At 48.7% G+C, this 60948-nt stretch overlaps 1 protein-coding gene across 2 annotated transcripts; it reads left to right on the top strand.

Annotated features, from left to right (window-relative positions):
• Window positions 1-401: 401 nt before the first annotated feature.
• On the top strand, window positions 402-38776 carry IGF2BP1 (insulin like growth factor 2 mRNA binding protein 1). 2 transcript variants are annotated; one of them, XM_060081413.1, is made up of 15 exons: window positions 402-576; window positions 1745-1805; window positions 25003-25051; window positions 25570-25621; window positions 29086-29149; window positions 30425-30706; window positions 31469-31603; window positions 32321-32443; window positions 33221-33356; window positions 34007-34129; window positions 34488-34607; window positions 35436-35510; window positions 36261-36392; window positions 36659-36772; window positions 38684-38776. In XM_060081413.1, exons 1-15 carry the CDS (start codon window positions 402-404, stop codon window positions 38774-38776), a joined length of 1734 nt encoding a protein of 577 aa, XP_059937396.1. The 2 variants fall into 2 exon arrangements, with proteins under 2 accessions (XP_059937396.1, XP_059937397.1); XM_060081414.1 differs by lacking the exons at window positions 30425-30706; window positions 31469-31603.
• Window positions 38777-60948: the final 22172 nt, after the last annotated feature.

Below are 60948 nucleotides of genomic sequence, written 5' to 3'. Positions count from 1 at the left end.
GGGCTTTCACCACGTGGCTTCGCCTTTTTTTTTTTTTTTTTTTTCCGCTCCATTTTTTTTTTCAAGTCGATTTTATTTAGAGGCGGCGCCAGGGCGGCCGCGGAGAAACGTGACACACCAGCCCGCTTGGAGGGGTTTCGGACAGAAGGGAAGGAGCCGCGCCGCGTTGTCCGCCTCCCAGCGCGCCGCGGGCACTTCTCCCGGGCCTCCCCGAACTCTCCCGCGACCTCTGCGCGCCCTCCGGCCGCCTTCCCCTCCTCGGCTCCGGACAACTTCAGGGGTGGGGTGCAAAGAAAGTTTGCGTCTGCTGCCGCCGCCTCCCGCCTCGGCCTAGGAGGCTCGCCGCCCGCGCCCGCCCGCTCGGCCTTGCCCAGGACTGCGTCCTGCCCGAGACCGCCACCATGAACAAGCTGTACATCGGCAATCTCAACGAGAGCGTGACCCCCGCGGACTTGGAGAAAGTGTTTGCGGAGCACAAGATCTCCTACAGCGGCCAGTTCTTGGTCAAGTCCGGCTATGCCTTCGTGGACTGCCCCGACGAGCACTGGGCGATGAAGGCCATCGAAACTTTCTCCGGTAAGTGCACCCACCTCCCCGGAAAAAGCACCGCGAAATGCCTGAACAACGGGGACCTGCTCCTCCTCTTTCCTTGCCCGCCAACTCCTCTCTGCCTCCGGCCTGCGGGGCTTGGCCTCGGTACCGACTCCCATCCACCTTCTCCGACGCCCCCTCCGTCCCCTTGCTGGCCCCTCGCGCGGAAATATTCGGCTTTCCTCGCCCCTTCCTCCTAGCCCGAGATGAAGAGCTGGAGGCTTTAGTGAGGTGATCCTCCTAGCCCCCCACCGACGGGGCGGGAGCCCCTGTTGGCAGGAGTCGGGGGGGCTCGCCACCGAGGCGAACTCAGTCTGGGCGCCCTACGTCAGTCCCTCGGTGTCCGAGGCTGGACGCCCCCACCCCGTGCGCACCCCCTCCCCTTCCTCCGCCGTGGGCCTTTCCGGGCTGGGAAGGGGTCCCCGCTCCGCTCCCGATCTCCAGGGTTTCCGTGGGGACGGCAGCCTTCGGGCCTGACCTGAGAGGAGCGGGGTCCCGCCTACCGCCCAGGGCCCGGGGCTTGAGCCATTTTGATTTGAAAGTGGGGCGTGAGCGGGGTGGCGCGGCGGCGGCGGCGGGTCGCCATGCTGCTTCTCGAGACGCCCAGGCTGGGCCGAGAGGCGCGCGCCGCGGCCGCCGGGGACCCTCCCCGCGGGGCCCAGCTCCGCTCCCCCGGACCTCGCCTCCCGGCCGGCCCCGACAGGTGACCACCCCGCCGCCCGAAGCCCTTCTCCCTGGCTCGACAGGAAAATAAAGTTTCATTCTGCAGCCCCACCCCCACCCCCGCCACAGACTTGGGAGAAACGGGGAGCCCTTTCTCGGCCCCTTCTCCCCACATCTGGGAGCCGTAAAGGCAGCCGGCCCACACGGACGCCCTCGCACCTCCCCCAGATCCGGCTCCCAGAGCCGTCCACTACTCGGCTACCTCAGTGAGAGAACAAAACAAAAATTCAGAAAACACGATAATGAATTTAGAGAGTCCACCATTCCCCAGGCGACCTTTTCGCATCCGGCTGCGGAACCCACTACCTGGATTCCTAGGAAGATCTCAAATCCCAGTAACTCCTGAATTACTCTGATTTCTCCTTCCTTTTGCCGCACCCCCCCCTCCCCGTCCAAGCTCTCATGTTGTCTTTTTCAATTTAATCTTTAGGGAAAGTGGAGCTGCAAGGAAAACGCCTAGAGATTGAACACTCCGTCCCCAAAAAACAAAGGTAGGAAAGGGCTCTTCTCTGGGGAGGGGGTCAGCCTGGGGGCGCTGAGAGGTTGTGTTCAGGGGTCCATAGTGTCTCCAGTGGAAGAAACCCATTACTGGCCTTCCCACCCCCAACTCCGGATGTTGGGGGCAGGGAGGGAAGATTGGCTAAGATCTTGTAATGGGTGGTTTACAGCTTGTAAAAAAAAAAAAGCTGAGGCTGGGGTGGGCTAGGAGATGTTACTTGGAGAAGTAAAAGCGAGAAAAATCAATAGAGGAGGAACCTTGTGGAGTTTGTTCGAGGTGTGTGGGACCATTTTTGTGGGGAAGCTAAAAATCTTTAGAGAGTTGAGACTCATGGACATTCAGCAAGTTTCTAACAGGACTGTTTTTCCCCCCCTTCCCTCACCATAATTCTTAAGTGGATTGGGAGGGGGTCCCCTTTGACTCCCTAGGGGAAGTGGAATGAATTCCTGCCCCCTAAAGAATTCTGTGCTTGTGCTTTATTTATATTTCTGCAACAGGCAAGGACATTATTTTTTTCACAGACACCTACCTCTAGTCCCTCCCATCACACATCCTCCCCTCCCAACTGGATTTTGCAAATACGCTTTGGCTGTACTATCCTTTCTGAGCCACCCACCCCCACTCTTTCAGTCCATTGTTGCAAGGGGACCGACCATCTGGGGTGAGAGCTTTGTGTTCAGGCTGTGAGCTGGGGCTCTTTGGAGGGTCTAGAACTCCCTGGATGAATGGGGTATGTGTGTGTGCGTGTGTGTGTGTGTGTGTGTGTGTGTGAGAAAGAGAGAGAGAGTGTGTTCCAATACCTTCCTATCTTCACTTCAGCAAAGGGGGTAACTCTTATCATGTTATCCCCAAAGCTGATTCATGGTTCAAATCTTTCATTGAACTCTGGCTGGGAAGTATAAGGGCAGTCTTTCTGCTTTCTCAGACCTGACTTTAAACATGTTGACAGTGCAGAGTTTTCTCTCATGTTGCAGCCCCCAGTAAATCTTTGATCTTCTCCTCGCTTTCTCCCCTCATTTCAACTGGAAACTTGCTGCATTTTAGAATAGTTCCTGGCCTTTTCTGGGTGGGAAGGTGGAGGTGGGTGGCTGTGTTTTTCTGAAGGCAGTTAAGAGAGTCTAGAAAGTTTAATGTGAGAAAAATCTGTTCAGTGGTTTAGCTTGAGATATTTAAGTAACTTGGAACTATTGTTTCTATAGATGATCAATATGGCTTGTAACTATGTTTATAGAGCTTGTGATTTAACCTCAAGTGCTTGAAATACCCTGTTATTGGAAAGGCAATTAGAGTTAGGAGTAAAGAGGCAATAAAATCGGAAGAAAGAAAAAAAGTCTTATTTATTATTTGGAAGCACTTCCTGGAGATGGGAATGAGAGAACTATGTACACTGACATCAGTAGATCTACTGAGAAGATAGTGGATATTTGAACTGAAAGCTAAGTGTTTGAAACATGTTGATGGACAATAACCAGAATAACTGGAATTCTGAAATATATGGAATTTTTTTCTTTTGCTCTAAAGGATGGTTTAAATTTTAAAGGGAATGAAGTGATAAACAAGAAAATAGCAAAATGTGATGAAATGGAACCCAAAACATTTATATTTTAATTTTTATGGTGCTCAGTGTTTATGGATCTTTTCCCCTAAGCCATCTGCTTGCTTTAAAGCCATTTTTAGGCTCCTTCTTGTTCCCTCCAAACTGTATTACTGAGGGCTCCTTTGAGTTGGGAAGGGGTGGGGTTTGTGAGGAGTGGGTACAAAATCTTACCTTCCACACCCATATTCAATCTTTTGTGTATTCTCCCCCCCTTCCTGAAATAATTTTTGAGCACAAACATTGAGTCAGTTGTGTTTTATTTTTTGCTGAGTGGTGGTAAGGCACTTCATTTTTCTAGAATCAATTTTTGAAGTTTTAGGATTTTAAAAAAGAAAGTTTGTTTTCATGAAGTCAGTTTGCTCTATCATTTTGTGTTCTTTGAGGAAGCATGTTGTGGTATGTGTTTTTAGTCTGTCTGAAAGTATTTCTTCAGTTGGTTTGTTCCTGGCTTTTTCAGTCTCATGGATGTATAGAACAGGAACTAGTTAATTAACTATGACTAATATATTTTAAGCAAAATGAACAATGGTGTATATATATATTTTGTGTGTATATATATTGTTTTTACTGTTTAAAATAGAGGAGAACTCTTCTTGATGTACTCAGTTCCAAATGAATTGACTTTTTAAACATTTCTAAGAGACTCATAAAAACCTGACAACCTAAATGTTCCTTTTTTTTTTTAAGAGGGGGGTTATCAAGAAAAAGATAAAATATTTTTTAGCAGTTAACTCTGAGTAACTGATTTTGAAGTATTAATATATTTTGTTTTAACCTTGTATCTATTTGCTAAATATAATTTATTCCTTTTTAAGAACTCAAGAGACTGGACATTAAGTTGAAAAACTGAAAGCATTAAGTTGAATTTTTAAAATGGGCGGCGTTAAATTTCTCTGAGATCACCTTCCCAAATACCCTCTTAGTCAGTGTTGGAATTTTGGTCAAGAGTTTCAGCTTATTGTTGAGAATTTGTATATATTCACTGTGAAGTATTAGGACAAAGGAGGAAAACCAAAAGCATTTTAAAGACTGTTGTGGAAAGGAGTTGTATGTGTTTTTTTGTTTGTTTGTTTTTTTAAATTTGAGACACTTGAGTAGTTAAGGTAAAGGGGTATCATGTTAGTGAGGCTTGGGTATTTGGGGAGAAAATTCCTTAAAAGGGAATTAAATTTTTGTTTCATTTGCCACTGTGTGTGCCTTTTTCTAGAGGAATGTGGCCTAAAGATAGCATACCTCCTGTCCACTGGTGTCATCGAAATAAAAGTTGTTGCTGTTAAGAAAAGAAGTGAAGAGATGTACTGCATTTCTCTAGGTGAAATGTGTTCAAGTTAAAGACTTCGATTTCCTTAGGCATATTAATGGTTGTTTTCTCTGACTTAGAATGAGGTGGGCTAATAACACTTTCCCTTAAATTTCTAACTATCAAAAAGCACACAAAAATTGGTCTCCTAGCCCTATAAGTGTGAGAACTCTCAGAAGAGAAAGTATTCAAACTTAATTCTGATTTTATGGTTTAATTTTCTGAAGTTAGTTGCTTTAAAAATCTCTGCAAAGGGATGTCTCGTAAGTGGCAAAAATATTTTTAAGTGATTTGTGGAGACTCTGAAGTAATAATTGAATCACTAAATGTTTTCAAAACAGACAAAAATTTTGCCTTCAGAAGTGGATTTGCCTTTAAGGAAAATTGTTCTTATGGGCTGAAAATTAATTATGGGGGTTGTTAAGAAACAAGGGAATGTCTTTAAAAAACAGCTATAAAGGAGGACAAGTACTAGGGTGGGAGCACTTGCAGGCCCTTCTGCCTTAGTGGTTATGGTTGAAAGATACGTCTAACCAGATATTCAACTAGTAAGTTTAAAGTAGAAACGGTTTGTGACACTTTTAGTAAAAAGGTTTTCTTACTAGTATCAAGTTTTTGAGTTTTAAATAAGTTGATTCTTAATTTTTCTGAGCTGTTTGGAGGAAAGGTGGAAATCAATTCACTTTCTCCATTTTAATTTTCACCTAGAAAACAAATGTTTACAAATTCATATATTAAGTTTTTTTCACTGCTAGAGAAATCTTTAACTTGTTATTTAGTGCTCAGTATTTCAAGGTGACTTTCCTAAAGACAGTGGTATATGATTATCCTTTGGAAGAGTTGTAGGTTTCCAGAACACTTTATTTTCTAACCCAAAGTAGAAAGATGAAATTTACTCCAGTGGTTTCCCAGATGGAGAACTTTTGAGTAAAGAGGGGGAAGAATTGTAATTCCCATCACTAGTTTATTCAAAGTATAGTTAACTGTTTCAAATGTAAAGTTTTAATGGCATAGAGTTTGCTGGAACAAGAGCAAAACATTCTTTCTTGTAATTATGTTTTAGAGACAAAATACATGACATTACCATTGGAAGAATCTTGATTCAAAGGTCCAGAGCTTCTAATCTTTTAAAATTACCTTAATGTATGTCATATGAATCATATTTTATGTGTTTGGGTACTTTTAAGGCTTATTTTTTGAGCTTATTTATTCTATAATGTGTAACAGCCAGTTGACAAAGATACCATTGAGATTGGCTAGTGAGTATAAAATTTTAAAACATTAAAATTTTAGTTAAGTGAAAAGAGGGAGACCTAAGTGCTATTTGTAGAAGTCTAAGGGTTTTTGTGTCGAAGAGATATGTATTGGTTGTACCTGTGTTGATTTTCGTGTGTGTGTGGGGGGGTGGTAGTGTTGGTGATGTTGTTATTAGAATAAATGTATGAAGCAAAGGCGTTTGAAGAACAGACATTTTGCCAGCTGTTAGAATTTAAATTCAGTCTTGTTCGCTCCCCATCCTCTTAAAAGATTCTTAAAATGTGGCTAATGCCTTCCAGAAAGTGCAGCTTAGATTTTGGGATGGGAGTGTTTGGGAGAGAAAAGAGGAGGAGGAAAAAAGCAGCAGGGGAGACTGGAAAAATCAGACGAGTTAGTCCTGGGTTGGAAATTCCAGACGGGGAGAAAAAAAGAGAGAGAGAGAGAGGGAGGTGGGGGGGGAGAGAGAGAGAGAGAGGGAGAGAGAGGGAGGTGGGGGGGAGACAGAGAGAGAGAGAGAGAGAGGGAGAGAGAGGGAGAGAGAGAGGGAGAGAGAGGGAGAGGGAGATGGGGGTTGGGGTGGATTGCCCGCTTCCCTTTTAAAGAGGAGCGGCTGGAGGCGCACAGCGACCCACGGGAGAGGGGGTCGCAGACACCAGGTTTGGAAGACGGGTGGTAGATTCAGCCCAGGGCAAGGCGATTTTTGCTTTCGGAGTTGCCTGCCTTCCCTTCGCTTTTTCAAAAAACAGAGAAAGTCGCGGCGGCGCTGGAGGCGCTTCCTGGAGAGCCCGCGCCGGCCCCGCTGCCCTTCCCCGCCCGCCGCAGACCAAGCCCAGCCCTGGCCTCGCAATCTCTGCCCGCTCCGCGCAGGGGCCCTCGCCTGCCTTTGAACCAGCCCCTGCCCGGGAACATCCGCAGGCCTGGGTCTCCGACGAGGGCTTCCTTTCCCAGGGTCCCGAGACCCCTGGCCGCGGCGCGCCGGCCCACAGCCTCGCCTTCGTCCTGGGAGCCCCCAGATCCCAAACCTCGCCGCGGCTTCCCCAGCCTTCCCCAGTGGGAGAGGTCCCAGGCCCCGCGGTGCAGACCTTCCAGCGCCCGCTCTGTCTCAAGACCTTTACGTTCTAAGGCAAAAGCTAAAGGCTGGAGGGTGATTGTGGAGTGAAGGAAGAGTCAGGGGAGGGAGCAAAACAGCAGGTCCGGGGAAAGTGAGAGGATGGAGAGGTGGAGAGAAAATGGAAGTGCATGTTAACTGTTGCCCTCTCCCAGGAGCTGAGGCCCCTTGGCCATGGGGCGTAGAACCTTGGAGAGTTAACAGCGTCACACAATCTGTCATCTTCAGTAGATGGACTGTGTCCCCATGTCCCAAAGGCTGACTGAAACAATAACAAAGGGAGTAATAGTAACCAGAGGTTCTGTGATGGGTTTTATTTATGTTGTCAAAGATGGACAACAGGTCTTCCAGTTGGCCACTGGCGAGGCTTTAAAGATCTTTCTCAGGGTCTCAGCCAGTGTTTGACTCCATGTTAATGTCAAATTTGCATAATACCATTTCCACCTGTGCCCAGTCCACACCTTTTTAAATGTCTGTCAAAACAAATAAGAAAAGGTCTCTCCTCAAAAAACGTGGAATCAAAATGTATGCTTTTTCGGTTATTGATAAAAGTCTGATGTAGCTAGAAAATGATCAACCAGGAGAGCGCCTGTGACAACACACACCGTTTCAAGGGCGCATCGCCAGCAGGGAGATGTCCAGTCCCCAGTTTGTTAACTGCATTCTAGTAGAAGAACTTGAGTTTGTTCAAAGGGGGCTCTGTACTTTTTAGTGGGTCCAAGGGGTCATCCTAGTATTGAACAAGCAGAGCCAGCTTTGTAAGACCTGCTTCTCCTTTGCAGCCAGTAGGTTTGCAATAAATAGTCATGGAATGAAGGAACAACAGTCTGGAACAAGCTTTCACCCTAAACGCAGACTCTGCTGAAATAAAACGGGTGTTGATTACGGGTAAATCACAGGAGAACAGTAGGTCTGGACCTCATCATTTTAATATAGTTGGAGAAAACCTGATTGCGAAACACTGAAATGTAACTGTATACAGAACAAACACCACCAGAAATGCAGTCCTAGTGCAGAAGTCCAGGCTTCCAGGATTTGATGTTCTGGTCGTGTAGCAGAGAGCAGAGAGCATGGCGAGCCCACCAGTAAACTGCTTTTGTATGAAATACAGAGCAAGCAGCTGGATGAGTAAAAGAATTTTTGACTGGATTGTCCAGATACTTTCAACACCCCTAGGACAAGTCTGATTATTAGACAAGGGGCATTTTGGTGGGTAAAGGCATATGAGTGACCCATCAGGATGGGTGGGATTTGGGGCCATAGTTTAGGGGGAGGGTTGTGGAGAAAATCTCTGTTAGAGAGGAGGAGACAGGAGAAGTGGAGGATCTCTCTTCATTTTCTCTTTCCCTCTCCAATGTATCTGTTTTGTGGATTCCAGTCAATTCTTTTTCAACATTTCCTTAGGAAAAGTGGGTTAAGGAAGGCTTCAATTTTTATTCATTTTGCGTTAGTTTCAGTTAAAAAACTGGTCCTTCATCCAGATGTTTTGGCCACTTGAAATGGGAAATGTTAAGTCTATAAGTGAAGGTTGGGTAGTTTAGTTGATTGGATATAGTTAGGATCTTTAAGAGGAGAAATCAGAGAATTTAGAAATTAAAAAATAATTGTTTTGTGTAAAGGTTGTTTGTGGAGTCTGAGTTCTTTGGCAACAGGAGCAGGGAGGGCAGGAATCACTTTCAGAATTCTTGAGGCCCAAGGAGGGAGGAAGCTCTATTATTAGGTCAGAGTCTCATGACCTACCCTAGGTCCCTCACTCAGTCCTACAGGAGTGTGGAGGAAAGGTCTCTCCAGGAGAGCTCAGTGCTCAAAAACAAGAGTTTTTGGAGTCAGGCAATGACTGGGAAACTGGAAAAGTTACTTAACCTCCTTGAGCCGTCATTAGCTTACCTGTAAGCTGGTGCTATTACACATTAGCTATTATTTTTCTTTGTTTCCCATGTGGACCTGTGCCTCCTGTCTTTGGACTGTGTGTAACAGCTTGGCCATATATCTAAGGCAACAGGTACGGTGTTCAGGTACACTTCTGTGAATATGGCATGTATTTTATGTGGAACAATGATGGATAGGCATATTGAGGGGGATTTGTGTGCAGGATGCTTTTGATGACCTGTGTGCTGAAAGGAAAGGCCACCTTCTGGGAGAGGGAGATGAAGCTCATCAGGGCAACCCTCAAGAGCCCCTAGATATGGCCCCTACCACTGTCTCTTAACCCTCCTCTTAGGAGGATGGAGCATACATTGCAATGTTGATGCCCTCAACCTGGGCCAGGTTCCTTGTTGAAATTTCACACTTTGGTGCTCCTGTCAAAAGTGCATGTGGGGTAGGGGCTTTGATGAGAGGAGAACTATCCTAATTCTGCAGATGAGGTGTTGTAAGAATTCAGGATGAAGGGGACTGTGTAAGTCCTTTTGGGGGTCTGAGGAGGAAGAAGTGGGCAGCTTCCCCTATCTGGTAGGAGATGGACATGTTTGCTTGAAGTCCTCTTCTTGCTTAAGCTAACAAAGTAGGCATTCAGGAGTTGGGGACCCTGGAATGCGCAGGAAGTGACTGCATACGTGGCTTCCCATCCCGTGCCTCTTAGATGGCAAAGCCACAGTGGTCTCAGTTTCTCTCCCTGGTCTGGAAACAGTCCCCAAAGGTGTGCTCAGGACCCACCTTGACATCCACTTCCTTTTTTCAGCCCTCCCTGCCCAAAAGGTACAAACTCACAAACCCACAGACTTAGAGCCCCTTTCCACATCTCAGACCAGGGAATGAAGGTTGAATCTTCTCTTAGTAGGGGTGGGGAGAAGGGCTTCCAATCCGGATGTGGTTTTAGGCCATTTAACAGGCTTGTGACTTTATTCAGTTGCTATAAAGGGTTTTACAATTAGTTTATGCGGAATGATGTGTGCTGCCTCTTTTCTGGAGTGGCATTTGGGATTGCTTGGGGCGTGTCACCTTTCCATTAGGTTCTCTGAGGAGGAGAAAATGAGGGGAGAGAGGAGCTAGAGTGGGGCTGTTGGGCGGAGTAAGCCTGGTGAGGCCATCTCTTCAGAGTTAGACGTATTTATGCCACTTCCTCCTCCAGGTCTCTAAGTTGCTTGGGAGGAGAAGTCCAACTGTAATAGAGAGCAGTTGCTTTGGCAGGATTTGGAGACGGAACCCTAAATTAAAGGGCAAAGATGATCCTTCACAGACGTGGCTGTTGGTGGCTGCAGCCAGTGTGTTCTGAGCGAGGACGAGACGTAAATAGGATGTTGGCTGCGGAGACGGCAGGGTTAAGAAGAATAATCTCTTCACTTCTTTTCTAGAGTGTCCACTCCAGCAACCTTTTATTTAACGTAGAAGGGAAAATCTAGCTGACGGAAGTTATTTTACATAGAGAGGTTTCCTCCCAATGTTTATTACCATTTGATTCAAAGCCGCTTCTGCTGACTTTTTAGAATAGAGTGGAGTGATATCTGTCCAGAATAAGCTGCGGGAGGCAAGAGGTGGAATAAAATGATCTTCACGAACCTCCTAACCTCACAGATCTCTCGGATCATCTTTCTTTCACTTTCCCACCCTTGCCCCTGACCATCTTGAGTAGTTTCCTTTAAACGTCTTTTTTTTTTTTTTTTTTTTTTTTTTTGCGGGGGTGGGGGGCATGCCCGGGGGGAGCTTAGTTCCCCGACCAGGGATCGAACCCCTGCCCCTTGCACTGGAAGTGCAGAGTTCTAACCACTGGACCGCCAGGGAATTCCCTAAACTTCTAACTAGAAGAGGAGTGATGTCTGTCTAGGCCCAAGTTCCTTTGTTCTCCTCTTCAAAACATCACATGGTCAAGTCACTTTAGCCTGGGTGTGTGGGGCTCTTGCCAGTCAGTCATTAGCCATTTTTTGGAGATGGAGTGGGGTGTTAATTTAAAAAATATATATATACAACTAAATTATGTAAGAAAATATTTAACATAGTATAGACATTTGATAGCTTGCATATTGCTCCAAAGCTTGGTACTTCTAATCATGCATTCATTCACACATGTATGCATGCACCCACTTATTTTTATCTATTCAGAGTCTACTATTTATTTATTTGTTTGTTTGTTTGTTTGCGGTACTCGGACCTCTCACTGTTGTGGCCGTTCCCGTTGCGGAGCACAGGCTCCGGACGCGCAGGCTCAGCAGCCATGGCTCATGGGCCCAGCTGCTCCGCGGCATGTGGGATCTTCCCAGACCAGGGCACGAACCCGTGTCCCCTGCATCGGCAGGCGGACTCTCAACCACTGCACCACCAGGGAAGCCCTATTTATTTATTTTTAATACATGTACTTATTTATTTATTTTTGGCTGTGTTGGGTCTTCGTTGCTGCGGGTGGGCTTTCTCTAGTTGCGGCGAGCGGGGACTGCTCTTTGTTGTGGTGCCCGGGCTTCTCATTGCGGTGGCTTCTCTTGTTGCGGAGTATGGGCTCTAGGCGCGAGGGCTTCAGTACTTGTGGCACGTGGGCTCAGTAGTTGTGGCGCACGGACTTATTTGCTCTGCGGCATGTGGGATCTTCCCTGACCAGGGCTCGAACCTGTGTCCCCTGTATTGGCAGGCGGATTCTTAACCACTGCGCCACCAGCGAAGCCCCAGAGTCTGCTACTGACATGCCCTCTGCCAGGTTATAGAAATATAATGAAGAACAAACAAAAGACCTTGGTCTTTAGAGTGGAGATGGCAAACAAATACAACTTATCAGATCATTTTTCTCCAGGAGCTTTTAGGTTTCCACCTCTATCCTTTTTTATTTTTGCTAAGCTGCATGGCACAGCCAAAAAAAAAACCACCTAAATTTAAATTAAATTTCATTTTTATATTAAAAATTAAAATTAATATGAAATAATTAAAATAATTTTACGTAGTAAAATACACATAACATAAAATTTACCATTTTTAAGTGTACAGGTCGGGTGTATTAAGAACATTCACAGTGGTGTGCAACCATCCTCTCCGTTCGTCTCTAGAACTCTTTTCATCTTGCAAGATTGAAACGGTACCCAGTAAACAGTAACACCCCATTCCCGCCTCCCTCTGGCCATATTTAAAGCATCACCAATTTTGATTCTTACATGGTGGTCACCTCCTCATTCTGTATAAAATGGGGGTCTTTGCCTGACCCCTCTCCTGAATTAAACATTTGATTATTTATTGGGTTTTTATTTAGCATTATTGGGTCTTCTTCAGGGCAGGGAAGGGAGACATAGGGAGAAGGAGCTGCACAAAAGAGGTGCAAGATAAAATTCCTGCCCTCCAGTATTTTCACTTTAGATCCAGGAAAAGCTGTGGGGCGGCAGAGGCTAAGAGACTGCAATGAGAGGCACACAGCCTCAGGAACTAACAGGAGGTCGGCTTTGAGTGAGCTTAAGCTGTGTTTTCGGAGGACAGGCAGAAAAAATAGGAGTGGATTCAGGAGAGCACTGTGGACAGGCAGGGAGATGTTTGTGGGAAGACAGCTCTTCTGGAAGAGAGGGATGGCATCCTAGTGGGGAGAGGCCCCCAGGTAAGTATGGCAGATGTCCGTAATTTCCCTTATTGAGCATCTTCTTTTCTCTAGAGCTCTGTGTGACGTGCTGTGGGTCAAAAGACGAGTTCCTTCTGCAATAATAGGGAGCACAGGGCTTCCCTGGTGGCGCAGTGGTTAAGAATCCGCCTGCCAGTGCAGGGGACACGGGTTCGAGCCCTGGTCCGGGAAGATCCCACGTGCCATGGAGCAACTAGGCCCGTGGGCCACAACTACTGAGCTTGCGCTTAGGGCCCGCGAGTCACAACTACTGAGCCCGCGTGCGGCAACTACTGAAGCCCTCGTGCCTACAGCCCGTACTCCGCAACAAGAGAAGCCACCGCAGTGAGGAGCTCATGCACCGCAACTAGAGAAAGCCCACGTGCAGCAACAAAGACCCAATGCAGCCAAAAATAAATAAATAAATATTTTAAAAATGCTTTAAAAAATAATAGGGAGCATTTATTGAGTATCTATCTACTCAGAGCTAGGCACTGTTCCTTCATTGAATCCTAAGAACGCTGCAGGCATTAGTCTTCATTCCACAGAAGAAGAAGCTAGAACTCTTGAGTGGTTATGGTAACTTAGCCAAGGTCATACCTTGAATACTGGTGCTGGGTTTCAAACCCAGGCCTTTCTACCTTCAAGGCTGAGCTCTCTTAGAAGGTGGGAATAGCTGATCCTCTAACATTCAGAGAAGTTGAATGTTTTGCGGAGGAGAGCATAAGGTTAGCAAATAAAAACATGCCCGGCATTAACTCCTCCCTGCTCTGGGCCTCCTTCCTCCGTAGGTGTTCCATACTTGCCCTGCATTATTTTTCCTCTCACCGTTGGGATTTTCAGGCAATCCTGAACGGTTGAAGAAGACTAAGGACATTCTCCCCTTGTCTGGGCAGCTATCATGGGAAATGGGAATTCTGCTTTTAATGAAAAAACCACGGAAAGGGGGCTGAATGAAGTGGAGAAGGACCTGAGTGGTTTAGGATTCAGGCGTCAACCTCAGTTTGCTCTTCTGCCAGATGTGTGCACACTGTGGGATCTGGGGTCAGTATCTTCCTGGGCCTCGGGTCCTCATGCGAAGCCTCCCCATCTCCATGAACCCCGCAAAATAAGCTGGGTAGCTATTTTGAGTTCTAAGAGCTTCCATCCTTTGGCATTCCTATAGGTGCCAGGGCGGGCGCTTTGGGCTAATTTTTTTTTTTTTCCCTTCCCCATTCCTTTTGTTTGGGTTCAAACCTGGGGAAAATGAGAGGTTGGGGGGAAGGGCGCAGGGATCGAGTGGCTTCCCCTCCCATCCCCCCTCCTCCTAGCAGGAAGGGACAAAGAGTTGACCTTTGTTACAAGCCTGCAGAATCATAATTCATAGCTCATACATGTTTTTGAGGAGCGAGAACCCAGTTACCTTCCCCTGATGAGCAGGAGCCGGCTTCATGGCGTGGTGACAGTGGCTGGCTAGTGTCAACTTGGGACTAGGCACTTAACCTCTCTGAGCTTCTTTGTGAATTGCAGAATGGAAGTAAAAATATGCTCAACCTTCTGTGGTTTAGAGGCTCAGATCAACCTGTGTTCTAGGCTCACGGGAGAGTGTGGATTGTAAACCCTGAAGTACTGTGTAAACGTGAGTTATTAATAAGACTATCAGTAATTGATGACACCCCAAGAGGGCAGACAAAAGAAGGTCATTCGCATCCCCAGGCAAATGCCCTACTCTGCATGGAGGTGTGACTCTTCGATTATACATTTTCTGTAGCGGCTCCCAGAACGCCCTGGGAGGGGAGGGTCTTTTTTCCGAGGCCCGGAAGGCCTCTTGGTTCCGCGCCCCCAGCCCACCCCACTCCCAGGCCTCGGTTCCTGCCTTCTCAGTGGGAGGCCTCCCGCCCGGGTCCTGCCTCCTCCCACAGCCCAGCCGAGGTCTCCAAGGAATGCCGCCTCCCGGGCCATTTTCTCCCCTTCTGCTTCTGCGGCCCCACTTCCAGCCCCCTCCCAGCCCCCTCCCAGCCCCCTGCCCCCAGCCGGTTCCCACTTAAATGCTTGCAGGCCTGTTCGCAGGCGGGAAGCCCCCTCCCCCACAGGACCACCTCAGTCAGCCCTGACCACGGGGAGGTCGGGTCTGGATTTACTAAAGGACCCCGGAGGGGGAGCCTGCCCCTCGCTGGCTGCCTGGCTCACTGATGGGGTCGGGTTTCGGCCGGTGGCTCTGGAGAGAGAGAGACAAAGGGCAAAGTCCTGGTCCCCACCCCCACCCGGCAGCCCCCGGCGCGTGTCCCCTCCCCCTCCGGGCCCTGCGCGCGTAGCCCAGGGCCCCCTGGGCCGGGTGGGACGGGCTGGGGAGAGTCGGGACGCCGAGGGGGTTCTGGCGGCAGAACGTTCTGGACCGCCGGGCCCCGCAGCAGAGGGGGCCCCCGGGGACATCCTCTGTCCCCCTCCTTGTGCTCTGCCGACTCGGCCCACCCAGCGGCCGGGGTGCGGGGCCGAGCGCTCAGCTTCCCCTGGGTGAGGTGAGAGGGGCTGGGGGAAGGGGCCGGCCCACGTGGGGCACAGGCCCGGCGACGCCAGCCCGGCCGCTCAGCTGCTCGGCCCTTCTCAGTTGCCCGTTCCTGAGGACTCCCCTCCTCCCCCCCCTCCCCCCAGCTGCTGCCAGCCCTCCCCCACTCTCAGCTGCTGCCGCCTTTCCCCGGCACCTCTTTCTCAGTTGCCCTGCCCGCGCCTGCTTTCCGCCGGCCTCCTGAAAGGCCGTGTTCGCCGTCCCTTGGGCTGTTAGAGACCTTGCCCCTGCTTCCCCCCAGGATGGATGAGAACCGTCTTGAACGGTGCTCTCGTGACGCCCTGGCAGAGTCGGGGGCTGGGGAGAAAGACCTCTACCGAGAGGGCATTTTGCTCCCGCACAAGCCAGGGCAGAACTCAGGATAGGTGTCCATGTCAGGAGAGAGTCATTCTGACGAAGACCTACACGCTGGAAAGAAACGAACAGCAGCTTCCTGAAGTGTTCGGCCACCAACAGGTCTGTGCTGGCGGCGGTGGAGAGGAGACAAGGATTCCGTGAGGTCGTTAACCTCCTGTTGGAGGGGCACCCCAGAGCGCCTTTCCACTAGGAGGGTGGATTCGTATTTTCCAACGTATGCTGGCATGCATTCTCATCCTTTAGCAGGAGCACTGACAATGCCAAGAAGTACCCAGACTCCACTAGGGTCTTTCTCAGTGCACATTGTGAGTTGCAGAAAACGGGTTTCTCTCGAGTCTGGTCTAGTATCCTTTCCTTTGCCTCTCTGCCTCAGAATCCTCGCCTGGAGCTGTGCTTCCAAGCTCGTCGGTCCCTCCTGAGCAGGGAGCCTCTCCACCTGGCTCCATTTCCGAGGCATGTCCCATAGGGCTTTCCTCTGGGTGTCAGCTCCACCCTCAGCCAGGTCTCTGGGCCCCAGAGTGCCAGACCTTTTGGCTCTGAAGCTTTCTGGAGAGATGCTGACATCTCCACTGGGGTGTGTGTGTGAGCTAAACCAGCCTCTCTAGTGAGGCTGGGGCAGGAAATGGTCTTTCTAGCCCCCCTCCACCTTTCCCTCTGTCAGAGCGAATTAACACCCGCCCCCCCGCCCCCGAAGATCCTGGAAATGCTTCCCATTGCCAGCCAGAGAAGGCAGGTGAGCAGTGTCCCCAGTGGTTAGTTTCTTATCCACACCATCGCTGCCTGCACCAACAGGGTTGCACTGCTTACACCGGGTCACCTCTCCTGTTCGTCTCCGTGCATTAGGTTTAATCTGATGGCTTCATCACACCTCGCACTTCACACTGTGTAGGGCTCAGGAGGCCAGCTCTGGCTCTAGGAGCCCCTCAGGTGAAAGAGCACGGTTCTAGGCAGAGGGAGCAGGGTGGAGGGAGGGAGTGGCCGTTGGCCCAGGCCGACTTGGAATTTGACTGGAAAGAGCTCCACTGTCTCGGCTTCTGTTTTGGCTTTTCCTCTGGCACTGCCTAGATGGGCAAGAAAAAGAACGTGAGCTCTCTAGTCCAACCACGTATTTCCGAGATGAGTGAATTGAGCAAAGGATTTATTCCTCTTTTGCTTGCTTTCCACCGTCGGGTGGCGCCTCCCACCTGCCTCTCACCTTTGCAGCCCTGCCTATCCCAAACCAACGTGAAATTTCTCAAGACAGAATTTTTGGTGACTACACTTTTCCCTGCTAACAAATCTCTCTGACAGTCATCCAGCCGTATTATAGTACAGTTAGCTCTTCTGCAAGTTAAATCCTGTGCCCAAATTGGAGCCGCATGCAGTAAAAGCCAGTTGGCATGCACTTAGCCATACAGGATATGGGCATTTTTCCTGCTGCTGACATCGGGGCTATACAACTTCTGCTGTGTTAACACTTCTTGTCAGAGAGAAAGAAGTGAAGTTTGGTGAGATGAGTATAAAGCAGCCTGGGAGGAGGCTGGTTTATGCTCATCATAAACCAGGTAGGACTAGAACTCAGCATAAACCAGCTGAGTTCTAGTCCTACCTCAAAGTTGCCAAGTCTCTTTCCTTTTCCTGATCCTCAGTTTCTCCATCTATGAAATGAGGGTGACTGTTGAAGACCCTCTCAGACCTCGGTGTATGAATCTTATTTCCTCAGTGTAGGAATCTGATATTCTTCAGTTGGAGCTTCCGATTGCCAGGTTAATGGGGTGTGTGTGTGTCCTTGGTCCTGTAGGAGGCCTGGTGAATCCCCCTCTTCTCCCCTGACTCCAGGTAGGCCAAGAGCACATTAAACACAGTACAAGAGCCTGCCAGAGGGGGAATATCGTCCATCCCAGAGTTTCTCCCCGAGATTTGCTTTTCCTTCCTGTCCTCAGAATTAGCTCAGGAGCACATGTGGGCAGTGTGTGTGTGCCTCGTACCTTTAAAAGACCGTGTTCATGGGACCACAGATGCATTCCAGTGATGTCCCTGCTTTCCAGCTCCTCCCCCCAATACTTTGACCCCTTGGTGGTGGCATCTGCTCTGCTTGGTCCTGCACCTTCCAGTAGGTCAGTGTTTTCCTTTCCAGCCCCTACCTTGCTGGTCAACCCACCCGACTGCCTGCCTGTCTGGCTGCCCTGCCTCTGGATCAGCCTGGCGCGGAGCCCTGGGCATTGGGCCAGCTCCTCCTCCCCTCCCCAGCCTGGCCCGCTTTCTCAGCTACTGCCATGCTTGGAGCGTGCCAGGTCCGCCCCCTTCAGAAGCTTTCCTAGACAATTATTTTTTTCTCCACCTCTCCACTCTACAGGGATAAGGAGGCAGGGTGGGGAGGTCGGACTAGGTCAGTGGTGATCTTATGGAAAGGGCAGAGGTCGGCACGTTAGGACATCTTTCATGTGTGATTTCCAGCTGGGGGAAGAAACTGGGATGGGAGCCAGCTTTGGGGGGGGCGGTGCTTATTCTCCAGTGTCAGCCGCATGGGACTCTTGTTGAGGAGTCAACAAGATCACCCACTTCTTTTCTTTGGCCGCACTGCATAGCACCCGGAACTTCCCCGACCAGGGATCGAACCCACGCCCCCTGCAGTGGAAGCATGGAATCTTAACCACTGGACCACCAGGGAAGTCCCAGGATCACCCACTTCTGAAAGGGTACTGTGGCCAGCCCACCTCCCCACAGCCCAGTTAACCTTGTCTATTCTCTTCTCCCATCCCAAACCAAACTGAGGGGAATTCCCTGGCAGTCCAGTGGTTAGGACTCCTCACTCACTTGCACTGCAGGGGCATGGGTTCGATCCCTGGTCGGGGAACTGAGATCCTGCAGGGCCCGCAACATGGCCAAACAAAACAAAACAAAACAAAACAAAAAAACAGCAACAACAACGAAAAACCAAACTGGGGTCCCCTGCTGGACTGTAAACTCCTGAGAGCAGGAGCCTTGCCTGGCTTCTTCATCCCTCCATGCTCTGTACTGCAGCATAGTGCCTTGCACTGTCCAGTAGAAATGTGAGGCAAGCCACGTACGTAAGTGTAAATTTTCTAATAGCCACATTAAAAAAGAAAAAAGTGAAATTAATGTAGAAGATTATTTCAAAAATTACTTTTAAAGTTAATTCAAAAGATTATTAGTTCAATATGGAATCAATATAAACGATTAATGAGATTGTTTACTTTTGGGGGGCTACTAAGTCTTAGGAACCCAGTGTGTATTTTATTTTACTGTTAGAGCCTGTCCCAATTCATATGCTAAATTTTCTTTGGAAACAGTTGATCTGTATTTAGAGTTCATAAAATATACAGAAGAAAAAGTTAAATTATACAAACATTTTAATTTTAAGAAAAAACCCAGTTGCTGATTTGAAGTGCTCAGTAGCTACATGTGACTAGACTAATGGCTACTGTAGTGTGGACAACACAGGTCCAGTGCATAGTAGGTGCCAAGAAAATCGGGAATGATTCCACATCAGCTGGACACCAGAAACCTTGGGGAAGTGGTAGTGACCTTCTTGACTGCTGATTAGAATTGACAGAGCATGGTGTTACTGCAAGTTTGAAAAATCTTAGTTGCTCACTCTTAAAATTGCCAGGTAATAACCCCAACTCCATTTCCAGTTCAGCTTAGCTTTCTAATTGCCTTGGGCTAGTTCCTTCCCACATTTTCGAGGAGATGTCTGCAGGCTGGCGTGAATTTTGCATTTTTCTGGTGGAGAGTGTTCTTAGCTTTTATCATATTTCCTGATGGGAACCTAGTCTCCAGGAAAAAAAGGGGGTTAAGAACCACTTAGGCAGACCATTAAGGCACAGAAAATCAGTCTAATTAAGAAAGTGTATATATATGTCCACTATAGGTGGACAGGGTTGATCTCTGTCTGGGGACACAAGATCCAGTAAAATGGACTAATCCTAATCCTTGTTTCCCTGACGTGAGAAACTGAGGTCTAGGGAGGTGAAGGCCTAACTTGCCCAAGAGCAAGCAGACTGCTAGTCAGAGAATCACGGCCTGGGGGAAGGGTGGAGGTAAAGGGTCTAATCTGGAGATCCTGGTTTAATCCTAGTTCTCTGGAGAGATGAAAGTCCAGGTTTGACTCTGATAGTGGCCTCTGGGGGTTGAGGCCCCAAGCCTGAAAAGATTTCCAAAACCTACTATTGCCACCCTCCTCACTGCTGGCCTGCTCCACCCTGGTTTAAAGGAACCCTTCCCTCTCGGGCAGGGTAAGGAAGGCCACCAGCATGACTGAAGACAGCACCCTACCCTCTGGGAATGGGGGTGGAAAGAGGAAGGAGCTGGTTTGCAAAGGGTTAGAAAAAAAACACTCCCTGGGGCAGTTTTTAGCTGTCCTTCGGGAGACCTGAAGACTGTTCCCAGGGTGCATTCCGTCCAGGTGTGCATTCTGTCATATGGGGAAGGCCCCCCTCTGAAAAGTGTCCTACCTATGCATCTGTTCCGCTCTCCGCTGGACCTCAGGCCCATTCTCCCTGCCCTCAGCCGGCTCCTCACCAGGGCCTGGATTCTTGCTAATAAAAATAAAAGAGGAAAACCTCATTGGCTTAGACCCATTAATTTTGAATCTGTGATGACTCTAAAATTGGGTGAGCTAGAATTATCTTTTTATTTTTATTTATTTATTTTTACTGGAGTATGGTTGCTTTGCAATGTTGTGTTAGCGTCCACTGCACAACAAAATGAATCAGCCACACACACACAGATATCCCTTCCCTTTTGGACTTCCCTCCCACCTAGGCGACCACAGTGCATTAGGTAGAGTTCCCTGTGCTGTAAAGTATGTTCCTATCAGCTGTCCATTTTATACATAGTATGAATAATGTATATGTGTCAATCCCAGTCTCCCAGTTCCTCCCACCCCACCCCTTTCTCCCATGGTATCTATACATTTGTTCTGTACGTCTGTGTCTCTATTTCTGCTTTGCAAATAAGATCATCTATATCATTTTTCTAGATTCCACATATATGTGTTAATATACGATATTTGCTTTTCTCTTTCTGACTTACTTCACTCTGTATGAGACTCTAGGTTCATCCACGTCTCTACAAATGACCCAATTCCATTCCTCTTTATGGCTTAGTAATATTCCATTGTATATAAGTACCACATCTTCTCAGAATTATCTTTTTTTTAAAGTTTTTTTTTGATATGGAAAAAAACTTTGAAATATGGAAAGGATAATTAAATAATTCCACCATGTACTCATCACCTGGCTTTAAAAATGACCAAATCATATCTAATCGGTATTCATTTTCCCCCTAATTACTTTAAAGCAAGTCCTAGGCATGACATTTTATCTGTAACTATTTCAGTATGTATTTCTAGAAATCAGTATGATTTTATTTTATTTTTTATTTTATTTTTTTGGCCGTGCCGCACGGCTTGTGGGATCTTAGTTCCCTGACCAGGGATTGAACCTGCACCCTTGTCAATGAGAGCGCAGAGTCCTAACCACTGGACTGCCAGGGAATTACCTGATTTTAAAATATTAACAATATTATCAAATGTCTAGTCAGTGTTCAATAAGCACAGAATCACTTTTCCACTAACAATGGAAATATGCATCTTAAGGAGTTACAGGTGGGATGTTTCGACTTACTGGAGAGCAGCACCCGCTCAGCAGGCCCGATGTTCCCTCTGTTGTGTGAACTCTTAGTCTTTTAAATTTGTTCTCAAGGCAAAACTTGACTATATTTTGCCAAAGGCTTTTGTTTCCTTTCTGCCATCAAAAAGGCAGCGCAGGGGACTGTGCAAAGAGCCGGGAACCAGACAGTCTTTGGGTTCGAATACTGGCTCTGGCTCTTAGAACCTGTGTGACTTGGCAGATACTCACGCCCTCAATCTCAGGACCCCAGTCTGTAAAGTGGAGCCGTGGTTCTCGTGGTCATGGGTAGTGGGAGGCTTATAGGAGGTGCTGAATCTGAGCCTGGCATCTGGTAAGCACTCCTCACATGTTAGCTTCTTCCGTAATGAACTGTTTTCCTTCCCATCCAGTCTAAGTCAATGACATTTCTCTGAAAAGTTGAAAAGGACGAGAGCTTCCTGCCCAGGGAGCACTCCCAGCCATACTTCCGGGTGCCTAGCTCTTGTGCTTCCTGAATCTCTTGTTTTCCTACTTAACTCCTGCTGCTCAGATGCTCTCTCCCTCTGTTCTCTCCTGGAATCTCCCCTGGGCTTGAATGGCCACTTGGTCCCTGTGACCCTGGTGACCCCTGCTTGTCCCCAGCAGCATTAGAAAGGGGCATTCCTTGTGATTGCTCTGTATCTGGGGAGCTGCCCCAGGGCCTGGTAACTGCCCTGCTGGTCAGGGCAGGCAGAGGGGGTAAGAAGCCACCGGGTATCAGCATCCAGGGAAATAATTTGGCGCAACCACTGCCTTCATTGCCAGGGGCTGGAGGCTTCATTCTTTCACTCAACAGGTTTATCAGCTCCAGGGTGGGTGGTGGCTCCTGAGCCTCTGGGAGTTCCCTTGCTTTTCTAAACAACGGATGTTAGAGGTTAGGGTCCTGCTCATAGTGCAGTGCCCTATTGCCTGTAGGGCGAAGGCTCCACTCAAGCCTAGTGGAAGCCCATCAACAGGAGTGCTGGAGTGGGGCCCTTTGGTTGTCACGGGAGGTGGGAGTGCAGGGGTCTCTCTAGGCTGTGGTATCTCCTGCTATTTCCCCACCAGTGCAGAAGCCTAACCACTTTACTATCACAGGTAGTGGCTCCTGGGGGCTGAGACTGAGCACCACGGTCTGGCAGGCACACCCCCGCGCCCACCCCCCACCCCCGCCCGCCTGCTTTAAACCCTCACAAAAGCCCTATCAGTTTTCCACAGGAAACTAAGGTACTGAGCAAAGAAGTAAGTAGTTAGGGTCTCTTAGCCTCCATGCTGATCCCCCAAGCCCTCAGCACACTGCCCGGCCCAGTATGAGCTAGGCATCCAGAAATACCTGTAGGGTGAGTGAGTTACCCATGGGTTCCTGGAAGGGAGTACTGGGTCCAGTTCTCAGCATGGTCACACGTGCTTTGGGCCAGAAAGAAATTAGGTAGCACCATACTTAACACAAACCAGGCCAACGGCATAAAAGACAGATCCTTCTTGGTCTCTGTGTTTTTGTCAGGGTTGGGGGCTTTGCTGGCCAGGTTTGGAGGCCTCAAGGGGCCTGGCATGGGTTCCCAGGATTGGGCGTGTGTGCCCTGGAGGGGTGGGTGAGTCCCTGCCTGTTGGGGGTGGGGGAGGGCTGCCAGGATGTCTTTTCTTCCATTGGTTGGGTGTCCCTGCCCTCCTCCCCCTCCTGGAACATTCCAGACATTCCAGACTGCCATTGCTTTCAGGATATGGATTAACATCCCAAACTGAGATTTGATTTCACCTCCCCATCCCCTCCCAATTCCTCCCTACCCTGAAAAGGAAGCCCTTAAAACTGGGAGTTTGAAGTAGGAAGAGGGTATTTTGGACCCTTGACCTGAGATGATAGTAATCTATAGGACCATCTTGAAAGGGTGCTCTTCAAACTAAACTTTTGCAGGGGACTGCTTTAAGCTCTTACTGGTTTGAACTCCAGGCAGGCACCGCCCATCTCCTTGCAGTCCTTCCAGAAGCGTTTGCTTGGGGGAGGTCCTCCCTCAGCTTAGGTGACCCCTGTCGCTAGCATTAAGGTAGATCAGTGTTCTCAGTCTTCCGATGGTATAATCATCTCTTCAGTTCACCAAGAGTTTGATTTTCCTCATGTGAGGGCCCCTGCGTTTCCTTTGCCCGTTTCATCACGAAATGTGTTGTGTATGGGGAATCCTATGTGCCAGGTCATGCCTATGCCATGAGGCTCCTCCCTCTTGGCCAGTGAATTGGATCCCAAGAAGCTGGCCTGGTGTGGGACCCGAGGGCCTGGAACTGGACTTGTTTCTGACCCTTGTTCTTTTGTCCTGCTGTAATCTAACCTCCTTAGATCAGGTTCATGAACCAACCAAAGTAGAGAACTGTGGACATAGATTCTCCAACACTTACGCTACACTTCCATTTCCCTTAAGTTATTTCAACCCGGGAAAAGACTTCGTTGATAAAGACTTTCTACCCTCAAAGCGGCAGAGCTAGAAGGGATCTTAAAGACCCTTCTGCTTCCATTTTACATCTCAAGATACTTGGTCACAGGGATGAAATGAGTGACCTGGCTGTGGACAGAGCCAAGATCAAAACAGAGCTTAGCATCCCTTCCCTTGCTCTCCTGTGCTTTGAGTACCCCTTCCCCCTAGCTTGGCAAGAACTGCCTTGGGCCCTGTTGCATGTCAGCCAGGAATACGGGGCCTGAAGCTTGAGTGGCTTAGTCAGAACAGCCAATCGGGGGCAGTTTAAGGGCTAGAACTGGATTTTCTTGCTTCCTAGTTTCATTTTCCCTCGTGCCACTAGAATTTTGTTGGACCATGTCCCTGAACTAAGAGTTTGTGATCAAGGATATGCAAAGACATAAGTGACAACTGACCAATGCAGATCAAGTCAGTTGAAATGTTTTCAGCCCAGGGATTAGGGCATTGATTTGGGTGGTGTGCAGTTAATCACCGTGGGAGTCAGCCTTGAACCTGAAAGCCTTCCTCAGGGAAAATTACGTTTTTAAGAGGTATTGGAAAGATGGAAAGGAGAAACCCTAGCAAACCCGGGAGGAGGGAAAGGGGGTGGTCATAATGCTGGGTTGTGTGTGTGTTAATTACTCCACCTTACGGTCCACACGTGTGTCTGTTATTACATTTTAAGTACTTACTCCAAGTCCTTTGCTAAGCTCTTGATAATATTATCTAACATTACTTTATACCTCCCTGTGAATAGGTATTATCCCTGTTTTACAAAGGAGGAAATTGAGCGTCAAAGAAGTTAAATAACCTTTTAAAGATCGGTGCTGTTAAGTGGAGCACAGGTTTAAATCCATATCTGTACCAAGAAAGAGCTGAGCTGCTGCCAATTATCCTGCTGTAATTTGTTTGCATATATGTTTCCGCTACTAAATTGTGAGCACCTTGAGGCCAGGTACTTTGTCTGTTTTGCTTATTGTGTCCCCAGCATGCAGAACAAAGTCCAGCATGAAGTAGACACCGATTGAAAAGGTATCAGGTTAATGATTCGTGTAATAATTCACATAGCTAGCTCTGTATTCCTACATCCTGAAACACAGTGGGTGGTAATAGATGGTTGCTGAGTCAGAGAACTGGTGAGGAGAACCTAAGAGAGATAAACAAAGCAGATGTGACTGGTGCGGTGGGGGGGGGGGGCGGGGGGTAATTATGTTCTCCCAGTGCTTAGGGCATCTGATTTTGGCTTCCCTATCTGTGGTAGCACTATATTTTGCTCTCTGAAACGAAGCCAGATCTCCATTCCCAAAGGTTATCGTTCTCCGACTCTCAGGCTTTGGTGTTGAGCAGAAGGTAGGAAGATAGACTGGAACCGGACTAAAACATGCAAGGTCACAGGCCCCTGAAGTATCCAGAGCCGTCACTGACGCTGTTCTCTCTCATTTCAGGAGTCGAAAACTACAGATCCGAAATATTCCACCTCAGCTTCGATGGGAAGTAAGTGACTGGGGGAAACCCTCAGTGGCACTGGGAAAGAAGTCGGGGTCAGCCTGAGTTGGCCGAGATGACTGGGAGGTGCCCTGGGGGTTTGGGGCCAGGCCAGAGAAGCTGGTGCTGAGGGGAGGCTGGTTGGATCGCATTCTTAACCTAAGACTGACAACATTAGTCCTTTGGGCAGTCCCTACCGTGAGAGGCATTAGGGAGGAGGGAAGGGTATTCCCTGAACCCCAAACTTAGTGATGACAGAGGATCAGCTAGGGACTCAGGTGGCACAGGTCTGCTTCCAAAAAGGCCCTTAAATGTCTTTCTGAGCTCAAGTACATTCTGTAAAGACACCCCGACGGATTACCATCAGCATTAGTACCTGAGAAAGGGCAAACTGAGCAGGTAACGTGCTCAATCCCCACCAAAGGCTCCGCCCGTACCCCAGTGCTTTGGGGTGAGGAGTGTCTAGTGATGCTTTGTGAGCTCCTGGGATGCCCAGAGCAGCCGTATTCCCTTCTCCCTGCTCCCAGGTACTGGACAGCTTGCTGGCTCAGTATGGGACAGTGGAGAACTGCGAGCAAGGTAAGAGTGGGCGGAGGAGTGGGGCGGTGGGGTAGGGGTGGCTGTTGGAGTGGGGGGCGGGGTGGGGGTGGGGAAGAGGGGCAGACGGCCGAAGGTGTGGAGGGAGGCACGCTGCGGTGGGGGCTGGGACATGTAGTTCCAGCTTCAGCTCTGCTGCTTCTCCGGGACAGGTTTCTCCTCTGTTTAATGAGAGACTCAACGAAATCACTCGTTCTAAGCACGGGGTCTCCAGGCTCCTGGGGTCAACCAAGGTAGCAATAGACGTCCCAAGATTTTAGGAATAGATTAAGAATGGAAATTGTGCACGCAGCTTGAGCAAATCTGTAGCCCTTTTACTTTAAAAGCTTCACAATTCTTTGTTTTTGTCTGGAATAATCAATGGGTCGTCTTTTTTTTTTTTTTTTTTTTGTAGAACCTCTGATTGTGAGCTACCTGTCTTTGGTCAATTTAAAAAAAAAACAGAATTTTTGTACATATTGATGGGCAGGCAAAATCTTTCAAGAGTGGAGAAGAACTTATTTTTATTATTATTTAAGTTCTTTTTATTCTCTTTCAGGAAAGAGAAATAATAAAAAAGAATTCTAGATCATAAGAAGTTTGGTACGATCTTTGAAGTTTCTCCATTGCTTAAGGTTATAAATTATTTTCAGAGAAAATAAGCTCAAATAAAATTTGGAGTGATTTGGGTTGGACATAAAGCAGAGCTTGGTCATTTAGGTAGACAAAATAAACAGTTTGAGTTTGCAGACCTTTAAGAAACCTAGACAAGACTTAAATATTCATCTCCAAATTCTTTGTGGAAAGGGGCAAGCTGTAAATCATTATAAATGATGAAAATACTTGCCTGCATAAAGGTATGAAGTGCTGAATCAATCAAACAGGTTCTCTCCTGCTGACCCCGAAGCTTGCCTTTTATCATAAACGCCAGGACACAACTGGAAGCGCTGATAACCATCGCCCAGTTCTGCTCACAGCTTAGACTGATGACTCAGTTACTCCTGGACAAAGAGCCAGTAATGGCTTGGGAGCACGCTGGAGAGCCTCACGAGGGGCGCCCAACAGGAGTCACCGCTGGTTAAGAGGCTCACCAGGGAGCTATAACACACCGAATCGGGGGCAATACCTGCTACCTGGGGAGAACAGAATGGGAAGTGTTTGATTTTGTAAAAATTAAGTCTTCTAGTCTGCTCAGATGCCACTTTTTAGTTAATTAATTTTTGGCTGCGTTGGGTCTTTGTTGCTGCACACGGGCTTTCTCTAGTTGCGGCGAGCGGGGGCTACCCTTCGTTGCGGTGCGCGGGCTTCTCATTGCAGTTGTTTTTCTTGTTGCAGAGCACGGGGTCTAGGCGCGCGAGCTTCAGTAGTTGTGGCACACGGGCTCGGTAGTTGTGGCTTGCTGGCTCTAGAGCGCAGGCTCAGTAGCTGTGGCGCACGGGCTTAGTTGCTCCGCGGCATGTGGGATCTTCCCGGACCAGGGCTCGAACCCGTGTCCCCTGCATTGGCAGGTGGATTCTTAACCACTGCGCCACCAGGGAAGCCCAGCAGGCAGATTCTTAACCACTGCACCACCAGGGAAGTCCCATCAGATGCCACTTTCTAAGCAAAGTCCTCTCTGTCTACCCTTTTACTTTTTTTCAGGGAGAGAATGACTTTATTATTATTTTTTTTAATTGAAGTATAGTTGATTTATAATGTATTAGTTTCATTTGTACAGCATAGTGATTCAGTATTTTTAAAGATGATACTCCATTCAAAGTCATTGCAAGATAATGTCTATAATTCCCTGTGCAATATATTTTTGTCACTTGTCTATTTTATTTAAAAAATTTTTTGGCCATACTGCACGGTTTGTGAAATCTTAGTTCCCTGACCAGGGATCCAACCTGGGCCAATGGCAGTGAAAGCGCAGAGTCCCTACCACTGGACCGCCAGGGAATTCCCATCACTTGTCTGATTTTATGCATAGTAGTTTGTATCTGTCAATCCCATACCCCCCTACCCTTAAGGTTCTCCCCCTTCCTCTTGGGTAACCACTAGTTTGCCTTCTGTCTGAGTTTCTGTTTTGCACATACATTCATTTGTATTTTTTAGATTCCCCATATAGGTGATAGCACACTATTTGTCTTTCTTTGATACTTCACTAAGCATAGTGTTCTCTAGGTCCATCCACGTTCTTGCAAATGGCAGAATTTCATTCTTTTTTATGGCTGAGTAATTGTCCTTTGTCTCACCGTCTTTTACATTTATTTATTTATTTGTTTGTTTGTTTATGGCTGCGTTAGGTCTTCGTTGCTGCGCACGGGCTTTCTCTAGTTGCGGCGAGCGGGGGCTACCCTTCGTTGCGGTGCGCGGGCTTCTCATTGCGGTGGCTTCTCTTGTGGCAGAGCACGGGCTCTAGGTGCGCAGGCTTCAGTAGTTGTGGCACGTGGGCTCAGTAGTTGTGGCTCGCGGGCTCTAGAGCTCAGGCTCAGTAGTTGTGGCTCGCGGGCTTAGCTGCTCCGCGGCATGTGGGATCTTCCCGGACCAGGGCTCGAACCCGTGTCCCCTGCATTGCCAGGCACATTCTCAACCACTGCGCCACCAGGGAGGTCTCTGGTAGATTATACTTTCAGAATCTTCCTCTCCACTGAGGTGGGAGAGCTGTACCACTGAGGTCAGAAGGGCTGAGAGTGGTCTGTATTGCAGTTTTGTGGCTAAGTGCCTTCAGTGTCGTGGGGCGGCGGCTTGATTTTTTTGGTCCAAGTCCTCCATGCCAGGGCTAAGCAGGCCTAGGCGACCCATAATCACAAGACGAGGCATAAGTGGTTAATTTTTATCAATCCCCAAAGGGGGAAGAGTATGTGCCCAGATCGCCTGGAATTCTAACGTCCAACCCAGGTCCACTCCCAAATCCTTCCCCCCAGACTCCATGGCAGCTACTCTTGTCAACTCATTCAGCTCGGTCATGATACACTTACGTTTGATCAGTATATCCTTGAGGATACTCTAAAATGGTTTCGGGTGTTTCCCCAAATCTCTTCAGCCATGTCCTTACAGACCATTTCTTGGTCCAGTCTCACTAGGTGTGTGATTTTTAACTAGTTTAAATTTCTTTCTAAGAATAAATTTATCTCCAGGTTGGGGTGTATGTATGTATGTATGTATGTATGTATGTATGTATGTATGTATGTGTGTGTGTGTCTTTTCTCCCTGCTGCATAACTGCCGAATGTGTTGACTGCACACCCTTTTGTATTCCTGTCTCTCTTGAGGGCTGGTAGGGAAATCAAAGGAAGGCATGTAAAGTCTAATTTGAATTTTCCAGGAGTTGTGGTGAAAGTGGTCTATAGGGGAAATGCTTCGTCATTCAAGTATTTCCTTCTTGATCGCATAACCATCAAAGATGAGCTTTTGACAACGTTTACATGGTTGGTGCCATCTCCAGATCCCACTGCTCTAACCTTGACCTCTGTTTTGCTTCCCCAGTGAACACCGAGAGTGAGACGGCAGTGGTGAATGTCACCTATTCCAACCGCGAACAGACCAGGCAGTGAGTGGACCCAAAAGTGGGGCAAAGGAGGGTCTTTGTGAGTGGTGGGAGCCAGGTGCCCCTGCTTGGGCAGGGGCGGGGTCTAGGTGGGCACGAGTCTGCACCTAGCCTCTGATTTTGTGGCAACCAAATCCAGACTCTTGTCTTTTGGTTCCGGAATCTCAAAGGTTCAGAAACCTCACCAGGACTGATGGCAAATACTTCGAAGGGAGGGACCCAAAGACCTCCCGGGGAAGGTGGGACATCCTCTTTAGGACTAGATACTGGCTTTTAATTGGTCTCTGGTTGCGGGAGAAGCCATGGGGTCCTTTGCTGTGTTGATGGCGCCATCTAGTGGTGATGAGAAGGAACTGAGACCTAAAGGATTTGTTATGATGTGGCCGAGGCAGACATTTTATCTCAGGGATTGCCTTGCGTCCCATCACACCCACAGTTTCTGGCTCCTTAGCCTGTTTGGTTGAGTCACACTTCTCCACCCACTGGTACTGACTGGCTTGTATACTTTGTGTACTCATTTATACTCAGTTATAGGCCATTTTTCTTTTGATGGCTTTCTTGTCCCTTCAGCATGTTGCCTCTCTCCAATTTGTTTCCTCCAACCTAGTGTAAAATCCCCCCACTTTCTCAGACCATTCAGTTTTCTTTTAGGTGCCTGCTGGACTCAGAATTTTCTGGAGGTCCCTGTGGCTGATCTGTGGGCCTTAACCTGGCTTTAAATCAACACTTGCTTACTTCCTACTACACATTGTTGCCTCGTTAACGTTTCTAACCAGCATCAGCCTTGGGAATGGACGGTGCTTGTCCCCTCCCTTCAGTGTTCATCAGTCCCATTTTTCAGACATTCCAGACAGACTTAAACTCCTGTCTCCACCTTTTCTGTTTCCATGGAGTTTGCTTAAACATGGGCAGTATCACTCTCAATAGGTGACACGACAAACCTTGTTCTAGCACGTTTTATTTAGTATTCACTTATCGCGAATCACATGTGATTCTCATGTGAATCCTATGTGATAGGTAGCTCTGGTCGAAATTCACAAGCCAATTCCAAAATTCAGTGGAAATAACTTATTTGTGTTATAATACCTTACTTGATGTCTTATGCTATTTAGACTGGAAGGTTCTCTAAGGTGGAGGTGGGAGTGGTGCGCAGGTGGTCATCTCCCTTTCTTCTGGCATGTTCCATGTTGTAACCCAGCTGAGTGCTTTGCACCTGGAGGGCATTTGGTGTGATTGGCGTGGATTGGAGTGACCAGTAGATTCTCCCTCTGTCCTCAGAGCCATCATGAAGCTGAACGGCCACCAACTGGAGAACCACGCCTTGAAGGTCTCCTACATTCCTGATGAGCAGATAACACAGGGTCCCGAGAATGGGCGCCGAGGAGGCTTTGGCTCTCGGGGCCAGCCCCGCCAGGGCTCTCCCGTGGCAGCAGGAGCCCCGGCCAAGCAACAGCAAGTGGACATCCCCCTGCGGCTCCTCGTGCCCACCCAGTACGTGGGCGCCATCATCGGCAAGGAGGGTGCCACCATCCGCAACATCACAAAGCAGACCCAGTCCAAGTGAGTCTTGGCTGCAGGGGAAGTGGAGGTGGGGCCAGGGAGCAGTGGTTGGTGCCCAGGAGGCGAAGCCTCTCCGGGAAGCACGCTGAGGGGCCTCGACTCAACTTTACCTCTTAGGAAGTGTTGGGGAGGTAGAATAAGCCTGAGGGTGCCGTTTGGTGGCAGTGGCTGGGCCACACACTTTCGTTAGTAAGAAGGGTTCTATTTCTTGTAGAGGGTCTCATCGAGCAAACCTAGTCTTGGCAAAAAGGTGGCCACTCCTTAGTGCTCTGTGGTTTCAGCACCACTTATTGGCGGCAACAGGATGGGGCCTGTCAGGGACCTTAGTAAGAGGTCACAGTTCTGACCCGTCTCCCATTCCACCACAGCCACCCCTCTTCTCTGATCTTTATAGCTGATCATTGTGTGTTCTGTGGAAAGAGAACAGGTCACATTGTGTCCTTATTCATAATGCATCCTTTTATTATTTACTTTTAATTTGGGACAGTGTGCTTTCTCTTTATAGTTGTTTCAAGGGGGAAATGCAGAATTCAAGGGGAAATGCAGCTTCACAGCTGAGGGCTGTTGATCCCCCAACCCTGTATTCCCATGATAGACGCCACCATTCTCAGCCACCACCTCCTGACTGAGACAGAATCCAAAGCAACAGGCTGGCCCTTTTCTCTGCCCATTTCAATTCTGCGCTTGGCTTTGTTCCAAAAGGAGCCGGACTGTAGCTTTGACTGAGGGTTAGCTAACCATCCGTGTACCTGTGGTCCTCAGGATCGACGTGCACAGGAAGGAGAACGCAGGTGCTGCCGAGAAGGCCATCAGCGTCCACTCGACCCCCGAGGGCTGCTCCTCTGCCTGTAAGATGATCTTGGAGATTATGCACAAGGAGGCAAAGGACACCAAAACGTAAGGCTTCAGCTTCTGGGCACGTGGGCACTGCCACCTCCTCGACTCTAACGCAGACTTTTTTTTTTTTCCTGCGGCACACGGGCCTCTCACTGTTGTGGCCTCTCCCGTTGCGGAGCACAGGCTCCGGACACGCAGGCTCAGCGGCCATGGCTCACGGGCCCAGCCGCTCCGCGGCATGTGGGACCTTCCCGGACCGGGGCACGAACCCGTGTCCCCCGCGTCGGCAGGCGGACTCCCAACCACTGCGCCACCAGGGAAGCCCTAACACAGACTTTTTTAAAGCAAGAATAGAGACAAATAGGAGACACAGAAATTCTATGAAAGGATAAAAGCTGAGAAAATGAATCCTTGTAAATAACGCCTTGTATATCTTAGCAATGCTGTGCCCTCACAGGTGTGTGCATGTGTATGTATGTGCGTATATTTTAGCACAAATAGGATCATAATGAACATGCTGTTCTATAGTTGGCTTCTTTTCGTCTGTGAGTACATCTCTAAAACCATCACCACAGTTCGGATAAGGAACATATCCGTCGCCCTTATTGACCTTGTGCCCTTGGCCACCCGCCCCTACTTCCCATTTCTCTCCCTAAACAACCACTGATCTGCTGGTTTTCTTTGAAAACGTAATTCTGTCTTGGGGTTTACCTTGGAAAGCCCTCACCTGCGGTGGCCCGCCGTCTAAGAAGCTCTTGTCCCTCGCTTCTTCCCAAGGGCTGACGAGGTTCCCCTGAAGATCCTGGCCCATAACAATTTCGTGGGGCGTCTCATCGGCAAGGAGGGGCGCAACCTGAAGAAGGTGGAGCAGGACACGGAGACAAAGATCACCATCTCCTCGTAAGGCGCTCTCTCACTTCCCTTTACGAGTGGGAGGCCTGGGCCCCTGGGGTGGCGGCGTTTCATTACTGAGCCTTAATATCTGCCCCTGAAGTTGGATACAGTTTCTGCTTGTTGAAGAAGAAGAATCCAAGAAGCGGTGAAGAGCAGTTATCTGTAAGGGCTGGAGCACTTATTCGAGCGCCCGTCACCGCTGTGGGCTGCTGTTAGCGTGCCGCCTCTTCAGTCCTTTGCTACCGCATCCTGTGTCTCTTGCTCTGCATCTGGAGGAGAGAACCTGTGGCCAGGAGCCAGGGCTTTGGGGTTTCGGGAGCATTTGCCAGGCCATGGGAAGTGGACAGACCCAGATCCTTTTCTGAGCCCTGAGCACGTGCTGTGCGTGACGGTTTGCCTCACTGGGGGGGGGACCACAGTCATGCAGCTGGACTAGCAGCTCCGTGAGCACTGTGTGCCTCTTGATGTTGTCAGAGACTTACCGGTGGGCAAAGTAACTGCTCTGTGCCTAAGGGCACGGGAAATGGGTTGCCTGGCGCCATTGGGGACCAGCTTCCAGTTATGAGCATCCTCCTTGCTTTACCAGTCTGCTCTGAGTATCCTCACCTCCCCGTGGGGAATCCTTGCCTTGGTTACAAACCGAAGGCCAGAAACAGAGAGCTGTTTGCCCCAAACTAAACAGCCTGCAGAAATGGCCTTGTTGTGTCTCGGCCCCAGCCAGGACCCGTCTCCCGGTCCTGGCCTGTCGGCGGAAGCTTGACACCGCTGTGCTCCCCGCCCCAGGCTCCAGGACCTCACGCTCTATAACCCCGAGAGGACCATCACTGTGAAGGGCGCCATCGAGAACTGCTGCAGGGCCGAGCAGGAGATCATGAAGAAAGTTCGGGAAGCCTATGAGAATGACGTGGCTGCCATGAGTGTGAGTGCTGGGTGCCTCTGCTTGCCCTTCCGTGAGCCTGAGCCATGGCAGAAGTGGGTGTCCAGTGAGGTGGGCATTCTCAGGCTGGGGGGCCTTGGAGCTTTTGCTTTGCTTTTGGACCTCGATTCATCAGAATCCTTTTAAAATTAAATTAATAGGGATTCTTCATTTGATTCCTGGGGTGCAAGGGGGAGTCCAGTCTTGGGCTTTGAGGTCTGTGATCCTCCTGTAAACTTGTGTTTATGTGCACTTAGTGGGGAGAGGGTCCATAATTTTCATCTGGTTTTTAGAGGGGAGTGAGGATGTGGGGCACGTGACCAAAAAGGTGAGCCCTGCGGGTCAGAGGTCTGTCTCCTCTTCCTCGCCATCGGCCGAGTCCGAGGTGTGTCTCTGTCAGAGCGCAGTAAACCACTAGAGAGGAAGGACGTCTGAGGGTCTAACGCTGGGCCCTCTCCTCAGAGCTGCCGGTTCTTGGTCCAGCGAGAACCCTCGGTGTACATGCGAGTGTGTGTAAAAACCAGAAGGACAGGCAGGTTGGGGGCAAAAGCACGTCATTGCGCTGTCGAGGCCCGCTCACCCTCTCGTTCAGCCAGGGCCACCCGGTCCTGTCCGAATGAGCCGACCTCTCTCTCTTCACCTTCCTTCCCCAGCTGCAGTCTCACCTCATCCCCGGCCTGAACTTGGCTGCTGTAGGCCTTTTTCCAGCCTCCTCCAGTGCAGTCCCACCACCTCCCAGCAGCGTCACCGGAACCGCCCCCTACAGCTCCTTTATGGTAGGTGCAGGGTCTTACTACAGGGGACCCCTGGGCCATGCGGCCGCAGGGCCCAGCTCTTTGTGGCAGCCTGACGCCTGGGGATTTGCGGGGAGAGGGAAGGGCTCCCAGCCACTGGCGCCAACCCTCCAGAGCATCCGCCCTGGGCACGGCAGCCTCAGATGCTGGCAGCACGCTTCCTCCTTGTCTTGTCCGGCTTCTTCCCTTTGTCCCGGCTACAAAGAGCTACAGAGCACGTAGCCCAGGGTGGCCGCTGGGTGCCTGCACCCTTTCCTCCTCGAGGATGCAGGCCAGGGCCACGGAGGGCTTCCGGGCGGTGTCCCTTGACCTGCGTTAGTAACACGTCCTGTCTTGGCAGCAGGCTCCAGAGCAGGAGATGGTGCAGGTGTTCATTCCCGCGCAGGCGGTGGGCGCCATCATCGGCAAGAAGGGGCAGCACATCAAGCAGCTCTCGCGCTTCGCCAGCGCCTCCATCAAGGTGACCTGCCGTCTCCGTCCCGCTCCCGCCGTGGGAGAGCGCGCGGCTCCCGTCACCCTCGACGCTTGTTCTCAGACACCCCATCTGCCTAGTGTCGGGCAGATGCTTTGCTTTTGACCTCGCTTGGTCCTCCGTGGGATGCCTTCCAGGCTCCTGGGCTTTCAGGCTAAGGGAGGAGGTGGTACAGGCAGAGAAGAGAACTTCAGTTCAGGCGAGACTGACCGGGTTCAAATCGCAGGTTCTGAGCTATGTAGAACCTGAGCCTTCGGTTCCTCATCAGTACAGTAGGGATGATAATACTCTGCAGTAATGCAGCCAAAGTCCCTGGCTCAGTGCCTGGTGCACAGTGGTTGCTCAGTAAATGTTAGCCGTCTTTCCACCTTCCCTGGCCATGGAGAACCTGTCACAGTGAACAGATGTTTTGTTAGATTTCACAAGTCTCAAGCCGTTGGTTTCAGTGGTCTGAAAGGTTTTGGTCAAATGCAGTATATGTTCTCTGAAGAAGAGCTCCGGGAGATTCTCTGGGAGGTCACTGCCCTCCCCGCACTGGTCATCTGTGCCCCTCCCTCTTGGCAGGACTCTACTGAGACCTGCTGGCGAGAGGGGGACATGGGGTGTGGGCGGGGTGCCCCTACTTAGAAAATGTCAGGAAACGAACGCACCCATGCCCTCATAAGGGTTTCGGTGCAGGCGCAATAGCCTTGGGGCTCGGGCTCTTTGTTCTTCACTGCCCTGGCCGTCCGAAGCGGGGAGTGGACGCAGGGTGGTGGTAGGGGTCCGCGGAGGTGGAGGGCAAGGGCACCTCTTTGACGGGCGTTTGCTTTGCAGATCGCTCCTCCTGAAACTCCGGACTCCAAAGTTCGCATGGTCATCATCACTGGACCCCCAGAGGCCCAATTCAAGGTTCTGATCTTTATTGTTTTTCCAAGTAGGACCCAGAGGAATTGAGTTTGGATGGGAGTGCAAATCTGCATCATGTTTTTAAGCTTCCCTGCAAAACACAGGGCTGCAAGGCTGCTTTCAAATTGACCTCAGATGGGAATTCTGTTGCTTTCCCTCTTTGCTTCCTGAGAGTAAATAGGCACATGGGGAAGAAGGCAGTCTGAGGGCTTCCTCCTTGTCCTCTGCCTTAGTGACTGAGGAAGGCCCTTCTCTCCTTTATGTCCCTATGACGTGCCGAGGTTCTCGAACTTCTGGGCAGACAGCCGAAGAGCTAATAGCTTATTCTGACCTAGGGAGGGATGGAGAACGGGGACAGCTCTCTAGACTGTGTGGAGTGACCAAGAGCCTGCCCTCTGAGTGAGTGGCTTCCACCAGCTGCCACTCAGGGCCTTGACTTGCCAGCCACGGCTTGTCCAAGTCCATGCAAGCATCCCAGACCCCATAGGTCTGGTTTGTAGCTCAGGTGCTATGTTCCTCTGAAGAGCTACGTATTCATACTCAGTTACTCTGCCCAGCCTCCCCAGTGTTACAGTGAGCAGGAGTATTGGCAGGTCGTTTCTGTGGACCTTTCGTATCACCTGGCCTAGATGGTGACCCACCCCGAGTGGGCGTGGGCCTGTGGGCCAGAGGAGGAGGGGGTGGGGCTTGGGGAGCTTCCCTTTCGTCACATACACGTGGCCCGCTGATACAACAATGACCTCCTCTTCTCAGGCTCAGGGAAGAATTTATGGAAAACTCAAGGAGGAGAACTTCTTTGGTCCCAAGGAGGAAGTAAAGCTGGAGACCCATATCCGGGTGCCAGCGTCGGCAGCTGGCCGGGTCATTGGCAAAGGTGGCAAAACGGTGAGCCGTGAGGGTCAGGTTGAAAGCTCTGGACATTAGTCCCCGAACCCAACAGCTCTTCCCTGGCCCCCAGCTCCTCCACCCGCCTCAGCCTGGGTGCTCCCAATTTGCCCGTTCACTTGATTCCACTTCCCAAGCCCAGCTCCTGACTCCTCCAGTTTCTACCTGCTAGTGACCAAGCTCTTGACCCTCCAGTCCCATCCATGTTTGACATGGACAGCACCCTGAGCTCCTCTCTGACCTGTCCTCCCTGCCCACGCCCCCAGGTGAATGAGCTGCAAAATCTGACGGCAGCTGAGGTGGTGGTGCCAAGAGACCAGACCCCTGATGAGAACGACCAGGTCATCGTCAAGATCATTGGGCATTTCTATGCCAGCCAGGTACATATGTCACTCCCCCATCACGGGAGGGCGGCAGGGCTCCAGAAGCACGACCCCGACAAGTCCCGTGCGCTCTGCCCGCCTCTGGGCTGGGTCATTCTTTCCTTCCATGTGTAAGGGTGTGAGCTGTAGATGTTTTATTCCCTCTTAAAGCTGTAGGGACAGTGATTTGACGGTTTTCACAGGTGGTCTATATTATGTAATAACTATGGTGTGTCGTATGTTACGTGTTAATAGTCTTCTCTGTCGTCTAACCTTAGTCCTTCTCTTCTGCACTGGATGAGAAGAGAAGTGGGTCTTATCCACCACCCAGCCTTGTTCATGGAGTAACGTCCTGGGTGGCCCGTTTGCAGTGCAGTTCCTCCACCGTCCCCAGAACCACGGCTCCGTCCTTGCTTCCCGTTCTTCCACCTCCTGTTCTCTTCCTGGAGCTCACCATCTATCCCTGCACTGCTTCCAGGAAGCCGGTCAGCAGTGCCCAGCATTGGGACTGACCCCAGAGTCTAGAAAGGACGGCAGGTATCAGGTTCAAATTGTAGGATGATTGGAAGCTAGTGGGGTTTTCCTAAAACCCCTTAGTGTTGGAGCTAGAAGGGATGTGGAGACTATTGGATACAGTCCCTTCCACTCACAGAGGATAAGCATGTCACATCAGGCTTGTGGCCCACCTGAGGCTGCTCACACAATCGAGGGCAAAACAGGAACCCAGACCCCAGCGTAGCGTGACAACTTTCTCTGACAGCCCTTTGGGAGCCATTAATAGCCACAGAAATATTTACGATTTATAGCTTCTGCTGCTACACCAAGCATTATTCTGTGTGGTCTCTGTTAACTCATGTAATCCTCATAACAGCCTCATTGTACACATGAGGAATGTGAGATGTTTTGTTTTGTTTTGTTTTGTTTGCGGTACGCGGGCCTCTCACTGTTGTGGCCTCTCCCGTTACGGAGCACAGGCTCTGGACGCGCAGGCTCAGCGGCCACGGCTCACGGGCCCAGCCGCTCCGCGGCACGCGGGATCCTCCCGGACCTGGGCACGAACCCGTGTCCCCCGCATCGGCAGGCAGACTCCCAACCACTGCGCCACCAGGGAAGCCCAGGAATGTGAGATTTAAATGATGTATCCAGGGATGCAGAGAGCCAGGGTGTATTAAATACCAAAGTGGGGACATTGTTCATTGGTTAAAATGAGAACTCAATGAAAAACTCTGTAAAACATCAAGCACAGGGCTGACAGAGTAGGAATTAATGTATAAATATTGACTCCACCTTCTTTCCCCAACCTAGACCAACTTTCTCTTTAACCAAGAAATCAAGCACTCAATTTATGGAAAGGAGACATTCTGGTAAATTTCTGTCAAGAGAATCACATTCTGCAGTTGATTTCCCTTATAAAACTTTGTTCATAGGGAGGACACTTTTAATTACTAAGGAGAGAGTAAAGATACCAGTCCTGTGGTGTTTTGTCCATTTTCACAGTGGAGCTTATGCCACTACCTTTTGGTTATCCCAGTTCATCCCCTTTCCTGGGATACTTACCTGCATAGTGGAGTTGTGATCGGTGACGAGGTCTCCTGCTTTTTGTCCTTCTGCCAACACGTGCTCCTGGAAGCTCTGGGAGTTCCCCCCTTGAGTTCAGTAACGTGTGCCAACTTGGTCATGTTTTAAATTCTGATGAATGAGTTTATACTACTGTTTATCCTGCCTTCCTCTGTATGAATCCAGGGGGCGCTCAGGGTCTGCTCGGAGGCAAAGAAACTTCTGGTCACTCTAATCCTCAGTCTTCTTTCTTACAAGTCCAACATGACCTGTTGCTGCCGCTGGTATCCAGACCCCGATGGCCTCCCTCCGCACGTGAGGCTATATCTCCTCGCCTTCGGAGACCCTCACTCTCACTTGTTCTATCTGCAGATGGCTCAGCGGAAGATACGAGACATCTTGGCCCAAGTCAAACAGCTGCACCAAAAGGGACAGGGTAACCAGGCCCAGGCCCGGAGGAAGTGACCGGCCCCTTCCCATCACGTCGGCTCAAGGACAACAGGCCGAGATCGAGAGCACGTTCTCCCCAGCAGGCCTGAGAATGAGCGGGAATCAGGGACACTTGGGCCGGGATGTAGATCAGGTTTGCCCACTTGCTTGAGGAAGTTGTTCCAGTGAGGAACCCTGATCTCTCAGCCCTAAACACCCAACCAATTGGCCCAACACTGCCCACCCCTGAGGGTGTCACCATGGAAATTCTAGGTCAGGGTGCTTTTAAACGTGGATTGTTTTAAGTTCTCCAGGTCCCACCGAGAGGGTGGGTCAGACCCCAGTGGGAAGAGGAATAATTTCCTTCAGGTTTTGAAAACATGCAGAGGGGTGTTTTAATCGACCTCAAAGGATGGTTTACTTCTTGACCCTAAGATCCTTCCAACCTTCTTCTACTTGGTTTATTGATGGAAATACCTCTATTCTTGTACCCTGACATAGCCTTTTCGTATATTCACACTGGTTATGTTACCTTTGTCCTACTGGCAAAAGTGAGAACCAATCCATTGCTTTGCTTACCTTATTGACTCGAAGGGGGAAGACACATTGGCATCTGTAGATTAATTCCAGTCCCTTCCTAACCAACCAGGAGGAACAGCAAGGGATAAAGAATGGGGGAGAAATGGGGAGAAAGGTGATTGAACTATACAGTAATCCACGTTTAAAAGGAGTGCCCTTGTGGCTGATTGATTCCAGATCACCACCTTGAAAAATTGGCACAGTTCAAATTTCCCGCTCTGTTGGGGCTTCCCCACTAGGATTCCCGCCCCGTTCATGTCCCTCTAACCATGTAAGTCCCACGTCATGTCCAGGTGCACATGGGTGGTACTGACTGCTCAGCGGGATAGGGGCTGACCACTGTACTGTCCCTGATTCCTATCATTCTCAGGCAGATTTTATATTTTTTTAAAGTCTATTTTAATGATTGGATACGAGCACTGGGAAGGGGACACTAACGCCCCTTGATAAAGTCTCAGTTCCATGGAGGACTTGAGTGGCCCCAAAGGCTGCCACTGTGCCCTCACGCCAGCCCGTGTGCTCCCATAAGGGCTGGTTCCCAGAAGCAGGGGTTGCGGGGCACTCCCCCCCACGGCACTGTTCCCTTGGTGGTGGTGGGACGTGGAACCCGACCCTGAGCTCCTGATAAAGCTGAAGTCCATCATTTGGCATCTTTTATGACTGTTCAGTAAATTGGAGAGAAAATTTGCTTCTGTTTTTATCCTAGAGGCATATTGAACTGATGGCTTCTGTTTTTATCCTAGAGGCATATTGAACTGATGGCTTCTGCCTCCACGAGTCGTTGGCATGATGTTATGTGTGCCTAAAAAAACAAAATTCAAAATACCAGCAACATTATGCACAAAGGCGTAAACAAGCTTAATTTATTAATTTTCCAGGCTCAGCAAGATCCCGTTTTCAGTTCGGCCCTTGTGGAAGACACCAGCCATCAGTTAAATGAGGTTAGGCCTCCCCTCCAAATGTACTGATTGTCAGTGCATGTTAGCCAGGTGGTGCACTTTAGCTACCTTGGACAATGCTATCAAGTGTGCTGGGAAGGGAGGAAGGCCTCCCGCATGTGGAAGAGCCCATGCTCTGGACTCCCCTCCTTCCGACATTGCAACAACTGACAGTAACAACCAGACAACCTTGACATGTGGGCGGAGTCAGTCAGGTAATGCTGTGCGCGAAGTAAACTACCTCAAGGTATGAAGTTACCTCAGCAATTACTTTCCTTTTTGTTCCCCCCACCTCTTTTTTTTTAATCTTTTTTTCTTTGCGGCTTGCTGATATTTTATATAAAGAAGAAAAGCAAAGCAAAAGAGAAGCTGATAGTCTTGAATATTTTATTTTTTTAATGAAAAGAAAAAAAACGAGAAAGTTATGTTTCATAATTTCTTACAACATGAGCCAGTGTAACCCTTTAGGAACTCTCTATGGAGCACAGGCCCCGTGGGAAAGGCAGCTGGGGCTGCCCCTTGGACGGAGGCTGGGCCGAGTGGGAAGGCCCACGTGTGCGAGAGCCCAGGGCCAGGCTCTGATCTCTAAGCCACCAGCCTCTCCCAGGAAAATCCTGCCTGATGAGATTAACAGGCCCAGCAGAGCTGTGGCCCCAAGGGCGAAACAACAGCCTCCCAACAGCCGGCCTGTGGTCTCCCCTCCCCCCTTTGGTTAAAGGGCACCCCAGTCGGTTTTTCCCACCAGTGGTGCTGTTGAGATATTTAAAAATATTGCCTCCGTTTTATCGAGGAGAGAAATAATAACTAAAAAAGATACCCTTTAAAAAATCTATACTTCTCTGTCTAAAAATATGGGAGCCAAGATTCCATTAGTGGAAGAGACAAAGCCATCCTCTCACCCTCAGAGAGGTCCACCTGATTTGTCGTTGCAGTGCTTTTCACTTTTTGTTCTTGTTATTTCATTTCAGTCCCATCTGGCTATTCTTGGTCTTTATCAATAGACCAAGGGGCAAACAGTTAAACGCCCCCTCTGTCTCCCCGTCTTCTTTCGATTGATCTGATGGACTCTTAACCGTGGACCCAAACTTAACCAAATTCTTGATTTAGGGTGGTGGGTGGCACGGAGGGGCAGGGGATTCGGGAATGCGACTGGGGACAGGTTCCTGCCTCATTTGTGTCTTGTCACTTTCTCCCCATGGCATTCCTTTATAGCCCCCAGAACTGTCTACCCCAGAGAGGAGGAAGCAGGAAAGCATTTAGGGATGCTATCAGGCCAGTATAATTAAGCTTCCCACCTGTCCAAACCACAAAAAAGGGTCTCCCAACTTCTCTCTCTGGCTCTATGTGCTTTATTCCAAAATGAAGCAGATAACATTCAGACATCGGCCATTTAGTGATGTAAGGTGAATTTCCAGCAGCAAGCATGCTTTGATATCTGGTTCAAACTACCATCAGAAGAAAATCCCCACAGTACCTGAAATGTGATTGTTGCAGTGTTCAGTTTCCTTGGGATCCGGCTCCCTTCACATCTGAAGCCCACTTCCTTTCCCTTTGGCTGATTCAGCTCCCAGAAGAGACCAGGAGTGTGGCAAGGGACTGTCAAACTTGACTTGGATTAGGCACGGCTGATACTCGCCCAGCAGGAAAATTGTGGAAGTTACGCTACCAGAAAGCAAAGGAATATGGTTTGGTGGTTAAGGTTTAGCAGGATAAAAGGCCTGTCTTGGTGGGTCTGCCTTTGACCTATAGACGAGGGCTTTGGGCACCTCATGCCCCACCCTGCACATCACCTCCATTTCCCCATCCTTGGTGAGATGACAATGTGAAACGCACTTGGGAGGTTTGGTTGATGTGAGAAAAACGACTCGTAAAAAACAGCTTCTGTGCTCTGATACGTGTGTGAGCTACATACATATTTTGAAGAAAGGACCATCACTTTGGGATATATTGTTTAATTCTGTGGAACACGTAAAAAACCAAAATGGTTTGATTCCCTGACTTTGAAGCTGCATCTGACAGTGACACCCAATGGCTTGAATCCCCTCGAGGGTCTGCTTGCCTTTTGCAGTTTGGGTTGTGGACTTGGCTCTTAGGAGGGGTCTGGGGAGGAGGGAGCTGTGTTTAGGGACAGGGACTTTCGTCACCTTCTCTTTCCTCCCCTTCTCCTGGTCCTCAGTCTGTTTCCCTTTACCCTGAGCTCTCCACTTCTGGGGGCGGTTGGGGGCTGTTAAGTTATGCCTCACGATTGGCAGAAAAGACCCTGTGTAAAACCCAGAGAACACTGGAGGGGAACGCTCCAGTTGGTTCTGTGTGTCCGTTTCCCTCTGTGCCAAAGACAGACAGACAGAGGCTGAGAGACGCCATTTCTGAATCAAAGCAATAACCATCTTTCGACCTAGACCTGGGCTGTCTGAGAGGGGGAGGGCTCCCGGAAACAGCGTGGGCTTAGAGACCCGTCCCTTCCCCTCTGAGGCTCCTGGGGGATTGGGGGCGGTACGTGCCAAGGGGCGGGGAGCTGAGAAGGGGGTCCGATGGCTCCTGGTTGCACTTTGGAGAAGGAGGGGAAGTTTGGGGCTCCTCCGAGTGGGGCTGTGCCCTGTCCCCTGACCCCACTGCAGAGGCAGCGCTGCGAGTTCTCTTCAGGCCTGGCAGACTGGCAGCGAGGAGGGGCCTCAGTTAGCTCTCAAGGGTGCCTTCCCCTCCTCCCACCCCAGACGTACCCTCTGCCAAACTGGGAACAGCAGTACTACGTAACTACCTCACAGGGCCCCAGAGGGACTGCCCGAGCTTCCGCCTCTAGTCCAGCCTTCCCTCCTCCTCCTGGCTCAGGGGTGGGGAGTCCCCTTTCCCCACTGACGTGTTGGTGGGGGAGATCCTAGTGGCTTTGACGTTCAAACCCTGCCAACTTTTGCCTATTTGTTGAAAAACTGGTAGGAGGAAAACAGCACAGCCTGCCACCCTAGCTGCAGGAAGATAGAAGAATCCTCAATGCCAGGGGACATAAAGCCATTTCCTTTCCAAACTCTTGGTGATTTAGATGCAGGACTTTTCTCTTGTGTTCAGACTTAGAGCAACACCAGCTAAAAACTTCAGTTTCTTTCCTTTGGATACATAAGGCTTCTCTATCGGGGTACAGAACAGGGAGGGGGCCTCATGACCGAAGGTGGATTTAGAGGGTGAGGGCCGGAGCCCCAACCCTGACCCTCGGCCCTGTGCAACTCCTTGGGGGCACAGTCTGATGGCACCATTACTGGCGCCTTAGTCTGGTTGAATCTGGATGGACAAGACAAAAGAAAGAATTTTTTTCCTTAAATGAAATAGCAGGAAGCTCCTCGGGGCATATGTGCTCTGAGTAACCACAGGTGGTGGATGCTAGGAGTAGAAATGGATTAACTACCTCAATCCTCACAGTGAGATTAGAACCGAGGGCTGGGACTGGTGGGTAAGGGTTTGGATCCCAGTCAGGAGGAGTGAGCTGAGGCTTGTGCCACAAAAGGTTTGTCCTTGAGGAACAGGCATGCCTGCTAGATACTCATCGGTTGGGTTGGGAGGACTGGCCATTAGGCCCCCCTTTCTGCCTGCCTTGCCCCGGGGTCCTATGCTTCACCTTGTTCCCCTCAGCCTGTCCCTCCCTCACCTGCTGTATCTTACTGGACCAGAGGGTGAGGGGAGGACTTGCCTCCTCTCTTCCTGCAGAGGGGGGCTGCCTGGAGGTGAGATGTGGGGCTCAGCCTGGAACCTGCTACTCGGCCCCAAAGCCAGGAAGCCTGGGGAAGCCGGAGCTAAGACCTCTCCAACAGGGTTTCTTGGAGATGCTCCACCTCCGCTGTACCCCTTCCCAGTCTTCACGGGGACGGTTGCCTCTAGAAGGAGAGGTGGAGCAGGACCCCTTATCCTGAGAGTCCGAGGGCCTGGTCCTCTGGTCACTCAGGAGTCTTTGTAGTCGGGGAGTTCCACTGGGCGATCCCAGCCCCTCCCCACCCTCTAATGGACCTCCTCATAGAAGCCCCATTTCACTTTTGTTTTATCTACCTCTTAGCAAGACAATAGAGATAAATTAGGTAGTGGCAACTCCACTTGCTTAGATTAGGGGGGGAAAAAGATTTCTTTTTCCAAAGGAAAAGAAAAGATATTACCTTAAAAATACTTTCCAAAAAATTAAAAAAAAAAAAAAAAACCAAAAAAAAATTTTTTAAGAGGGAGACATTTTCCAGTGACTGCTGGATTGTTTTAATTCCCCAAACTTTTCTCTTTTTTTCCCCCGCAAATAAGTTTCACTCTTTGGTGATTTTTCTCCACTTGTTTAAGATGATGTGCTCTTCTAACAGCTAACAGTTCAGCTTTCACGACCTGCCCCCTGGCTTGCCCCACCCCAGACGCCATTCCCGCCAGTGAGTTCCTACCTGTGCTCTCCCTGTTGCTTCTCAGCCAGGTGACTTCACTCACCCCCACTTTGTGTATGTCAGGGTGCTGAAGTCTGGTCTCACCATTTCAACCTCTGGGGGTTGGGGGAGCACTTGTAACACGTGCATGTAAAGTTTCTCTAACCTACTGCAGTGTACAGGTGTTCAAGATGAATTTCAGCCGAGAATGAGTTAGCGGGAGGCATAAAAATCCTCTGCCACCGTTTGAGGTCTCCCCTTTCTCCAGCATCTTGATCCTGGTCCCAGAAACCAGAATGAAAGAGCCCCCTCCCCTGAGGCAAAGTGAATTGGGGTCTGGTCCTGAGACATCACTCACGTGGGAGAGTGAAAAATGTATTTTTATAAATGCAAAACATGGGTGGGGGCTGGAGGGGGGACTCACGCCTGTGACTGTGTAACCGTATTCTGTAACTGCGGCCACTTTGAAAACTGTACTTGGCTGGGAATCTGCCGGCCCGTCGCCACCGGGTTTTGATTGTACCCTTCCTAACACCCTTTAACCTGCTCTGTGCTTGGTCTGGGGAGGTGGGGCGGCTGCCTCCGACTCTTGGGGTTTGTTCTTTTGCTGGATGAGCGCGCTCCCGTTTTCTTTCCTGTGAAGGTTGTTTCAGCTACAAATCACTTCATTCCGCTGTTTCAATTTCAAAATAAAAGGAAACATATTGAAAGCTGTGAACTGTGTCTATGTTTCAGGGAGGGTTTTGGGGATCTGGTAGCTGAGATGCTCAGACTTCGGGGGGGCCCGAGCTCTGGTCTCCAGGGACCAGAGCCACTCAAATGCAAAGTAGGCGTTTTTCTTATATTTACAGGATAGCAAGAGAGGAGTGGCTTTTAAACGGCCTTTCTCCTAATTTACTTTGCATATTGGAGTAAGACCTCCATCGTTAAAGAAGATGTTGGATAACGTCTGCAGATGAGTTGCCCTTGCTTTTCCTGACACCTGCCCTAAGAAAAACGGTGCCAATGGCTTTTTGGGGGGGTTTCCTGGAAGGGAGCTTGGTCATCATCTACTGTGACCCTGCCCTCCCTTATTTTTTTCTTCCTTTTTTGAAGCCCAGATTGGTTGAGGGACAGCCTTGTGTGACACAACCTGGACCCGAACTTGGCTCTCCTGATTCTCGGTCCAGCCTTTTCCACTCTGTCACCCATCCTTAAAAGATGACATGATGGTACTGGGCAACGCCACGCTTAAAGAAACATTCCAGGTTATCTTTTGAGTGAATAGATGTGGCTACCCCCAGAAGTCTGGTGTAGAAGGAACACACTAAGAACTGTCCCTCCCACTTAGGTTTTTTAGCAGCCCTGGATATTGAGCAGATCAGTGAAAACTTGACTTCCACAGGGGACAGTGAGGGATATTTGCTAAGTATGGTGATACCATACTTAACCCTCTTCCTCTGCAAAGTGACTGGATGGGATAAGGTCATTGGGCTAGAGTTAGTGTTGCTGTTATAGTGCCTTCCCAAATAATTGGATACATGTTGGGACATGATTTTCAAGTCTTAGTGGAAGCTTTCTATAGGAGATTAATATTTATTGGTTCCCTGACTTTTTTTTTAGGAATAATTAAGGTGGAAAAAAAAAGCAGCTTAGGGAATTCCCTGGTGGTCCAGTGCTTTCACTGCCGGGGCCCAGGTTCAATCCCTGGTTGGGGAACTAAGATCCTGCAAGCCACTTGAGGTGCGGCCAAAAAAGAAAAAAGAAAACAGGAATAATTAAGGTGGTTAAACATGGGAATGAAACCCTGTGGATACTTTCCTAATGGTGGCCAGTGTTTGTTGAGATAAATATTGTGCTTGTTAAACACATTTTAAGGCATTAAGGACTTTACATGATGGATTATTTATTTAACCCTTACAACAATTCTAAAGTGAATGTTATTCCCATTTTATAGATGAAGCAACTGAAGTTCAGAGTGGTTGTTACTAAAGTCACACAGACATTTGATTCTAGAAACTACCTTTTGCAACAAGGCTAACCAGCATCTCTGCGAGAGAAATCGTCATTGATGCATGTGAGACAAGATGAAAGGTTTACTGGAAAACCTTTTTCTTCTTTTCACCATGCATGTGAGTAATAAACTGTAAATCTCTTGTATCTTTGCTGGTCAAATCCGTTAGACCTTGACCTTGGCCCTGCCTTGTCATGTGTACATGAGTTTGACAAATTGGTGCCCAGTGTGGAGCTCGTAAAGTTCAAATGCCCTTAAAAGAAGACTGGAGGCTGCATGGACCAGGCTAGGGAATAATATACTTGCCCCCGGACCTGGTAATTCAGTGGTTGGCAAGAGGGCAGAGGTCCTAGCTATTCAGGGGCTATGTGCTTCGTGAGTCACATTAGGGGACAGGACCTCCAAGGATCTGATAGCTAATGCCGCTTGATAAATGTTGGAGGTCATGTGGCTAGAGGTAGGATTGGGGCTTTCAGGTGTTAAAAGTGAGTTTGAGGGGCTTCCCTGGTGGCGCAGTGGTTGAGAGTCTGCCTGTCAATGCAGGCGACACGGGTTCGAGCCCTGGTCTGGGAAGATCCCACATGCCGCAGAGCAACTGGGCCTGTGAGCCACAATTACTGAGCCTGCGCGTCTGGAGCCTGTGCTCCGCAACAAGAGAGGCTGCAACAGTGAGAGGCCCGTGCACCGCGATGAAGAGTGGCCCCCGCTTGCCACAACTAGAGAAAGCCCTCGCACAGAAATGAAGACCCAGCACAGCCATAAATAAATAAATAAATAAATTTTTTAAAAATACAGGGAACTCCCTCAATTAACTTATTAAAAAAAAAAAAGTGAGTTTGAGGCTGAATTAATGACCACTTAAAACCCAAAGTAAGTGCAAAGCTGCTTATTGGCACAAGTTGCTCCCTCAGCTTCCAGCTTCTGCCGTGGCTGTGTTAAAACTCCTTGGTCTCTGTTTCTGTGAAAAAGCAACTAATAGAGTTTGGGCAAAAAAACTTGCAGTGAAGAGAGGAAAAAAAACAGTTAAAGTAACTTTGCAGGCCAAGGGTCCGGCCCATTCATTGTATGAACTATTGTATAAACGTGCAATTGGTATTGAAATGTGTCACCTGTTTGAATTGTGACTGTGCATGAAGTGTTAGAAAATTCCTCTGGTGTCCAAACTTTTCACTCTATGCTGGTATCTTGTTTGGTGAGTTTAGAGGTCTCGTTCTTAGTGGCCTTGGATGCCTGCCAGTGGCAGCGACCACAACCCATGGGCCTCAGCGAGACTCAGGCCTGCTTGCCAAGTCAAGTGTCTTGAAACAATGATTTTCTCTGACAGTCAAGGAAAAGCTGCTTTTTTTTTTTAAACAAGAAACTCTATGTCCTAATTCAAAACTTGTAGCTCTTGGCAAAAGTTGGTCAAAGTTGGCCTATTCATCTTGCTGTAAAAGAAGCCATATTAGTTTCCTTGGGCCGCTGTAACAAATTACCCAAAACAACAAGTCAGATCAAGGTGTCAGCAGGTCTGTTCCTTCTGGAGGCCCTTAGGGACATCCATCTCATGCCTGTCTTCCAGCTTCTGGTAGTTAATAGCCATCATTGGCCCTCCATGCCCTGAAGACAGATCAATCTCTGCCAACATGGTCTTCTCTGTGCCTCTGTCTCTGTTTTTCTGTCTCCTGTAAAGACAGTCCTCACTGGATTTAGGGTCCACCCTCATCCAGGATGATCTCATCTCGAGATCCTTGCACATATCTGCAAAGACCCTTATTTCTTTTTTGTTGTTTTTTTTTTGGTTTTATTTTGTTTTTTTTTTTTTGCGGTACGCGGGCCTCTCACTGTTGTGGCCTCTCCCGCTGCGGAGCACAGGCTCCGGACGCGCAGGCTCGGTGGCCATGGCTCACGGGCCCAGCCGCTCCATGGCATGTGGGATCTTCCCGGACCGGGGCACGAACCCGTGTCCCCTGCATCGGCAGGGGATACTTGGACAGTAGCACCCTGGTTAGTGAAACATTTGGTGATAAGGGGACAAGTGGCACTTGACTATTGCCCCAAGAACCTTCATAGTTTGTGTTCATGGTTAGAGTTAGAGGACCCCATAACACTAAGAAAAACATAGCATGGTCATTGTTCACCTTTCTGCACCACTGGAAAAGCAAAACTGCTTGGGGGTAACCCGAGATAAAATACTCCCTGGTGGTCAAGTGCAGTCAGTTATGCAGAACTGTCCTGTGGTCTGCTCTTACAATGAGTGGGAAAGGAGGAACATTAGGTTTGGACAAAAGCCCAGCATCTTAGCTGGGGCTGCTATAACAGAGCACCATAGATTGCGTACCTTATAAACCACGGAAATTTTCTTCTTACTATTCTGGAGGCTGGGAAGTCCAAGATCAAGTTGCCCACAGATTTTGTGTGTGGTGAGGACCTGCTTTCTGGTTCATAGACAACTGTCTTCCAGCTGTGTCCTCTTGTGGCAGGAGGGTTGAGGGCTGCGCTGGGTCTTCGTTGTTGCGCTTGGGCTTTCTCTAGTCGTGGAGAGCGGGGGCTGCTCTTAGTTGCGGTGCATGGCCTTCTTGTTGCCGTGGCTTCTCTTGTTGCGGAGCATGGGCTTCAGTAGTTGCAGCATGCGGGCTCAGTAGTTGTGGTTCATGGACTCTAGAGCGCAGGCTCAGTAGTTGTAGCACACAGGCTTATTTGCTCTGCGGCATGTGGGATCTTCCCAGACCAAGGCTCGAACCCGTGTCCCCTGCATTGGCAGGCAGATTCTCAACCACTGCGCCACCAGGGAAGCCCCAGGCAGGTTCTTAACCACTGCACCACCAGGGAAGCCCAGTTAGTGGGTGTTTGCCTCCACAATGAAACAGTGGCCTACCCTACAGGAGCTTCCCTTGTCTGATAAGCATCCATGGATGATAGAAGGAGAACCTATAAATTTCCTTAGGGTCACTGGAACCCCAGCCTGGAATTTCAGTGGAAACCATGAGTGCAGAGGTGATGAGATAGTTACTCAGGGTCAGACTGACTGGCTTGGTCAATTGGCACCAATCGTCAGGGACAATTAAGTCCAGAAAACTATTTAGCTACTGGGCAACCAACTCCGCAGGTCAGAGGCCTGACACAGATCAAGGTAAATGCCCTTCAGACTAAAGAGGAGAGAAACAGATAGAAGATCCAGGCTGTAGGACAATGTGGACAATTTACGTCAGGGAGTTCCCTAACAGGAGATTGATGACTTGCCCACGAAGGAAATTCTCACTCTTGGGCCATTAGAGGGCCACAAATTTTACAGATCTGGGCTGTAGCAGGTGAAGATGCCTGGCCAGCTGTGACATTTACTGTGGACAAATAGGAGGACCAGGAGGGCTGAGAGGCCCTGCTGAGGTCTGCGCTGTTTACACTTGTGTTGGTCCGATGCCTTCACTTCGCCTGTCTAACCAGATGTCACCCTTTCAAGAACAAACAGAACTATGGCAGAAGCCAAGGTCCCCTCTTCCCTAAGGAGAGCTGGAGGCTGTATGCACTGGTCAAGATATGCTGGGGACCTGATGGCAACCAAGGTTGCCAAACCTTTTCGGTCCTTTTGGACACTGAGGTACAAGTCTGTGGTGCCAGGAAACACCCAGGGACATGGCTGGAAAACTACTGCCCCTGGATTTGGGGCTAACTCTCAGCTTGGACAGTGGACAACTGTAACTTGATGAGTGGGCCCTTTGGGCCAGTACATACTCAAGTGGTTGTCACTGATACTGCTTTTGACTACAAAGAATGTTCCCAGTGGGGAAATGCCACAATTAGAACAGTGGTAGTGGGACAAGTCCAGCCAGGAGCCCAACGGGCTTCCCTGGCCTACTCTTATGACTGTGAACCAATACAGGATGCTATGAGGTTGGGGCCGAAGAAAGGGTAGGAGGTCACTATACTGACCAAGAAGCTAATGGAGTCAGAGATGTTTAAGAACTGTTATCGGGGCTTCTCTGGTGGCTCAGTGGTTGAGAATCCACCTGCCAATGCAGTGGACACAGGTTCGAGCCCTGGTCTGGGAAGATCCCACATGCCGCGGAGCAACTAAGCCTGTGCACCACAACTACTGAGCCTGTGCTCTAGAGCCCGCGTGCCACAACTACTGAAGCCCATGCGCCTAGAGCCCATGCTCCGCAACAAGAGAAGCCACCGCAGTGAGAAGCCTGCGCACCACAACGAAGAGTAGCCCCCATTGGTGAAAGTGGGGTGTTAAAGTCCCCTACTATGATTGTGTTACTGTCGATTTCCCTTTTTATGGGTGTTAGTATTTGCCTTATGTCTTGAGGTGCTCCTGTGTTAGGTGAATAAATATCTACAGTTGTTATATCTTCTTCTTGGATCGATCCCTTGATCTTTATGTACTGTCCTTTGTCTCTTATAATAGTCTTTATTTTAAAGTCAATTTTGTCTGATATGAGAATTGCTACTCCAGCTTTCTTTTGATTTCCATTTGCATGGAATATCTTTTTCCATCCCCTCACTTTCAGTCTGTATGTGTCCCTAGGTCTGAAGTGGGTCTCTTGTAGACAGCATATATATAGGTCTTGTTTTTATATCCATTCAGCCAGTCTGTGTCTTTTGGTGGGAGCATTTAAACCATTTACATTTAAGGTAATTATCGATATGTACGTTCCTATTACCATTTTCTTAATTCTTTTTTTTTTTTTTTTTTTTTTTGCTGTACGCGGGCCTCTCACTGCTGTGGCCTCTCCCGTTGCGGAGCACAGGCTCCAGACACACAGGCTCCGCGGCCATGGCTCGCGGGCCCAGCCGCTCCGCGGCATGTGGGATCTTCCGGGATCGGGGCACGAACCCGTGTCCCCTGCATCGGCAGGCGGACTCTCAACCACTGCGCCACCAGGGAAGCCCCATTTTCTTAATTCTTTTGGGTTTGTTATTGTACGTCTTTTCCTTCTCTTGTGTTTCCTCCCTAGAGAAGTTCCTTTAGCATTTGTTGTAAAGCTGGTTTGGTGGTGCTGAACTCTCTCAGCTTTTGCTTGTCTGTAAAGGTTTTAATTTCTCCATCAAATCTGAATGAGATCCTTACTGGGTAGAGTAATCTTGGCTGTAGGTTTTTCTCCTTCATCACTTTAAATATGTCTTGCCACGCCCTTCTGGCTTGCAGAGTTTCTGCTGAAAGATCAGCTGTTAACCTTATGGGGATTCCCTTGTGTGTTATTTTTCCCTTGCTGCTTTTAATATGTTTTATTTGTATTTAATTTTTGATAGTTTGATTAATATGTGTCTTGGCGTGTTTCTCCTTGGATTTATCCTGTATGGGACTCTCTGTGCTTCCTGGACTTGATTAACTATTTCCTTTCCCATATTAGGGAAGTTTTCAACTCAATACATAAGGCAAATGCTAACGGCCATAAAAGGAGAAATCGACAGTAACACAATCATAGTAGGGGACTTTAACACCCCACTTTCACCAATGGACAGATCATCCAAAATGAAAATACATAAGGAAACACAAGCTTTAAATGATACATTAAACAAGATGGACTTATTAATTGATATTTATAGGACATTCCATCCAAAAACAAAAGAATACACATTCTTCTCAAGTGCTCATGGAACATTCTCCAGGATAGATCATATCTTGGGTCACAAATCAAGCCTTGGTAAATTTAAGAAAATTGAAATCATATCAAGTATCTTTTCCGGCCACAACGCTATGAGACTAGATATCAATTACAGGAAAAGATCTGTAGGAAATACAAACACACGGAGGCTAAACAATACACTACGTAATAACCAAGTGATCACTGAAGAAATCAAAGAGGAAATCAAAAAATACCTAGAAACAAATGACAATGGAGACACGACGACCCAAAACCTATGGGATGCAGCAAAAGCAGTTCTAAGAGGGAAGTTTATAGCAATACAATCCTACCTTAAGAAACAGGAAACATCTCATATAAACAACCTAACCTTGCACCTAAAGCAATTAGAGAAAGAAGAACAAAAAAACCCCAAAGTTAGCAGAAGGAAAGAAATCATAAAGGTCAGATCAGAAATAAATGAAAAAGAAATGAAGGAAATGATAGCAAAGATCAATAAAACTAAAAGCTGGTTCTTTGAGAAGATAAACACAATTGGTAAACCATTAGTCAGACTCATCAAGAAAAAAAGGGAGAAGACTCAAATCAATAGAATTAGAAATGAAAAAGGAGAAGTAACAACTGACACTGCAGAAATACAAAGGATCATGAGAGACTACTACAAGCAACTCTGTGCCAATAAATGGACAACCTGGAAGAAATGGACAAATTCTCAGAAATGCACAACCTGCCAAGACTGAACCAGGAAGAAATAGAAAATATGAACAGACCAATCACAAGCACTGAAATTGGGACTGTGATTAAAAATCTTCCAACAAGCAAAAGCCCAGGGCCAGATGGCTTCACAGGTGAATTCTATCATACATTTAGAGAAGAGTTAACACCTATCCTTCTCAGACTTCCAAAATATAACAGAGGGAGGAACACTCCCAAACTCATTCTACAAAGCCACCATCACCCTGATACCAAAACCAGACAAAGATGTCACAAAGAGGGCTTCCCTGGTGGCGCAGTGGTTGAGAGTCCGCCTGCCGATGCAGGGGACACAGGTTCGAGCCCTGGTCTGGGAAGATCCCACATGCCGCGGAGCGGCTGGGCCCGTGAGCCATGGCTGCTGAGCCTGCGTGTCCGGAGCCTGTGCTCCGCAATGGGAGAGGCCACAACAGTGAGAGGCCCGTGTACTGGGAAAAAAAAAAAAAAAAAGATGTCACAAAGAAAGAAAACTATAGGCCAAGATCACTGATGAACATAGATGCAAAAATCCTCAACAAAATACTAGCAAAATACTAGCAAACAGAATCCAGCAGCACATTAAAAGGATCATACACCATGATCAAGTGGGGTTTATTCCAGGAATGCAAGGATTCTTCAATATACGCAAATTAATCAATGTGATAACACCATATTAACAAATTGAAGGAGAAAAACCACATGATCATCTCAATGGATGCAGAGAAAGCTTTTGACAAAATTCAACACCCATTTATGATAAAAACCCTGCAGAAAGTAGGCATAGAGGGAACTTTCCTCAACATAATAAAGGCCATATATGACAAACCCACAGCCAACCGTGTCCTCAGTGGTGAAAAACTGAAACCATTTCCACTAAGATCAGGAACAAGACAAGGTTGCCCACTCTCACCACTCTTATTCAACACAACTTTGAAAGTTCTAGCCACAGCAATCAGAGAAGGAAAAGAAATAAAAGGAATCCAAATCGGAAAAGAAGAAGTAAAGCTGTCACTGCTTGCAGATGACATGATACTATACATGGAGAATCCTAAAGATGCTACCAGAAAACTACTAGAGCTAATGAATGAATTTGGTAAAGTAGCAGGATACAAAATTAATGAACAGAAGTCTCTGGCATTCCTATACACTAATGATGAAAAATCTGAAAGTGAAATTAAGAAAACACTCCCATTTACTACTGCAACAAAAAGAATAAAATATCTAGGAATAAACCTACCTAAGGAGACAAAAGACCTGTATGCAGAAAATGATAAGACACTGATGAAAGAAATTAAAGATGATACAAATAGGTGGAGAGATTATACCATGTTCTTAGCTTGGAAGAATCAACATTGTGAAACTAACTCTACTACCCAAAGCAATCTACAGATTTAATACAATCCCTGTCAAACTAGCACTGGCATTTTTCACAGAACTAGAACAAAAAATTTCACAATTTGTATGGAAACACAAAAGACCCTGAATAACCAAAGCTATCTTGAGAAAGAAAAATGGAGCTGGAGGAATCAGGCTCCCTGACTTCAGACTATACTACAAATCTACAGTAATCGAGACAGTATGGTACTGGCACAAAAACAGAAAGACAGATCAATGGAACAAGATAGAAAGCCCAGAGATAAACCCACGCACATATGGTCACCTTATCTTTTTTTTTTTTTGCGGTATGCGGGCCTCTCACTGTTGTGGCCTCCCCCGTTGCGGAGCACAGGCTCCGGACGCGCAGGCTCCGGACGCGCAGGCTCAGTGGCCATGGCTCACGGGCCCAGCTGCTCCGCGGCATATGGGATCCTCCCAGACCGGGGCACGAACCCGTATCCCCTGCATCGGCAGGCGGACTCTCAACCACTTGCGCCACCAGGGAGGCCCTGGTCACCTTATCTTTGATAAAGGAGGCAGGAATGTACAGTGGAGGAAGGACAGCCTCTTCAATAAGTGGTGCTGGGAAAACTGGACAGGGACATGTAAAAGTATGACATTAGAACACTCCCTAACACCATACACAAAAATAAACTCAAAATGGATTAAAGACCTAAATGTAAGACCAGACACTATAAAACTCTTAGAGGAAAACATAGGCAGAACACTCTATGACATAAATCACAGCAAGATACTTTCTGATCCACCTCCTAGAGAAATGGAAGTAAAAACAAAAATAAATAAATGGGACGTAATGAAACTTAAAAGCTTTTGCACAGCAAAGGAAACCATAAACAAGACCAAAAGACAACCCTCAGAATGGGAGAAAATATTTGCAAATGAAGCAACTGACAAAGGATTAATCTCCAAAATTTAGAAGCAGCTCATGCAGCTTAATATCAAAAAAACAAACAATCCAATCCAAAAATGGGCAGAAGACGTAAATAGACATTTCTCCAAAGAAGATATACAGATTGCCAACAAACACATGAAAGAATGCTCAACATCATTAATCAATAGAGAAATGCAAATCAAAACTACAATGAGATATCATCTCACACCGGTCAGAATGGCCATCATCAAAAAATCTAGAAACAATGAATGCTGGATAGAGTGTGGAGAAAAGGGAACACTCTTGCACTGTTGGTGGGAATGTAAATTGATACAGCCACTATGGAGAACAGTATGGAGGTTCCTTAAAAAACTACAAATAGCACTACCATACGACCCAGCAATCCCACTCCTGGGCATATACCCTGAGAAAACCATAATTCAAAAAGAGTCATATACCAAAATGTTCACTGCAGCTCTATTTACAATAGCCAGGTCATGGAAGCAACCTAAGTGTCCATCAACAAATGAATGGATAAACAAGATGTGGCACATATATACAATGGAATATTACTCAGCCATAATAAGAAACAAAATTGAGTTATTTGTAGTGAGGTGGATGGACCTAGAGTCTGTCATACAGAGTGAAGTGAGTCAGAAAGAGAAAAACAAATACCGTATGCTAATACATATATATGGAATCTAAGAAAAAAAAAAGTCATGAAGAACCTAGGGGTAAAACGGGAATAAAGACAGAGCTACTAGAGAATGGACTTGAGGATATGGGGAGGGGGACGGGTAAGCTGTGACAAAGTGAGAGAGTGGCATGGACATATATACACTACCAAATGTAAAATAGTGGGAAGCAGCCGCATAGCACAGGGAGATCAGCTCGGTGGTTTGTGACCACCTAGAGGGGTGGGATAGGGTGGGTGGGAGGGAGGGAGACGCAAGATGGAAGAGATATGGGAACATACGTATATGTATAACTGATTCACTTTGTTATAAAGCAGAAACTAACACACCATTGTCAAGCAATTATACTCCAATAAAGATGTTAAAAAAATAAAAAAGAGTAGCCCCCGCTCGCCACAAGTAGAGAAAGCCCACGTGCAGCAATGAAGACCCAGCGCAGCCAAAAATCAATCAATCAATTAATTAATGAAAAAAACGTGAAGTATTATCACCTTATAATAACCCTTGTGGTCAGTGAAAAAGCCATTGGCACCTGGCATCTTCCTGTTGACCCCTACAAGCTCAATGTGGCCTAGTGTCCCGCTGTGCAGACTGGAGCAGCCTCATACACTGTGGGGGAGCGTTGCTAACGCCGACTCCAGCATCCCACTGCATCCAGATGATCAGAGCCGATTTGCCTTCATGTGGCTTAGGTTACAATGTTGTCACTGGGCTGCTGCAAGGCAGCCTAATCTCTCCCACAACTTGTCACCAGTGGATAGATCGAGACTAAAAAGGCTAACATCTCACCAGCAGGGTCCAGTATTATTACATGGAGACATTATTCTGACTGGAAGGGCTAAGGACAGCATACCGACTGCCTTAGATAAGATGGTTCAGTTTCTGAGTGAACACGGCTGGAAGATTAACCCCATCATGAATCTGGGACCAGTAACCCAACCAAAGTTCTTGGAAACTTATGGTCTGAATTGTGTCCCCTTAAAATTCATGTGTCAAAGTCCTAACCCCCAGAATTCCCATGCAAAGGGACAGGGGTTCGATCCCTGGTCCGGGAACTAAGATCCTGAAAGCCGCGTGGCACAGCCAAACAAAACCCCTAACCCCCAGTACCTCAGAATTGGATTGCATTTGGAGAGAGGGGCTTTAAAGAGGTGATTAAGTTAAAATGAGGGTGTTAGAGCGGGTCCTAATCCAGTCTGCCTAGTGTCTTTATAAAAAGAGGAAATTTGGACACACACAGGCACCCGGGATGTGCAACACAGAGGAAAGGCCATATGGAGATACAGTGAGAAGGTGGCCGTGTGCAAGCCAGGGACAGAGGCCTCAGAAGAAACCAAACTCGCTGACACCTTGATCTTGGACTTTTAATCTGTAGAACTGTGGGAAAATAAATGTCTGTTGTTGAAGCCACCCAGTGTGTGGTATTTTGTTGTGGCAGCCCTAGAAAATGGTTTCAGACTGCATGGGCAAAGGAATTCTGCTCAGTAGGCAGAGTGCAGACTTCGGTGCTTGTCTTGAAAACACCCACCAAAATGTACCTTGTGATCTATTTATTAACTCATGGGACTGGCAGTGTGGTCTGGTGCCTGGCCGGAGTTGGCCGGATCATCAAGTCTCAGGCCCTGTGGGGCCGAACACCATGGCAGCAGATTGCACAAGAACCACACCCCCTGTTCATGACCCGTGGGGAAATAGACCCTTCAAGGATGAACATCGGTGGAATCAACAAGCTGGTCTGCACTGCCCAGGTGAGGACTGCAACTCTGGATACGCTGTCACATGGGGTGTGGTCATCCAGGTACAATTCAGAACTGGGCCCTAAAACAAGGCCTAGTGATTCCAGCCCAGGAGGCCAAGGAAGCCTGGAAAATGTGCCTGGACTGCCAGCTACATAGTTAAGTAGCAAAGGGGACTTCAGAGTGTACAGTTAGGGGTACCAGACAGGGCTGGCCCTGGCAAGTAGACTGCATAGGTCCCTACTCTTTTTCTTGAGGGCACTGCTGGGCACTGGCTGCAGGAGACTTGTGTTCTTTCCCTATTGCTGCTGTAACAAATTGCCACACGTTTAGAGGCTTAAGTCAACATACAGTTATTATCTTACAGTTCTGTAGTTCAGAAATACAAAATGGGTCTCACTGGGCTAACATCAAGATGTTGGCAGGCCTGCATTCCTTCCTGGAAGCTCCAAGGCAGAACCCTTTTCCCTGTCTTTTCCAGTTTCTAGAGGGTGCTCACAGTCTTGACTCCTGGCTTCTTCCATCTTCAAAGCTAGCAATGGCTGATCAGTCTTTCTCACGTGCATCATTCTGACGTTGACCCTCCAGCCTCCCTCTTTCACTTATAAGGATCCTTGTGATTTCATTGGGCCCACCCAGAAAATCCAGGATAATCTCCTCACCTCAAACTCAGCAACCTTAATTCCATCTGTAACTCTAATTCCCCTTCCCAGGTAACATATGGTCACAGGTTCCAGGGATTAGGATGTGGATACCTTTGGGGGTCCATGGATATCTTCTTGGGGTGGCACAACCATCTCTGTCTGCACAAGAGATGGGTGCCATACTGTTCAAGGACTCTTAGATGGACTGAGTAATGTGTTTGGATTCCCTGAACACATACAATCAGACAATGGCATTGCTTTTGCAGCAGAAAGTACAGCAGCAGTGGGCAGCACCTGGAACATTCACTGGACCTTTCATGCCCCATATCATCCCCTGGCTTCAAGTGCCATTGACGCCTAGTATGGACTCCTTTTTTTTTTTTTTTTAATAAATTTATTTATTTTATTTATTTATTTTTGGCTGCATTGGGTCTTCATTGCTGTGTGCGGGCTTTTTCTCTAGTTGCAGAGAGCGGGGGCTACTCTTCCTTATAGTGTGCAGGCTTCTTATTGCGGTGGCTTCTCGTTGTGGAGCATGGGCTCTAGGCGCGCGGGCTTCAGTAGTTGTGGCTCACGGGCTCTAGAGCACAGGCTCAGTAGTTGTGGCGCACTGGCTTAGTTGCTCCGCAGCACATGGGATCTTCCCGGACCAGGGCTCGAACCTGTGTCCCCGGCACTGGCAGGGGGATTCTTACCACTGCGCCACCAGGGAAGCCTCCCTAGTATGGACTCTTAAAGGAAAAACTGGAAAAGACAACTAACCAGACAACCGAGGTTTATTTTCCAGCAAATCACACTTAAGAAAGGCAGTTTGGTCTCTGAATGTGGGAATTTTCTAGAAAGTCCCTCCCATTTAAATAAATTGCTTAATTACGAGGTTGGGGAGGAGGGGAGGAGACCCAGAATGGCTGTAAGAGACCTAAACGACATAGTGAGCCCTTCTCACTTCACATTTTTCCTTTCCACATCTACCCCTGGGAGACTGGACCACTGGAATTGGAGAGTAACAGAGAAGATCAGGCACCGCCCTCCCAACCCGGTGATTCTTTTGCCCCCACCCCCTGCCCATGCTTGCTGGATTTGGACAATTATGGACACTGAAGATAATGATCAAGAATACAAGTGACGGGCTTCCCTGGTGGCGCAGTGGTTGAGAGTCCGCCTGCCGATGCAGGGGACATGGGTTCGTGCCCCGGTCCGGGAAGATCCCACATGCCACGGAGCAGCTGGGCCCGTGAGCCATGGCCGCCGAGCCTGCGCGTCCGGAGCCTGTGCTCCACAACGGGAGAGGCCACAACAGTGAGAGGCCCGCATACCGCAAAAAAAAAAAAAAAAAAAAAAAAGAATACAAGTGACAACTCCTAGGCTGGTCCTGGCATAGATCACAGAGTGGTGGAGCTCACACAGTGGGTAAGGTACAAGGTGAGATGGTCTAGGATGGTACAAGTTCTATAAGAAAGAAATTGCTGAGTCACCTAGGGATGAGGCTGAGTGTGCGATGCAGGCAAGACATGGGGAGGACTGGATAAAGGGTGGAATGATCCCTGCAGAGACTGGTCATATAATCACGTGGCTGTGGAAGGCAGGGAAGAACCTGGGTCAGTGGGAGAGACCTCGAGAGGCTAGTCAGTGAGGCTCAGTCAGGCAGTGTGACAAGGCAGAGTGGGGCAGAGGTTTGTGGGGCTGTGCAGGCCTCCCTGTTATTTCTGATCCCACCAAGGGGGTCTCGCTGCTCTCTCGGCAAGGAGAGGGAAGGTACCTGAGTGTGCAGGTTCTTTTTTTTTTTTTTTTTTTTGCGGTACGCAGGCCTCTCACTGCTGTGGCCTCTCCCGTTGCGGAGCACAGGCTCCGGACGCGCAGGCTCAGCGGCCACGGCTCATGGGCCCAGCCGCTCCGTGGCATGTGGGATCTTCCCGGACTGGGGCACGAACCCGCGTCCCCTGCATCGGCAGGCGGACTCCCAACCACTGCGCCACCAGGGAAGCCCCAAGTGTGCAGATTCTCCCTCCCGTCTCCCCACCTGAGAGCCTGACCCGTGCAGATACGTGATTCCAGGTGCTGCATCACTCATTCCAATCAGCTGAACTGTTGTGTCTTTCCTTTCCTGACCGAAGTGGAGCGCCCAGGGCAGAGTCCTGACAGTTCAGCAGGGGAAGGGATGGATGAGGCCGGGGGCTGTGAGCAGACGCTCCTGCAGGAGGCTGGGAAGCGGCAACATTCCCAGCAGCAGTGGTTTCCAGGGCAGAGACGAATCTACCCACGTCACTGAGCGCAAACTGAGCCTCGGGAAGGGAAAATAAGGTGATACAGCAGATCTGGGGGGGGGGGGGAGTTGGGGTGTGGGGGACAAAACAGGCTAAGAAACTGATAAAGGCTGGAAACCTAATCCAGAGAAGGGAGGAAAGAGAGGGAACTCAGGATGGGTTTACATATTATTTTCACTCTCCAGGATTAAGGGTCTTGCTCAGAGGGTCCTTGGTTTCTGGACATCACGTGGAGGTGAAACGGTACATTTAGATGCAAACAACTAACTCGTCTGCCTTCTCTCCTCCTTGCCGAGATGGCTTTTATAGGTTTACTAATTGTTTGAAGCCAAAATTCTAAGCCCGTCTCAAGGCATGGCTGGGAAGGCAGGTCCAGAAACTGTCCAAACAGCTGTCTGCTAGGCCC

This window comes from Mesoplodon densirostris, chromosome 18 (assembly GCF_025265405.1).
Source record: "Mesoplodon densirostris isolate mMesDen1 chromosome 18, mMesDen1 primary haplotype, whole genome shotgun sequence".
In the NCBI taxonomy this organism is placed as follows: Eukaryota; Metazoa; Chordata; class Mammalia; order Artiodactyla; family Ziphiidae; genus Mesoplodon; species Mesoplodon densirostris.
Note: the sequence above shows the minus strand (reverse complement) of the source record. Positions and strands in the feature narration are given on the sequence as shown.

Bases quoted from the DNA above. Each gene is read 5' to 3' on its own strand.
- IGF2BP1 (XM_060081413.1), top strand. From the start codon at position 402: ATGAACAAGCTGTACATCGGCAATCTCAACGAGAGCGTGACCCCCGCG. The intron at 25,052-25,569 runs GTAAGTGACTGG...CCCTGCTCCCAG, and splicing joins CACCTCAGCTTCGATGGGAA to GTACTGGACAGCTTGCTGGC. The intron at 32,444-33,220 runs GTAAGGCGCTCT...TCCCCGCCCCAG, and splicing joins ACAAAGATCACCATCTCCTC to GCTCCAGGACCTCACGCTCT.